The sequence below is a fragment of the Rhinoraja longicauda genome, chromosome 6 (assembly GCF_053455715.1).
Source record: "Rhinoraja longicauda isolate Sanriku21f chromosome 6, sRhiLon1.1, whole genome shotgun sequence".
Lineage (NCBI taxonomy): Eukaryota > Metazoa > Chordata > Chondrichthyes > Rajiformes > Arhynchobatidae > Rhinoraja > Rhinoraja longicauda.
In genome coordinates this window covers 31,634,578-31,706,666 of record NC_135958.1, presented here as the reverse complement: position 1 = coordinate 31,706,666, position 72,089 = coordinate 31,634,578, and the positions used below count along the sequence as shown (strand labels likewise).

At 44.9% G+C, this 72,089-nt stretch overlaps 2 protein-coding genes across 2 annotated transcripts in view; one reads left to right on the top strand and one right to left on the bottom strand.

Annotated features, from left to right (window-relative positions):
• Nucleotides 1–2,159, bottom strand: part of hsbp1b (heat shock factor binding protein 1b) — a 12,963-nt gene extending 10,804 nt beyond the window's left edge. Inside the window, exon 1 of the mRNA XM_078401770.1 lies at nt 2,002–2,159. Within this exon, the coding sequence (XP_078257896.1) occupies nt 2,002–2,046 (45 nt within the window). The 5' untranslated portion in view covers nt 2,047–2,159. The remainder of the gene's footprint in view (nt 1–2,001) is intronic.
• Nucleotides 2,160–20,057: 17,898 nt separating this feature from the next.
• On the top strand, nt 20,058–71,448 carry LOC144594857 (solute carrier family 66 member 2). The gene is made up of 5 exons (XM_078401769.1): nt 20,058–20,095; nt 20,788–21,223; nt 24,690–24,823; nt 59,348–59,564; nt 69,830–71,448. The coding sequence occupies exons 2-5, from the start codon at nt 21,015–21,017 to the stop codon at nt 70,002–70,004; spliced, it is 735 nt and encodes a 244-aa protein (XP_078257895.1). The 5' UTR covers nt 20,058–20,095; nt 20,788–21,014; the 3' UTR covers nt 70,005–71,448.
• Nucleotides 71,449–72,089: the final 641 nt, after the last annotated feature.

Below are 72,089 nucleotides of genomic sequence, written 5' to 3'. Positions count from 1 at the left end.
CTGGGTCTAATAAGTGTGCCTGATCCAGGCGAGCCCCCTGGCTGCTGCAGGGCCTTCAGCCGTCACCTCCTTGGCCATCAGGATCCTCCAACAAACCAACGTCCCTCTCCTCACCCGTCCACCTCTGTATCCCAGGGTTCCTCTTGCAGCAGACCCCGAGGGCGTGGAATGCACTCTCACTCCTACCATTCTTTCTCACGTCTGCCAGCACCAGCTCCTTTGTCTCCGGTCTTCGGGGGACGAGAAGGGACTGGCTTTGTGACTTCCCCCTACTGGACATGGCCCGCCGGGTGCTCGTGTGCTCCAGTTATCACCTCCAACTTTTGTCACTCTCTCCACCCTTCTCTCCCTCTTCTGATTCATCTGCCCATCAACCCTCCTTACCTGGATCCACTGATCACTTGCCAGCTCTCACCCCACGCCTTCCCCTCTAGTCACCTTTTTCTAATCAGCTATCGCCCCTCTACTCCAGTCTTGAAGAAAGGTCGTGACCCGGAACATTGTTCGCCCATTTCCCTCCACAGATGGTTTTTGATCTGCAGAGTTCCTTTGGCAGTTTGTTTTTTTGATTGACTAGGAAGTTGCCTGTAATCATATCGTATCATATATATACAGCCGGAAACAGGCCTTTTGAAGATCAAAGATGGATTGGATTTGTTTTCTTTGGAGCAGAGAAGGCTGAGGGAGAATCTGATTGAGATGAACAAAATCCCCAGATACACAAGTTGGGTTGATGGTGAGAAATATTTCCCTAACCATGGGTACTGAAAAAACATGATGGCCTCAATTAGTGAGGAGAAAAAGAAGAGATTAGAGGTTATTTGCACCCAGTAGCTAAAATCTGGAATGTGCTAAATTGCTGTTGAGTCAGATACCTCTACTGCATTCAAAAAGTACTTTGATGACCTTTTGAGACTTCATAACATAGAAAATTTGATTAGTGATGAATAAGTATTTTACACTGCGAGTCAAAGAAACTGCTTCCATGTTGCATGACTTTTTGACTCTATATGTGCTCCTCCTTAAAGGACAGAGAACGTAGTGGTGATCAGCCTTCTTGAGCCATTGCAGTGCTTCTAATGAAGGTACTCCCACAATACCATTTGTATTCAGATTTCCAGGATTTATTCAATGAAAATGAAGGATGGTGGATCTATTTCCAAGTTAAGATAACAGTCAACTTCAAGGGGTATCTGTAGGTGGTGTTCCAGTGTGTCTGGTTGGGATATGCTGTCAGCACTGCCAAGACAGCAAACAGGATGGATTGAAGGGAAGGTTGGACACCTTGTGGGAGAAGGAAAATGAACGTTACATTGTTAAACTTAGATGAAGCCAAAAAGGACGAGGCTTAAGTGGAATATAAACACCAACATGCATCAACTGAGCCAAGTATCCTGAATTCTGTGTTGTACATCTGTCATCCTATATAGATATGTTCTCTGCCCGCTATCAGGATGTCTTATTAATTTTGCGAGTCCTGCACAACACCACAAAGACACTCGACTACAGGGGATACATCTAGCAGAAAGGTAAACAGTATCAACAGCCAGCAAGATTTGATACAAGTACAATTGTTTTCTATTCACCAAAAAATATCTTTACAATGGTTTTAGAAATTAGTTCACTGACTGAGAAGCATCAACCTCATGGAAGTGAAAAGTGTGCATAAAAAGCTGTATGAAAGTGCTTTATTTTACAAACTAAATGATATAACCGAGTCTGGGTATTTTCCCCAAAGCATTTTGCAGAAATATTATTGTTTTGCACACTTTTTTTAAGCTCACTTTAGGTGGCCGGGTGGAATGTGTTTCCTAGCCCACATTTCCTTGGGCTCGGGGTGTGTTTGAGTGAAGCTGCAGCCAAGGAAACAAATGCGGGAGAGGAGCGCGGCCTACGCTCGCTGCCTGAGCCTGAGCCTGAGCCCCAGCACAGCCCGGTCGCCCCAGCCTCAGACCCGGGCCCCGCACCCACCCTCTCTCTCTCGCCCACGCCCACACTCACCACGGCGGTCAGATCCTGCACCGTCTTTGGGTCGGTGTCCGACATCCCGAGTATGTTCAGCACCCCCCCCCCCCTCACGACGCTCAGCTTTCTCTTCCAGCCGCAGCCCGGTTACCACAACAACCAACCAACACGGCCCTTCCACCGCGTCACTGCCCAGCCGACAGCTCCCAGGTGCCTTCTGGGGGTTGTAGTCCTGGCCTGGGTTGGAGATGAACAATGGAGGAAGAGAGACACACATACAAAGTGCTGAGGGGGGGGGGTCAGGCAGCATCTCTGGAGAAGAGGAACAGGTAATCCTTCTTCAGGCTGAGAGTCAGGGGGAAGGGCAACGTGAGATAAAAAGACACAAAATGCTGGAGTGACTCAGCGGGACAGGCAGCATCTCTGGAGAGAAAGAATGGGTGACGTTTCAGGCTGAAACCCTTCTTCAGACTGATGTCAGGGGAGTATAAGAAAATAACTGCAGATGCTGGTACACATCGAAGGTATTTATTCACAAAATGCTGGAGTAACTCAGCAGGCCAGGCAGCATCTCAGGAGAGAAGGAATGGGTGACGTTTCGGGTCGAGACCCTTCTTCAGTCTGACCCGAAACGTCACCCATTCCTTCTCTCCTGAGATGCTGCCTGACCTGCTGAGTTACTCCAGCATTTTGTGAATAAATACCTTCGATGTTAGGGGAGTGGGAGGTACATAGATACGGAAGTGTTTAGATAAGTAAGTGTCAGGTGTGAAAACAGGACAAAGAGAATAGAGATTAAGGAAAATGTAGAATAGATCATTCTTAGTTTAGATTTTTTAGGTTTAGATTTAGAGATACAGCGCAGAAACAGGCCGTTCGGCCCACCGGGTCCACGCCGCCCAGTGATCCCCGCACATTAACACTATCCTACACCCACCAGGGGCGCTGTTCCTCCAACTTGCGCTGGGCCTCACTCTGACAATGGAGGAGGCCCAGGACAGAAAGGTCAGTGGGAATGGGAGGGGGAGTTGAAGTAAAAGATATGGACAGTGATATGGAGAGATATAGAACAAATGAATGAAAGATATGCAAAAAAAGTAACAATGATAAAGGACATTGTTAGCTGTGGCCTAGGTGAAAATGAGTACAGACAATGAGATTCAACAAGACGACTTTGAATCTGGTACCACTTGGGTGAGGGAGGGAAAGAGAGAGAGGGGATGCAAGGGTTACTTCAAGTTAGAGAAATTAATATTCATACCACTGGGTTGTAACATGCCCAGGCGAAATATGAGATGCTGTTCCTCCAATTTGCATTTGGCCTCACTTGTTTGGCCTAGGATAGAAAGGTCAGTGTGGGAATGCGAAGGGGAGTTAAAGTGTTTGGCAACTGGGAGATCAGTTGTATCCAGGCAGACTGAGCGAAGGTGTTCAGCTAAACGATCGGCCAGTCTGCGTTCGGTCTTGCCGATGTATAAGAGTCCACGCTTTGAACAACGAATACAGTATATGAGGGTGGAGGAGGTGCAAGTGAACTTCTGCCTAACCTGAAAGGACTGTCGTTGTCCCTGGACAGAGTCGAGGGAGGAAGTATAGGGACAGGTGATGCATCTTCTGCAGTTGCAGGGGAAGGTACCTGGGGAGGGGGTGGTTTGGGTGGGAAAGGATGAATTAACCAGGGAGTTGTGGAGGGAACGGTCTCTGCAGAAGGCGGAAAGGGGTGGAGATGGGAAGATATGACTAGTGCTGGGATCCCATTGGAGGTGGTGAAAATGTCAGAGGATTATGTGTGGTATGCGACAGCTGATGGGGTGAAAGATAAGAACCAGGTGGACTCTGTCCCTGTTGTGACTAGGGGGAGGCAGAGCAATAGTGGAGCAGCGAGGTAACGAGGAGACACGTGTGAGGGCCTCATCTATGATGGAAGAGGGGAAACCCCATTCCCTAAAAAATGAGGACATCTCGGAAGTCCTGGTACGCAACAGCTCATCTTGGACGCTGATGCGGCGCAGACGGAGGAATTGGGGGTAGGGGATAGTCTTTGCAGGAAGCAGGGTGGGAAGAAGTGAAGGGTCTAGATAATTGTGGGAGTCAGTAGGTTTATAATAGACATCAGTTGATAGTCTATCTCCTGTGATGGAGACGGAGATCAAAAAAAGGGAGGGAGGTGTCGGAGATGGTCCAAGTGAATTTGAGTGCAGGATGGAAATTAGTGGTGAAGTTAATGAAGTGCATGAATTCTGCATGGGTAGCAGGAGGAAGCAGGAGGTATGCAGTCATCAATGTAACGGAAATAGTGTTCAGGGATAGGGCCAGTGTAGGGCTGGAACAGGGATTGTTCAACATACCCAACAAAGAAGCAGGCATAGCTGGGACCCATGTGAGTGCCCATAGCTACGCCTTTAATTTGGTGGAAGCGGGAGGAGTTGAAGGAGAAGTTGTTCAGAGTGAGGACCATCTCCGCTAGGCAGAGGAGAATGTTAGAGGGAAATTGGCAGGTTCTGCGGTCGAGGAAGGAACGCTTCAAGGCCTTTATGGGTGAGAGGATGGAGGTGTAGAGTGACTGAACGTCCATTGTAAAGAAGAGGGAGTGGGGGGTCGGAAAGCGGAAGTCATTAAAGAGTCGATGGGCGTGTGAGGTATCTTGCGCATAGGTCGGGAGAGATTGGACCGGGGGGATAGGATGAAGTCGAGGTACGTGGAAATGATTTCAGTGGGACTGGAGCAGGCCGAAACAATGGGTCTGCCAGGACAGTTGTGTTTATGGATTCTAAGGAGAAGGTGAAACCAGGCAGTGTGGGGCTAGGGAACGATAAGTTTGGAGGCTGTGGAGGGCAGCAGCCGGAAGTGATAAAATCAGAAATGGTCTGAGATATTCTGGCCTGGTGCTTATTTGTGGGAGCTATGGTCCAAGTCATGGTCCAAGGGTAAGTAGGAGGAGATGTCCGAGAGCTAGAGGGGGAATGGACAGGATGATGAAGTGGTGGGAGAAATGTTCTGCCCTGGGATGGCAGGACTTTCATATGAAGAAAGACTGGATAGACTAGGCTTATACTCGCTGGAATTTAGAAGACTGAGGGGGGATCTTATTGAAACATATAAAATTCTTAAGGGGTTGGAGAGGCTAGATGCGGGAAGATTGTTCCCGATGTTGGGGAAGTCCAGAACCAGGGGTCACAGCTTAAGGATAAGGGGGAAGTCTTTTAGGACCGAGATGAGAAAACATTTCTTCACACAGAGTGGTGAGTCTGTGGAATTCTCTGCCACAGAAGGTAGTTGAGGCCAGTTCATTGGCTATATTTAAGAGGAAATTAGATGTGGCCCTTATGGCTAAAGGGATCAGGGGGTATGGAGAGAAGGCAGGTACAGGTTACTGAGCTGGATGATCAGCCATGATTATATTGAATGGCGGTGCAGGCTCGAAGGGCCGAATGGCCTATTCCTGCACCTATTTTCTATGTTTCTATGTTCACACATTGGAGCTGAAGGAGGGTTTTACTTGAAATTGAAGAATTTGAAGAATTCAATGTTCATACCGTTGGGCTATAAGCTACCCAAGTGGAATATGGGACTTTTTGGGTAGGGACCCTTCTTCAGACTTCTTATCGAGTCCACATCACAAGTTTAGATATTGTTCAGCCAGAGTTGAACACACTTCTCGGCATTTTCATTGTAGGCAGCGAGATCAGCAGCTGTGCATTGGTTTTCCAGTTGAGGGCATTTCAGCAGGTGTTCCATTGGTTGTGGTTCAATGCCACATTCGCAGGTGACACCGTTGGCGTTATATCCCCACGTGTTTAGAGACACCTTGGCTCTGCCAACACCAGTTCTCAATCGATTGAGGCATTTCCACCTGGCCCAACTTGGGTCTGCACCAGGAGGGAGTTGCTCACTTGCCGTTAGTCCCAAGGTAGTTGAGGGAGGTAGAGTGGATATTCTATCATCCCATATGGAAACTCATGCTTCACCTGTTGTAATGCCAGCCTCAAGAGGAGTCACACAGTTATGAAAACCTTTCCTCAAATTTAGGCGGCTCGGAAATGGTGTCTGGCCAAACATTGGATGTCGTTCATCTGTTATCTGCCGCTGGTGCTCCTTCATGGTGGCTCCTGCTCTTCTGATGTCTGGTGGGGCTACGCCTGCCAGGAGGTAGAGGTTGGCAGTATTTGTTGGCTTGAGACAACTTGTGACAAATCTGCAGGAAGCATTGAGGGCTGGGCCCAGCTTCTTAGTATGGGTGGATCTTTCCCATACTGGGCATGCATACTCAGCAGTAGAATACTAGAGGGCTAAGGCAGTGAAATGTAGGGGTCTGTGGGCTAGCACCCTATCTTGTGTTGGTGAGCTTACCAGCAACATTGTTGCGTGCACTCACTTCTTCAGACTGAAAACACGGAGTGGTGGGGGGGGAGGAGAAGAGCTGGAAGTGAGAAAAGACTAGGACCAATCAGGACAGCCCACAAATGAACTTAGGTAGGGTGGTGCGCTGGTAGGCCCATTGTTGGCTAGCGAAGGTGTGATCACAAGAGAGATCATATATCATATATATCATATCATATCATATCATATATATACATCCGGAAACAGGCCTTTTTGGCCCTCCAAGTCCGTGCCGCCCAGCGATCCCCGTACATTAACACTATCCTACACCCACTAGGGACAATTTTTACATTTACCCAGCCAATTAACCTACATACCTGTACGTCTTTGGAGTGTGGGAGGAAACCGAAGATCTCGGAGAAAACCCACGCAGGTCACGGGGAGAACGTACAAACTCCTTACAGTGCAGCACCCGTAGTCAGGATCGAACCTGAGTCTCCGGCGCTGCATTCGCTGTAAAGCAGCAACTCTACCGCTGCGCCACCGTGTCGCCTTGTGGTGCATTCACCACAGATACATTGTGGTGAACTGTGGAATTGGTTAAACAACTAGGGTGGAGGAAGGGGGCAAGAGGAGAGGGGGCAGGGGAGGAGAGTGTAGATAGAAGTTAGTTAAAAATAGAGAATTTTACTCGTGTTGGTTGAGGGGAACAGTTTGGGTCTCTGTTCAAGGAAGATTTGAAGAGCCCTTAAGCCTTCCTGATGGGGAATGAAGGAGTATAGGGACCGGACGTCCATGGTAAAGACAAGGAGATGGGGCCAAGAAATTGTAAGTTATTGAACTGTTGAAGAGGTGCCTTGGTTAGTTAGCAAATTGTGATCCCACCCACCAATTGGGCAATTTTCTACTGAAAGTGTTCATTGCTGAGGATATGTACTAATTATTTTCAAGCAGGGAACTCCTCCTCATGTTCCTTAAAAACAATTACAAGACACTTAATTATGGTCTTGCACAGAGGGAGCTCAGACCCAGTGGTGATCAAGCAGGGAATAAATGAACAAACTAAACTAAACTAAAATCTCTAAACTAAAGTAAACTCACATTGTAAAGTCCAGTAAAAATGCTGCATGATTTGTGATTTTTGATTTTTTTCCTTTGATTATCAAATTTAATAGTTCATGAAAATAATCATTGAGCTGAAACAATTTTTTCTTCTCAGTTGCTCCCTGGCCTGCTGATTATTTCCAGCATTTTTAATATAAGCAGCAATAAATACAAAATCTATTCAATACATGTGTATCAAACTACATATTCTGTTGCTTGGAGGCATCAGGTATTAAGTGAAAGCTTGTATAGCTTTATTGAAAGCAATCATTCTACAGTAACATTCAGAACAAAATCTTTAAATAGTGCTGTTAAAATGTGATCTAAAATGCTGTGCAATAATGGTCATTTTAATATTCTTGCTGCACTTCATACCTGAAATTATATGAACTATGTGTATCAATAATTAACATACACTGCTAAGATTATTTTAGAATGGGTCTACATTCTGCTATGTTCTCTAGATTGTGCACAGAGTTATTCACCAGACAACACGTTTTTGTGTCTTAAAAATGGGTAAGATATTTAACAGAATACAACTGAGGAGAATAAATCCTATATTGCTCTTTGGAGTACCATTTCACAGCCACTGATCCTGAACAACAGCATAACTAATGATTATTGTTCCCCTCTATGAACCACATAGTCACCCACTTAAAGTAGCAACAAACACAAGTTTTCATTAACAGGCAAATCCTTAATACAAGCCACTCCCCCAGCCGACTCCAGGTTGGACGCATGTCACGGTCCCGCCACTGACCACACCACATCTCCCACTCCAGCATCACCCTGCCCCGCATTTTCTCCTCTGAGCCTTCTTCTTCCTCCCACCATGGTTCACACTTGCCTCCCTCCCCCCCACCCCCGAGCACTTTTCTGAACCCGTGTCTGACCCAGCTCAACCCCTTGCCATGTCTTTACCAACTCCCCCGACCTCTCCCCTCTCTGATCCCGAGTGGCTCGACCTGAGCAGAGACCTCACTTTGTGCCCTTGCATCCTCGCCTCCATGAGATCTGAGCCCACCAATTGTCGAGCACGTCTTCAAAGTGCTGGAGGAACCGCAGATCAGGCAGTATCCGTGGAAGGAATGGACAGACAATGCTTCCGGTCGGAACCTTTCTTCGATCCGAAATATCATCAGCCCATTCCCTCCACACATATGCTGTCTGACCTGTTGAATTCCTCCAGTACTTTATTTTTTGCTAAAGATTCCAGTCTGCTCTAATAAGCTTATTGTTACTGCCTGCTCTTGCCCCATCAAACTCATCATATGCTTCGACTCCACATTAACCTGCCCTTGTCCAGTCCCACCTACATCCAGGACACCTTAGAGACTCTCCTGCCCCCACCGTCTCATCTCTATAATGGATTTCCAATCTTTTTACACTTTCTTTCCACATTACAAAGACTTCAGGGCCCTCTTAATGCCCAATAGCCATGAAAAGAAATATCCCGAAGCCTTCCTCATAACAGCTGGGGATTTCAATCAAACCAACCTCAAGAGTTTGTTACCAAATACTATCAACACACCTTCTAGCCAACACCCTGGGCCATTGCGACACAATTATGAAAGATGGGTCATTGCTGCACTACCATCAAAAGCAGGTGGAGCCTCAGCTAATAATCTCCTCCACCTGGCATAATTTATACCCCACCCCTGTCATCAAGGCGGCACAGCGGTAGCGAATGCAGCGCCAGAGACTCAGGTTCAATCCTGACTACGGGCGCCGTCTGTACGGAGTTTGTACGTTCTCCCCGTGACCTGCGTGAGATCTTCGGTTTCCTCCCACACTCCAAAGACGTACAGGTATGTAGGTTAATTGGCTGGGCAAATGTAAAAATTGTCCCTAGTGGGTGTAGGATAGTGTTAGTGTGCGGGGATCGCTGGGCGGCGCGGACCCAGTGGGCCGAAGGGCCTGTTTCTGCGCTGTATCTCTAAATCTAAATCTAAATCTAAAACTTCACCACCAGCTTCCACCCTGCCCTCAAATTTACCTGGCCCACCTCTACACCTCTCCCCTTTCTCGATCTCTCCCTCATTACATCTCAGGAGACAGTCTATTCCCAGACATGTACAAACTCACTGACTCCCACAGCCAGCTAAGCTACCTCCTCCTACCCTGCCTCTTGCAAGAATGTCATCCCTTTCTCACAGTTTCTCTGTCTTCTCTCAGGGTGAAGCTTTCTCCTCTAGGACATTTGTGTTGTCCTCACACTTCAGGAAATGTTGCTCCCTCCTCCCATGCAGTTCTAGATGGAGCCCTCACCCATGTCTCCTCTGTTTCTCGCAGTTCTGCTCTTGCTATCATACCCCCCATGTAGAACAGGGATTCTGTCCCCTGGTCCTTACTTTCCCTGGTCCTTACTTTCCCTGGTCCTTACCTTTCACCCCATCAGCATATGCACCAACACATCATTCTCCAGTGTGTCTGTTACCTTCCATGCGACCCCTCATCGGTTGCATCTTCCCCTCCCCACCCCTTTCTACTTTCTCCATTTCCCTCCATTACTCCCTGGTTCGCTTAACTCTCTCCTTTCCTTACTGATGATTTCTGTGACGGCAGAGGAATACTAATTTAGGTTGGCCACAGAGTCTTTGAGTATGGTCCAGGCCACCGACTCAAAGCAGTCGCGAAGGATCACATCTGTTTCCTCAGGCCAGCATTGCATGACTTTCTGTACTGGAGATACATTGGAACAGCAGATGCTGGTTTACAAAAAACAAAAAATTGACAGAAAGGAACACCTCTACATCTCTCTCCCCTTGATCTCTTCTTCTCTACATCTCAGGAGACAGACTATTTCCAGACATTTACAAACTTACCGACTCCCACAGCAACTTAGATTACAGGCACCTAGACTTCAGTCTGAAGAAGGGTCCTGATCTGAAACGTCACCTCTCCATGTTCTCCAGAGATGCTGCCTGACCTGCTGAGTTACTCCAGCACTTGGTGTATTTTTCTGTACCAGATCCTCCTGCTTCAGTTTCTGTTTGTAAGCAGGTAGTAGAAGCAGTCAGGTGGTCAGGTTTTCCAAAGTGTGGTTGAGCGATGGAGTAGGTGTCTTTGATGGTTGTGTAGCAGTGGTCGAGAGTGTTTAATCTAGACCAGAAGTGATATCTTCCATTTCACTCTCCAGATGTTGCTTGACATGCTGATTTCCTCCAGAAGTTTGTCCAATGGGGCATCTCGGTCGGCATGGATGAGTTGGGCCGAAGGGCCTATTTCTGTGCAGTGTGACACTATAACTTTAAAAAAAGCATGCTTTGATACCACATCAACTGGATGACTAGAATTCAGAAAGTGGAGTTCAGAAGAGTTCCTTTCAACTACTATATTGGGATATTAAAATAATACTATTACATTGAAAGGCTTAGTTTTTCCTGTTTTTTTTATTTTGAAATACCTTCAGAGAATTATTTTTCTGCAATAATTTAATATAGGTTTGGATGCGAGGCGTAATAAACAACGTTACAAAGGTCCACGAGACCCGTTTACACAGCGTTCGCTATGCGCCTTGTAAATCATATCAAATTTGTTAGCAATCTGTGTAAAATCACAACGGCGTTGTTGCTAAAACTGACAACACGTTAAAGTTTACCCATTGAGAAGAATATAAAAATGTTTCCCTGCAGAAATAATTCAGGGGCTGGAAGGTACTTTCCACGGTATTTTATTTTCGTTTAATATATACTTTTGACGATACTGCTGAAGGCAGTACTTTTTGAGTCAAGATGTTACTCTCTGCAAATCTTGTCAAAGGATTTTGTTGCGGAATATTGAAACATCCGGCACTTTTTAATAACAATTTGTTGTGTATGAGGATGAAGGTGTTTCAGGAATTAGTTTGCAAGGCACAAATACAAGACCAGAGTGATACATGTGCCACGATTAATGTACCACGATTTGCAAATCTAAAAGAGCAATTCTAAACGGCCGGATTGTTGCTATTTGAAACGCAGCTGCTGATCTTATTTCTTTTTATAACCCGAAAGCGTTCTGATTCCACGATCAACGCTCTCCAAACGACAGGCACTTTTATTTATACCGCTGGACAAAATGTTTCCCAAACAAAACTCGACACCGGTCACTGAAGAAGATATTTGGACAAGTGAGAGTCAAAGGGGTAGGTTTTTAATTGTGTCTTAAAGGGGGAGGTGTAACGTGGCGAATGGGTTTGAAGAGGGCGTTTGACAAGTGGCAGCTCCAGGTCTGGCCCCCCAGAGACGAAGCCAACGTAACCGAAGAGGAACCAGAGCTGGAGATGTGTAGGAAGAAACTGCAGATGATGGTTTTACATCGTAGATAGACACAAAATGCTGGAGTAACTCAGCGGGGCATGAAGCATTTGTGGAGAAAAGGAATGGGTGATGTTTCGGATGGAGACCCTTCTTCAGACTGAGATGCTGCCTGTCCCGCTGAGTTACTCCAGCATTTTGTGTCTCTCTCCAGAACTGGAGAACTGCGGAGATCTCGTGGGTATTCCGGCTGGTGGAAGGAAGGAAGCTACAGTATAAGAAAAGGGATACAAAAAGCTGGAGTAACTCAGCGGGTCAGGCAGCATCTCTGGAGAAAAAGAACAGGTGACGTTTCGGGCCGTGACCCTTCTTCAGACAGAGATGGGGGAGAGGGAAACGTGAGATATGTAGGTGATGTAGTGATGCCATTGAAAGTAGGCAGTGAAGAAAGCGAATGGTATGTTGGCATTCATAGCGAGGGGATTTGGGTATAGGAGCAGGGAGGTTCTGCTGCAGTTGTACAGGGCATTGGTGAGACCACACCTGGAGTATTGCGTACAGTTTTGGTCTCCTAACCTGAGGAAAGACATTCTTGCCATAGAGGGAGTACAGAGAAGGCTCACCAGATTGATTCCTGGAATGGCAGGACTTTCATATGAAGAAAGACTGGATAGACTCGACTTGTACTCGCTGGAATTTAGAAGATTGAGGGGGGATCTTATAGAAACTTACAAAATTCTTAAGGGGTTGGACAGGCTAGATGCAGGAAGATTGTTCCCGATGTTGGGGAAGTCCAGAACAAGGGGTCACAGTTTAAGGATAAGGGGGAAGTCTTTTAGGACCGAAATGAGAACGTTTTTTTCACACAGAGTGGTGAATCTGTGGAATTCTCTGCCACAGAAGGTAGTTGAGGCCAGTTCATTGGCTATATTTAAGAGGGAGTTAGATGTGGCCCTTGTGGCTAAAGGGATCAGGGGGTATGGAGAGAAGGCAGATACAGGATACTGAGTTGGATGATCAGCCATGATCATATTGAATGGCGGTGCAGGCTCGAAGGGCCGAATGGCCTACTCCTGCATCTATTTTCTATGTAGGTGATAATAAGAAACCGTGTCTGTTGCTGAGAAGTGACATTGAATTCTGAAACCCACCTCGGCTGCTACTTTCCGTTGCTACTCGTGTTCAAAAGGGAATTATGATTTCCATCCCAAACAATTGTGTTTATTTGTTATTACAGAAAACTTGGCTTCAAACAGAGGGATCTATTTTTTTTTTAAACACAGGGGGTCAACAACTGTAAGGAAACCCGAGTAAAGCACAGGAAATAAACACACGCAATTGTGCCGGCTCTTGCATTCAGCTGGCAATTTACAAAGCAATTTACACATTTATAAATAGAATGACGGGGAAGGAAGTTATAATACCGTTCTCACTGAGCTTTTGACCACCGTGATTCTGCAGACGCAATTCCACCCTGTTGTTTTCATGACTGGTCACAGACTGAAACTTTGCAGCCTTTGATCGGATAAGATATGGAAAATATTTAAACGTAGTAAGGTAAAGGTTCTAAGACATACACCCATGGTTTGAAGAGTGAACGCTTGTTATTTTGCAAATCTGTGAATCGACACAGATCCACTCATTTCCCACCTCTTAAATATTTGTTAAGTGTCTGATTTAACGGGCTTCCTCCCCATCTTGAGAGCGGAGCAGGCTTTAACTTGTTTTCGATTATCGTGTAACCAGAGAAGTATGTAGTGGCTTTGTGATTTCCAAAACCAGTAGAACTGGTGATGAGTCAGTGCGGAAAGCAGTGGAGAAAGCAAAGGGAAACAAATCCAAGCAGAAAACAGTAGAATCGCTTAAATTTACAGCAGAGGTGGCGCAGCGATAGAATTGCTTCCTTACAGCACCATGGACCCGGGTTCGATCCTGACTACGGGTGTACGTTCTCTCTGTGACCGCATGGGTTTCCCCCGGGTGCTCCGGCCTCTTCCCACACTGCAAAGACGTGCAGGTTTGTAGGTTAGTTGGCTTCGGTAAAAATGTAAATTGTCCCTAGTGTGTAGGATAGTGCTAGTGTATTGAATTGAATTCAATTTGCCATTCCAGTGTCCTAATCACCGAACCACTGGCATTGATCTTCTTGCAGCTAGAAACCATCATCTTCGCTAACAACATAGTAAGCAAGGCAAATGCAAAATTTATTTTGAGAGGGTTAGAATATATAGAATATAAAAACAGGGATGTAATGCCGAGGCCTTTTTAGGCACTGTTCAGATCAAATTTGTAACATTTTGAGCCGTTTGGGGCCCATATCGGAGGAAGGATGTTCTGGTGGGAGAGGGTCCAGAGCAGTTTTACGAGAATGATCCCAGGAATGATTGGGTTAACAAATGATGAGCGTTTGACGGCACTGGGGCCTGTACTTGCTGGTGTTTAGAAGGATGAGGAGGGAAGTCATTGAAACTTACCGAATAGTGAAAGGCCTGGATAGAGTGAATGTGGAGAAGATGGTTCCATTAGTGGGAGTGTTCTAAGACCAGAGGCCATACTCTCAGAATAATGGGATGCACCTTTAGAAAGGAGATGAGGAGGAATTACTTCAGTCAGAGGGTGGTGAATCTGAGGAATTCATTACCACAGATGGCTGTGGAGGCCACGTCAATGGACATTTTTAAGATGGAGATTGGCAGATCACTAAGGGTGTCAGGGGTTATGAGGAGAAGGCAGGAGAATGGTGTTGAGAGGGAAAGGTAGATCAGCCATGATTGAATGGTGGAGTAGACAGGATGGGCCAAATGGCCTAATTCTACTCCTAGAACTTAGACGAAGGGATTAAAAGTACCATTAGCAAATTTGCAGATGATACTAAGCTGGGGGGTAGTGTGAATTGTGAGGAAGATGCAATAAGGCTGCAGGGTGACTTGGACAGGTTGTGTGAGTGGGCGGATACATGGCAGATGCAGTTTAATGTAGATAAGTGTGAGGTTATTCACTTTGGAAGTAAGAATAGAAAGGCAGATTATTATCTGAATGGTGTCAAGTTAGGAGGAGGGGGAGTTCAACGAGATCTGGGTGTCCTAGTGCATCAGTCAATGAAAGGAAGCATGCAGGTACAGCAGGCAGTGAAGAAAGCCAATGGAATGTTGGCCTTCGTAACAAGAGGAGTTGAGTATAGGAGCAAAGAGGTCCTTCTACAGTTGTACCGGGCCCTGGTGAGACCGCACCTGGAGTACTGTGTGCAGTTTTGGTCTCCAAATTTGAGGAAGGATATTCTTGCTATGGAGGGCGTGCAGCGTAGGTTCACTAGGTTAATTCCCGGAATGGCGGGACTGTCGTATGTTGAAAGGCTGGAGCGATTGGGCTTGTATACACTGGAATTTAGAAGGATGAGGGGGGATCTTATTGAAACATATAAAATAATTAGGGGAGTGGACACATTAGAGGCACTTCAGTGTGGTTGGTTCACAATAGATTGTTGATGATATTTATGCCAAGAAACTTGAAATTCTCAACCATTTCATCTTCGCCACCATTAATAAAGGCATGTATTCCACCATGTTTCCTGAAGTAAATAATTAGTTCCTTTGTCCTGCTGATATTGAGAGTGAGGTTATTTTTCCAGCCCACCACAGTGGAGTTACCTGAAAACTTATAGATGGAGTCGAATTTGGCTGCATAGTTGTGAATATATTGGGGGTATAGCATCCTTATGGGGCACTGGTGTTGAGAATAATTGTGGAGGTGTTGAGAATTATTGTCGAACTTCCTTAGTAGTAAGCAAACTAAAATATTTTACCACTTGCAACAATGGCAGGCCCCAGGTATTGCAAAGGCTCCATTTCTCCATGTGGACTCTTTATGTCTACAGTGCAGAAACAGGCCCTTCGGCCACTGAATCTGCGCCAACCAACGATCCCCGTACACTAACCTACACACTAGGGACAAATTTTATAACTTACCGAAGCCAATTAACCTATAAACCTGTACATCTTTTTTGTTTTATTAACCTGTACATCTTTGGAGTGTGGAAGGAAACCGGAGCACCCTGGGAAAACCCACGCGGTCACAGGGAGAGCGTACAAACTCCATACAGACAGCACTCAATGTCAGGATCGAACCCAGGTCTCTGGAGCTGTAAGACAGCAACTCTACTGTTGCGCCAATGTGCCGCCAACTCTCTTGGGTAAGGAAGCAGTTTAGGGCTCCAAGATGGTCAATTCATCTTCCGTCTGTGCAGGAGGTTTCTTATGTGCCAGAGCAACCACACTGATCCTGCAGTTAAGCCCCTAAAGTTGCATCTTCCCCATTGGTGCTTATAGTGATGATGCTGGACACTGTTGTTCAGAGGAAGATCCTGCATGACTTCATGCATTTTCTCTGCAGCGATATGACTACATAAAACATGCCTGATGTTCCTTACTTGTTGTTTCTCTTCAAGACTTACTGCAGCTTCTGAATGTGTGTTAGTGCTTTTCTAGCGAGGATGTACAAGCTGTTGATTTTTGATGCCAAAGATGATTTTGCACCTGTCACTTTGCACCCAATTCATTTTTGTGTTCGTGGACAGAGCATTTCCATTCAGGACAGACATATCACCAAATTCAAGAACAGCTTCTTCCCCGCTCTTATCAGGCTCTTGAATGGACCTCTCATATGCAATCATGTATTCCCGATCTTCCGATCTATCTCCTTGCACCCATTGCACTTTTTTAACCTGCACTTTCTCTGTTGCTCTTCACAATATTCTGCACTCTGTTTATTTTCTCCCTCGCACTACCTGTTTGTACTCATATATTGTACAATTGCAATCACGTATGGTATGATCTGCCTGGATAGCATGTAAAATAAACGTTTTCGCTGTATCTTGTTTCATATTACAATAGTAAACCAATACCAATACTGATAACCATGGACTGAGAGCAGAGTTACTGAACCTGTGTGGGGATGCTCCCATTTTGAATTTGCAGGCTTCTAGATGTTATTGTTCCAGGTGCTGGCTTTACTTTTGATTTTTCTCAATACAGCTGTTATAAAAGAATGTGTGGTTCAAGGGTACTCCAAGCTAAATGGGATTTGAACAGTGAGTGACATGGACACCGTTCTAGTTTATATTTTTTGCTTTTGTTGGCATCACAATAACACAACTTAAAGCAGGTAATGTGATTGTTTGGGTTTGCATGGCAGTATAATAGAGAGTCAGCCAGCCTGCTGTCAGTGTGCTTTACTTCAGCCAAGGTTGCTGTTTGGACTGCTTTTGTCGAGTCGTCAGTGTGGCAAAAGCGTCGTTTATTTGGATAGATTTATTTGGAGGTTAATGTAAATATTAAAGGGCAGGGTTACCAATACACTTCCTTGTGGTAGGTTATTGCTTTGCAAATGCCAGCAGGTGAACTTTCCTCCATGTTCAATACTAAAGCACAAGTTCTTCACATATATTTGGATCTTATGGTCCGGCTGATGTTCTTCCTTTGTATCAGAGATCTTCCGAAGCTGCATTCAATGCTGCCACGAAGCTAATAGGAGAAATACCAGTAGTTAGCTTTTTCTTGAAGCCAATTTTGATTGTTGTATTAGTTTCAACACCAACTGGTAACAGGCTTGTTCGGGAATGAGTTATCTTTTGGAATCGATGAGAACATAACATGAGAACATAATAAAGAAGGAAAACACTTGGCTTCTCAAGCCTACTCTGCTGTTCAACAAGAGCATGGTTGACTTGCTGCAGGCCTCAATGCCTCTTCCATGCCAGTTTTCATAACTCTTAATTCCCCAATAATTTAAGGATTTATTTACTTCTTTAAATACCCCATATGATCTAGCTTCCATCATCCTCCAGGGTGGAGAACATAGGAACACGGAACAGTACAGCACAGGAACAGGCCCTTCAGCCCACAGTGTCTGTGCCAAACATGATGCCAGGTTAAACTAATCTGCTCTGCCTGCTGTTAATCTATATCCCTCCATTCCCTGCATATTTATGTGCCTATTTAAAAGCCTCTCTTAGATAGGCACCACCTTCTGCACAAGGAACTTCCTATGCACTACTGTTTTGAACCATCTCCTTAATTTTGTAACAACGTTCCTTCATTTGAGATTCTAATGGAATATCTTTACATCTACCCTGTCCTGTCCCTTCAGAACCTGATATGTTTCAATTTGATCAACCCACATACTTCTAAACTTAATAGATCAAATTTCCCGAGCCAGAGGGTAAATTGATCCATATTCCCGAGGCACAGGGAAATTTGATAGGGGAAGTTTCTCATTCCAGGGGAGATTTGCTGAGTGAATCTTTTTTGGATTACTGGGGAGAAAATTAGCATCAGGAATACGAAGTTAAACCAATTAAGAAGAGATGAAAAGACTTGCCTACTTTTGAAAAAGGTGAAGTGTTGACTCTTAAAGATTTTTAAAATTATGAAAAGTCTTTAGAGAATAGCCACAAAGCAACAGATTTCTATATATATTACAACTTGTCTTTGAAACATTTGTCCTTATTTATAAATCCCTTCATATTCTGGCCCTTTTGTCCTCCAATCATGTTCGTAAGTGATAGGAGCAGAGTTAGGCCATTTGGCCCATCAGGTCTACTCCGCCATTCAATCATGGCTGATCTATCTTGCCCTCTCAACCCCATTCTCCTGCCTTCCCCCTAATCCCTCTACCACAGAGTTATACAGCATGGAAACTGGCCCAGCTCATCAATTCTGATCAAGATGCCCCATCTATACGTTAGTCTCATTTGCCTACCTTTGTTCCATATTCCTCAAAACCTTCTCGATCCATGGAGCTCTACAATTGTTGTCTTTTAAATGTTGTAATTGTACCAGCCTCAAAGACTTTCTCCAGCAGCTTGTTCAATGTATGCTTCACCTTCTGTGTAAAAAAACTTGTCCCGCAGGTTCCTATTAAATCTTTCTTCTTTCACTTTAAACCTACGCCCTCCAGTTTTTGATTCATCAACTCTTGAGGGGGAAAAAAGAGTGTGCACATTCACCCCATCTATGCCGCTCGTGATTCCATACGCCTCTGTACAATAACCCCTCAGTCTCCTACACTGCATTGTGTAAGGTCTTAGCCCGCCCAAATTCGCTCGAGTCCTGGCAAAATCCTCGTACATCTTTTCTGTACAATTCTAGCTTAGTAGCATCTTTCCTACAGTAGGATGTCTGAAACTGAACACAATAACCTAAGTGCGACCTCACCAAAATCTTCTATAACAGCAAATAACATACCAAACCTCGGTACCCACCCCCCCACCCCCCCCAGATGCTGTGACTGATGGAGGTCAGCATGCTAAAAGGCCGATCGGTGAGTTGAATTTGCTCCCTGCGGCCGGCACTCTGGAACTGGGGCCCTGCCAGAGCTGGCAGTTCCGTTCCCGTGGCTGACTTCCGAGGCCGACTTTGCGGGCCAGTGTCTCGGCCCCTCAGCGGACCATCCCGGCACCGTTGGACTCCTCTCGGAGGCCTTGACCTCCGTTGGTCCAGCAAAGCGGATAATCCAGAAAGGCTGCTGTAAAATCGTGGAGCTGTAATAGGAATGGAAGTTGTTGTTGAATACATCTCCCCACGTGGAAAATTAGAGGCCACCCAAAAAAAAAGGTGGTCCCCAAGATATTGAATGATGCCACATTTCTGGCATGGTGGTACTGCAAGAAGAGCAGCTGTTCAATGAGGCAGGTTCGATTCTGACCTATGGTGCTGAAGTATGCATTTTATTCTCCTGACATTGTGGGTTTCTCGCCTAGTTGCACTGGTTTCCTTCATCATCCTACAGAAGATAGACACAAAGTGCTGGAGTAACTCGGCGGGTCAGGCAGCATCTTTGGAGAAAGAGGATGGGTGACGTTTCGGGTCAGAACCCTTCTTCGGACTGAAAGTAGAGAGGGTGGGAACTGGAGTTAGGAAAAGTACTGAAAGTGGGGGCAGGAGGAACTGGAGGTAGGAAAAAGGACTACTAACTAGGCTTTTAGATAGGTATATACCTAACTAAGCAGATTCAAACAGGAGGGCGAGGTAACTGAGGATATCAACGCAAAAACACACTGGGTGGGACAGATGGGCTGTTACTGTTTGTATGTTGAATGCAAATGTAAACAAAGTGACGCGAGTCAGCCCAGCATCACTATTGACTTTTGTGCATCTCGTTCAGAAACAAAACGGACAGCAGGCAGGTGAATTAAAGCGAGGGAGAGAGTGCAACAGCCTCCAGAAGGGTGGAGTGCCGCGAGTGTGTGGGCAGTGAGCTGTCACAGAGGCTGGCTGCTGACATGACAAGGTTAGCAGTGTGAGCAGACACACTGACCTGGAGATGAGCTCTGGTTGCCAGCGATATTGTGTTACCATTCTGCAGGAAGTGCGTTCTTTGCACGGTTTGGCAGCTGAAATGATTTCCGGGATACGTCCCAGCGGGCTGAGGTTAGCATGGTACACAAGCCTTGGATGTATCTGCGGCTGGAGGTAAGTAAGTAAGTAAGGTGGAGCCTTGTGCAAGTCGCCCATCTCCCAGACGACCAGTCCGTCTTTGTGTCAATCCCTCCCTCCCTCCCTCCCAGGGTCTAATTGCAAGACCAACAACCCTGTGAAGCAACCAGACAACACTGGTGGGTGGGCTGGAGGGAGGGGGGGGGGGGGGAGTCATCTCATTTAAATTATTAAGATTATTAAGGGGTTGGACACGTTAGAGGCAGGAAACATGTTCCCAATGTTGGGGGAGTCCAGAACCAGGGGCCACACAGTTTAAGAATAAGGGGTAGGCCATTTAGAACTGAGATGTGGAAAAACTTTTTCAGTCAGAGAGTTGTGAATCTGTGGAATTCTCTGCCTCAGAAGGCAGTGGGGGCCAATTCTCTGAATGCATTCAAGAGAGAGCTGGATAGAGCTCTTAAGGATAGTGGAGTCAGGGGGTATGGGGAGAAGGCAGGAACAGGGGTACTGATTGAGAATGATCAGCCATGATCACATTGAATGGCGGTGCGTACAGGCTCGAAGGGCCGAATGGCCTCCTCCTGCACCTATTGTATATTGTCTATAAAACACCAATGCATTTGCTGTGAAATAAAATGCAGAGGGAAAAAAAAGAAATTGCGCAAATTACGTTGCAGTTATGATTTAATTCCTCTTTTTTGTTTTTTTTGGGGTCAATCGAGCAGGAAGCAGCACTGAGACTTTGTTCCTGAGCCTGCGGGCTGACAGCTTTAGGCAGCACCCGTGACTTTGTTGCCGGTGCTGTGACTTTGTTGCCGGTGCCACTGTGCCCACTGTGCCAGTCTGAAGGTGCCCCCTGCCTGGCCCACGCTGGTGCGTGTGTAGCCAACACTGAACGAACGCCCGGCAACTCTGCGGTGACTGAGTTTAAGCCTCCTCCAAGCTGGTGGCGATGGCAGATGCTGGATCCCTCCCGGTGCTGCGGCCAGACCTCGCCTGGTCGTTGCTGTCCTGGGCGGCGACTTTCTTCATGGTGTTCGGCGGGGCAGTGCCCTACATCCCGCAATACCGCGAGATCCAAAGAAGTGGCAACACCGAGGGCTTCTCCACACACGTGTGCCTTGTGCTGCTGGTCGCTAATATCCTCCGCCTCTTCTTCTGGTGAGTGTACGCCTAATTCCACTCCACTCCTCTCCAAATGCTCCAGCTCGCCCTGCACAGCAGGTTCACTTTACTTTAACATTACTGCTGCAAAGTAACCTCCAAGAACATACTGTGCAAAAAAAAAAGACTCTTATGACTTCTGGCTATAGATGTCGAGTGGACAGGTGTTCAATGCCTCAACTTATTCAAATGCTCTGTATAACTTTATGTGAAATGATTCACTAATTGTAGTTTGAGAAAATAACTGCAGATGCTGGTACAAATCGAAGGGTCTGAAGAAGGGTCTCGACCCGAAAGTCACCCATTCCTTCTCTCACCATCTCCATCACAGGAGAAAAATTAGTGACGGACATTTATTACAAGCCCACCGACTCGCACAGCTATCTGGACTACACTTCTTCCCACCCGGTCCCCTGCAAAAAGTCTATCCCCTACTCCCAATTCCTCCGTCTACGCCGCATCTGTGCCCGGGATGAGGTGTTTCAGACTAGGGCTTCCGAGATGTCCTCGTTTTTCAGAAAACGGGGCTTCCCCTCCTCCATTATAGATGAGGCTCTCACTAGGGTCTCTTCTACATCCCGCAGCTCCGCTCTTGCTCCCCATCCCCCCACTCGCAACAAGGACAGGATCCCCCTCGTTCTCACCTTCCACCCCACCAGCCAGCGGATCCAACATATCATCCACCAACATTTCCGTCACCTACAACAGGACCCCACCACTGGCCATATCTTCCATTCCCCTCCCCTCTCTGCATTCCGCAGAGACCGTTCCCTCCGCAACTCCCTGGTCCACTCGTCCCTTCCTACCCAAACCACCCTAACCCCGGGCACTTTCCCTTGCAACCGCACGAGATGCAACACCTGTCCCTTTACCTCCCCCCTCAACTCCATCAAAGGACCCAAACATTCTTTCCAGGTGAGACAAAGGTTCACCTGCACCTCCTCCAACCTCATCTATTGCATCCGCTGCTCTAGATGTCAACTCATCTATATCGGCGAAACCAAGCGCAGGCTCGGCGATCGCTTCGCTGAACACCTGCGCTCGGTCCGCATTAACGCCACTGATCTCCCGGTGGCCCAGCACTTCAACTCCCCCTCCCATTCCCAGTCTGACCTCTCTGTCATGGGCCTCCTCCAGTGCCATAGTGAGGCCCGCCGGAAATTGGAGGAGCAGCACCTCATATTTCGCCTGGGCAGTTTGCGGCCCGGTGGTATGAACGTCGACTTCTCCAACTTCAGATAGCTCCTCTGTCCCTCCCTTCCCCTCCTCCTTCCCAGATCTCCCTCTATCTTCCTGTCTCCACCTATATCCTTCCTTTGTCCCACCCCCGACATCAGTCTGAAGAAGGGTCTCGACCCGAAACGTCACCCATTCCTTCTCTCCCGAGATGCTGCCTGACCTGCTGAGTTACTCCAGCATTTTGTGAATAAATCGATTTGTACCAGCATCTGCAGTTATTTTCTTATATATTTGCCAGCCATGATTTGTTCTGGCCTTTTCTCACCCCCGCCTCCCCCCCTCTATCTTTCAGTCTGACGAAGGGCTCTGACCTGAACTGTAATTATTCAATTTCTCCAGAAATGCCGCCTGACCTGTTGAGTTACTCCAGCATGTTGTGACTATCTTCAGCATAAACCAGCATCTGCAGTTCCTTCCTCCACATTCAGTGAACCAAAAGTCGTATGCCATCTGACTCTATAAATCTATCCTCGGTTAATTGAAATACGTAGATGGTTGGCTATTGCCAACTATGTTTTCCAAACATGTTAAATTCAACTTCTGGTATGGATCTCTATGCATATGCAGAACGCTCCCCTAGGTAAGCTACAGCCAAGTAACATAAATGGATTATCACAGTCTGAGGTTGTGCTGTAGCCACTAATCTCAAACTTACAATGGGAGAACTGTTCGACGAGTCTTATTAGTAACTTTAATTGCATGTACAACAAAATAAGTGCAGTGGTATCTGATCATCCTCAAACTACAATTAATCTACTGAATAATTTCTAAAAATATAGAGTATTTGAAGAATTCAACACTTATCCACTCTACGTATAAAGCCAGAAATCATTTTACAGTTTTTTCACAGTATGTTCTTGGAGGTTAATTACAGAAGTAATTTATTGTATTGTGAAGAAAAAGCAGAATATTTTGTTATTTAAAAAATATATTTTCCGAAACGCCATTTTTTCTTTATAATGGAAACATTTTGTATTCTACAAAACTTACCTGCCGTGAGATAGCAGTATGTTGTTGCTTCACATGAGGAGTAACAATGAGTTTCACAACTTGGTGCAGTGCTTAATTTTAAAGAAAGGGACGTCAATGTTATCAATGTCACAAAGACAATTTTACTTTCTGGCAATCTTTTCCATTCTGCTCTCTGGGAAATGTTGGCTCTTTGATAGAGTATGGTCTACATGTTGCTGAGTAATCTCCGGTATTTGTCTGACTGAAACAAATACATTTAACAGCAACTGACAGCAAGCTCTCCAGCCTCAAGAAATACCTTGACCAAGTCCTATTACCTTAGGTAGGAAGCATTTTTATTAAATTATTCATGACCATAAGACCTAAATGTAGAATTCGGCCATTCGGCCCATCGAGTCTGCTCCGCCACTCGATCATAGCTGATCTATTTTTCCCTCTCAACCCCTTTCTCCTGCCTTCTCCCCACAACCTTTGACGCCCTTACTAATGAAGAACCTATCAATCTCCGCTTTAAAAATACCTAATGACTTTGCCTCCGTATCCATCTGTAACAATGAAGTCCACAGATTCATCACCCTTTAGCTGAAAGAATTCCTCCTCATCTCCATTTTAAAGGTACGCCCTTCAATTCTGACGCTGTGCACTGGTCCTAGACTCCCCCACTACTGCGAACATCTTTTCCGAATCCACTCAGTCGCGGCCTTTCATTATTCGTTAGGTTAACTCTTCTAAACTCCAGCGAGTACAGGCCCAGCGCCATCGAGCAGTCCGCATATGCTAACTCAATTCTCATTATTAACATCATCAGAATGAACATCATTCTCGTAAACCTCCTCTGGACCCTCTCCAACGCCAGCATATCCTTCCTCGGATAGGGGGCCCAAAACTGCTCAGTCAGGGGCCGGGTGGGCATTTGATTCTCATATTGATGTTTTAAATACATTGTCGCACCAGAACAATGAGCTTGAGGTTAGTTAATTCAGCAGAGTCTATAAATTCCCAAGGAATCGCCCTGAATCCACGCAGGGAGCTCCACTTGCTCCACTCTCACGGAGCTTGCAAACCTCACGTTGGCTTTATCAGCCACCTGAACCGGAGGGGAAGCAAATCTCCCTTCACCCAAGATATTTTATTTCCTCAGATAGTCACCGAATAAATTTAATAGATTGGTAGAGATATTTGTTTGCATTTATAAAATAATTTTTGTAATAGTCGAAAATTACTCATCATATTCCTCATTTTTTTATGACAGGTTTGGAAGACATTTTGAAGTGACCCTCATATGGCAAAGCATTGTCTTGATATTCACCATGCTGGCCTTGCTGCACTTATGCTGTGATCTACAGCACTCCTCCACAATGAGTACCAGCAGACACCTTTTCACAGGTCTGTACTCTCACATTTGTAATGACATCTCTCACAGTTACCGAATAAATAGCTGTCATTTTTGTCTCCAGTGGATAGAAGCTGTACACATTTCCATGAACTTGTTGGAAACGAGCATGAAATCAGCTTCTTATTTATTAATCCGTTTCAGTTGTGGACGAGTGCTGAAGAATAGAGTTGAAACCTATCCCTGTTCGGGATTGCACGGTATTCAGTCAGGAGATTTGTACCAGAATTTAAGCTTGAATGTGAGATTCACAATGAAATGTTGAATTTCCAGATCAGTGCCAATCTGCCTGGAAATGTCTTGCTTTTGCCACTTTAGACTTTAGAGATACAGCACGGAAAAAGGCCCTTTGGCCCCACGAGTCCGCGCCGGCCAGCGATCCACCCGGTATACCAGCATTATTCTACACACTAAGGACAATTTATAATTTTACCAAAGCCAATTAACCTACAAACCTGTGCGTCTTTGGGGTGTGGGAGGAAACTGGAGCACCCTGAGGAAACCCGTGCGGTCATAGGGAGAACGTATAAACTCCGTCAGGATCAAACTGGGGTCTCTGGCGCTGTAAGGCAGAGTGCTGCACCACGGTGCCGCCCTTCAATGGTTTCTTTATTTTCACGTGTACCGGGTATAGTGAAATACATTTTTTTTGCATATAGTTCAGCAAGACTATCCCCGTAGATAAGCACAATTGCCCGGTCGGTACAGAATGTACAGAACAGCCCACTGAATCCATATGCAAAGGGGATCATTTTGGCATCATTTTACAATTCCAGCTGCCACAAAGGCTCGCTGCAAGCGTCGCCTCCATTCAGTCATCCTGTGAACCGCTGTCCCCCTCTCCATGCCTGGCCCTCTTCAGTCCTTGTTCCCTGGGGAGTGTGGGGGGGGGGGGCTCCAGCAGCCGACCGCGAGGGCGCGGAAGGCGAGACTCCCCGGTTCTTCTCACTGGGTCCCTTGCCCAGCAACCGTCGTTGCCACCACCATTTCCCTCCATCTCCTGTCCGAATCCCAGTCCACGGGGTGAGCAGGGGCTGTGCTTGGCGGCCTTCCCACTCCAGGCAAGCTGGGCCTGCGGTTGGGATGCAGCCGAGCCCCCAGGCTGCTGCAGGGCTTCCAGTGGCCCACTCCACCATCGACGCCCTGCACTGTCTCAAGCCACTTGATGAGATGGAACATGGAGTTTGTTAGCTTGTGGTATTCAGTCAACAAGAATATTATTTAAAACCATAGAAAAACAAGATTGAAGCTACTAGGGATGCCTTACAACAAAATAAAGATATTGTTTTTTTAATGATATTGGCACCTCATCTGAATGAAAGGTTGCATAGGCTATGGTTACACTATTTTTAATTTGTGAGAGGTTTAATCATTACATAATTCTAAGGCAGTGTGAGGGTAAGGACCTGTTTTCTTTAGTTAAGAGATCAAAACCTAAGGGGGTATAGATCCGACATCATTAATGGAAGGATTAAAGGAGAACTTTTTTCATCCAGAGAATGGGAAGACGAATGTGACTGGATCTTTTTAAAAAATCATTCATAGGAAGTGAGCATCAGTGGTAATGTCAACATTTAAGGCAGTAATGAGTCAAGCACGTTTATTAAGTTGTAGACTGGACGGACCAGGGCGGAACTGATTTCCTTCCTTAAAGAACATTAGTGAATCAGATGGGATTTTAATCTACAATTCCCCAGCAATTGTGACGGGATTCAAACTCTAAACACATACTTTGTTTTTTGCACTTTCAAGGTCTGCTTTATTTAGAGCAACTGATAATTTACTGTATGTTTATTCGGTTTAGGTTTAAGTTTATTTCACGTGTACTGAGGTGCAGTGAATAGTTTTGTTTTGCATGCTATTAAAACAGATCAGATATACTATTTATAAACACAATCAAGTTAAACTCAAGTACAATAGATAGAGCAAAGGGAAGTTATTTCTGAAAAGAGGCACAAAATGCTGGAGTAACTCAGCGGGTCAGGCAGCATCCTTGGAGAACATGGATAGGTGGTGTTTCAGATTTGGACCTTTCTTCAGCTAATTTTGTTGTTGTTGTGTTTACTAAGCCTGTGAAGCTGCAGAAAGGAAGAATTTAATTGTTACGATTCATATTGGCACTAATAACAAATAAACACTCTTAATCTCCCTTGATTCACAATTGATTCGACACTTAAAGAACAGATTCTGCCTACAAAGCACACGTAAGTATTTATAAGTTGCAAAGTAATCCAGTGATGCTCATCTGTGTGTGGTAAGTTCCTGGGTGCTGATGACAATTTGGAAAAAAAATTAGACAACTTTAGTTTTTGTGACTAAGGTTTAAAAAATGAAATTATTAAAGCAATTTACAGTTTTACAGTGATGATCACATGATAAAATGTGCCAAAGTGCTTTACAGGAGGATTATCAGACGGAATTTGATCATGCTTCTATGATCAACACGGAGGACAATGTGAGGGACTTCAGGGCATCGGTTGAGAACATTACAGTTGAGAGGCTTTTTAGAAAGAATTGCAGAATTTAGGACTCAGGAAATCAAAGTACAGTAATTAAGAGTGGTCTGAAAGAAATCGGAAACATGAATGGCCAGTGTGAGAGCTTCGCAGAGAGCTTAGTGAATTGAGAACTTGAGAAAAATCAGAAGTAAGCTTTGCGGTGAATCCCACGAGGCCTATTTTTGTATCATGTTGGAGGAGGTTATAGAAACATGGTGTTTGATGCCAAGGGAGGATTTGATCACATGGACGATAATTCTTAATTTGAGGTGTTGTCAGGCTGTACTCAGTATAGGAAATGGGTGAAGGGATGGGGATATTATTAATTAGCGATAACCATAGAATGTAGCCACGTTTAATGGAAGGTGAGAGTTGAGGGAAGACTATTTTGGAATAGTCTAGTTGGGAGATGAGATAGGTGTGGATGAAGGGTTCAGCGGTTGATGGACCACAACAGGGATGAGATAGCCATTGCGTTGGAGATGAAACAAAGTATCCGTTGCAATAGAGAGCATGTGTTTGAATGCTTACAAAACTGTTCCAAAAGCACCACTGCAAATAAATGCTAATTAAAGGTTATATCTAACAGGGTCACTCGTGAAACCTAGGAATGTTAATAAGGGCAGCTATTTTGATTTAACTGGCTGGGGAAGGTAGAGGGAGTCACGTTAAATGGAGAGAGATTGAATTGTAAAGTTGTCATGGGGAATAAATGTCTATTTTATGGTGTTATCCAGTTTCATGGTGACTGAACAGGTGAGGAGCAGTTCCTCTAAATGGATGGTTCATGCATCAGGGAACACAGGATTAAAGTGAAGAGCAAAAGAGAAAGGGGGGGGATGGAAAGGAAAAATAATAAATGTACGTAGACAGTGGGATAATCTGTAAATCAGGGTTTGTAAGGCGATGGAAACATTCAATCGGAGCTTTCATTGAATGACAATGTCGCTGGACGAGTAAACTGGTTACTTAAAGTCACCACAGGAGGGAAATTGATATACTGATTGAGTGGTGCCAGAACAACAACCTTGTTCTCAACATTAGCAAGACCAAGGAGCTGATTGCTGACTTCAGAAAGGGAAAGCCAAGGAACCACGCAACCGTCATCATTGGCGGGATGGCGGTGAAGAGAGTCGACAGCTTCAGGGTCCCGGGGGTAGACATCCCTGATGATCTCCTGGCCCCTGCACATTGATGCAATCACAAAAAAAGCTCATGTCACCACCTTATCTCTTAAACTTCTACAAGTATAGGGTGGAGAGCATATTGACTGTGCATTACGGCCCGTTTCATCAATTCAAATCAGGTATGAAGGAGGCGGCACAAAGAGGTGGACATTGTTTGATCCATCACAGGTACTGATCTCTCATCCGTTTAAAGGATCTACAGGAAGCACTGCCTCAAGTGCAACGAGACCTGGGTGTCCTTGTACACCAGTCACTGAAAGTAAACATGCAGGTACAACAGGCAGTGAAGAAAGCTAATGGCATGTTGGCCTTCGTAACAAGAGGATTTGAGTATAGGAGTAAAGAGGTCCTTCTGCAGTTGTACAGGGCCCTGATGAGATCGCATCTGGAGTATTGTGTGCAGTTTTGGTCTCCTAATTTGAGGAAGGACATCCTTGCTATTGAGGGAGTGCAGCGTAGGTTCACAAGGTTAATCCCCGAGATGGCAGGACTGGCATTATGAGGAAAGATTGGAAAGACTCGGCTTGTATTCATTGGAATTTATAAGGATGAGCGGGAATCTTATAGAAACATATAAAATTATAAAAGGACTGGACAAGCTAGATTCAAGAAAAATGTTCCCAATGTTGGGGGAGTCCAGAACCAGGGGCCATAGTCTAAGAATAAAGGGGAGGCCATTTAAAACAGAGATGAGAAAAAACTTTTTCATACAGAGAGTTGTGAATTTGTGGAATTCTCTGCCACAGAAGGCAGTAGAGGCCAATTCAATGGATGAATTTAAAACAGTTTCATAGAGTCTAGGGGCTAGCTGAATCAAGGGATACGGGGAGAAGGCAAGCACAGGTTACTGATTATGGATGATCAGCCATGATCACAATGAATGGCGGTGCTGGCTCAAAGGGCCAAATGGCCTCCTCCAGCACCTATTTTCTATGCTTCTATGTTTCTAAGAAGCCAAAAGCTTTTGGCACATTGGCCTTCATCAGTCAGAATATAGAGTATAGAGGTTGGGAGATCATGTTGCAGTTGTATAAGACGTTGGTGAGACCACATTTAAAATATTGTGTTCAGTTCTGGGCACCATGTTATAGGAAAGATATTGTCAAGCTTGAAAGGGTTCAGAGAAGATTTACAAGGATGTTTCCAGGACTAGAGGGTGTAAACTATAGGGAGAGGTTGAGTAGGCTGGGTCTCTATTTCTTGGAACGCAGGAGGATGAGGGGTGATCTTATAGAGGAGTACAAAATCCTGAGAGGAATAGATCGGGTAGATGCACAGAGTCTCTTACCCAGAGTTGGCGTATTGAGGACCAGAGGACATAGGTTCAAGGTGAAGGGGAAAAGATTTAATAGGAATCTGAGGGGTAACGTTTTCACACAAAGGGTGTATGGAACAAGCTGCCAGAGGAGGTAGTTGAGGCCGGGACTATCCCAAAGTTTAAGAAACAGTTAGACAGGTACATGGATAGGACAGGCTCGGAGGGATATGGACCAAGCGCAGGCAGGTGGGACTAGTGTAGCTGGGACATGTTGGCCGGTGTAGGCAAGTTGGGTCGAAGGACCTGTTTCCACCCTGTATGACTGTATGACTCTAAGAAGGCAGCTAAAATGTTAATGACCCATATCACCTTGCCTTCACTCTCTTCTCACTGTTACTGTCTGAAAAAAGGTGAAAGAGCCTGTGAACCATTACCTCCTAGTTCCTGATCGACCCATCAACTATCAGGTTCTTGAGCCACAATCCTAACCACAGCTCTTCCTCAGCACTGATCCGCTTCCAACATTGCACTCTGGTTGCTTTATGTACTTTGGTTTTGCACTGTTAACTTAAAACCACTGATAGCATCATCTACATCAATTTTTTTCGTTGTTGCTTGTAATGTGCTTGTACAGCTGCAGAAAGTAAGAATTTCATTGTTCCGATGCATATCTTATTCAATGCATATCATAATTCATTCAATTCACAATATTCATAGTTCTGAAACACTCTTGACTCTTGGAAGATGGTCAAGAGTCTAGATAGGCACTGGATTGAAAATGATTTTGGAGAAAGAATAAAGCAATGTGACTAATTGAGCTGCTTTGAAAGGAGCTGCCATGGATTAGAAGGACTGAATGGCCTTCCGAGCCATAGCAATTCTACGATTCAGCGTTTTTGTCCCCCAAAAACATTATTGCATTTTTTTCAGTTATGTGGCATGTACCATTTTGATCGTCTTGCAGGCCACTGCATTAAGTATGTGTGAGTTTCCCAGTAAACACCTGTAGCTGCGATATAGTTGTGTGGTATTCCTGAGGCTATTGCGGGAGCATATGTGGGATTGTACTCCAAAGAACTGGTCCCTGAGGATGTTGCCAAAAAAGCTGTCGTTGGTTTATTGGGGGAAAGAAAATTGTTCACTATTGTGCTCTGAATAAGGTAACACGTCACTTCCATTCAAATATCCCAGGCAGCCGCTCAGGTCACTGATAGCAAATAAGAATGACAATAATTATCAGTATTATATACAACTTAGGAAGAAGTTATTTCTAAACATATCTTTAGACATGGATTTTAGAGATACATGCGTAGAAACAGGCCTATGGGCCCACCAAGTCCGCATTGACCAGCGATCAGCCTGTAAACACTATCTTACACTCTAGGGACAATTTACATTTTTACATGCCAATTAACCTACAAACCTCTCCGTCTTTGGAGTGTGGGATGAAACCGGAGCACCCGGAGAAAACCCATGCGGTCACTGGGAGAACGTACAAATTTCGTACAAGCAGCACCCCCAGTCATGATCGAATCCACGTCTCTGGTGCTGTAAGGCTGCAACTTTACTGCTGCGCCACTGTTCCGCCCCTGCTTACCTTTTGTTCAGTTTTGCACTTCAAACTGTTGGCAGCACATGCCCGAGGCAGGGCTTCTCAATTGATCACATGATCTTTCGACAACATGATGAATAAGGAAGACATTTTCTATTCTATTTGTTCATATCCACTCTGATTAAACACAAGAAAGTAAAATAATTCTTGGACTTGGGGAGTTGAATGAGGTACAGGAAGTCCCCAGGTTTATGACAGGCTGTTTGTACATCAGAAATGAACAAAAGCAGTGTGTGGGTGTGGGGCAGAAACAGCTGCGATGGGAAAGCCAGCAGGCGATGGAAGAGCGGCCTCACCAACTAAGCGAGCGAGTCCACTCAGAGCTCCCAGCTCTGCGCCCATCAACCCACCCACTAACTGCCTGGGGTTGGGTTGTGAATGGGGAGAGAAGGCGCACGGAAATACCCCGTACCCACCTGGAAGAAGATGTCGAAGACAGACACCAAAATGCTGGTGTAACTCACCGGGACAGGCAGCATCTCTGGAGAGAAGGAACGGGTGATGTTTCGGGTCGAGACCCTTCTTCAGACTGTGTCGGGATAGAGCGTTTAGAGATATGGAAGGTAAAATGTGAAAACGCCAGATCAAAGCAGATGGTGATAAGGAAGTAGTCCGCAGCTGGCCAACCCATCTTGGCTGATCTTCCAACAACTCGATCAACGCACAGGGTGCCCATAAATTAGGGAGGGTCTGTATGGAAGCAGATTAATCTGTCTAATCTGAACATCTCACATAGAGATGAAATGTAAACCTCATATAGAGGTAAAATGTAAATTTTATTTTAATATATGACTACAAAAGAAAATCTATTTCTTGGAAGAGAAAACCTGACTGAATTTTGCATATGAATGCAATTGTCTTGAATATAGTTTGGTTTCAGTACCTCAGTAGAGGGATATACTTCAGTACGAATGTTAACAAAGGCGGCATGAGGTCAATAATGTTTGTAACTCTGAAAACAAAATAATTAAAATTTAATAGTATCACCCTAATTAATTGTCTCAAAGATGCCATTGTAATTTCATTGTCCAAGAGGTTGAAAAATATAATATATCATCAATCATCTTAATTTTCAATCAGTCATCACCAGAATGCAAATATTGTATTCAAGGTTAGAGAACATAGTGCACTGGCTTATCTGGCTTTCATGTTCAAAGATATCATCTTTCTTAATCATAAACATGTTTAGAATTGTGTATGGGTTTTTTTCAGCCCTCCTTTTTGAAATGTCTGAAGAAAGATCCCAACCCAAAAGGTCTCAACCAATCCATATTCTCCAGGGATGCTTCCTGACCCGCTGAGTTACTCCAGCATTTTGTGTCTTTCCCTGGTAAATCATCATCTGCAGTTCCTCGTTTTGTACATTCAGGCTTCCTTTTTCATCAGCAAGTTGCCCCATGAATTATGATGTCCAATTTTGAACTGCAGTATTAAATCAATGCTAATTTCTACCTTTACATGAAGCAGATATGGTCATAAGCTTTATGAACACATGCTTTTCGACGTGTTTCCATGGGTAAATGGCTGTCCACATTCAGCTATTGTTACTTTATCGTCTGTATCAAAACCTCATTGTGAAGTGGTCAGATTTACTGATGATACCAGACAGAAGAGGAACAGTGATAACTGAAGGGTCAGCCCTAATACTGCAGAAATAATTGTGGAACATAAGTAAAGAGAGAGAGGGAGACAGCGATGAGAGATTACTTTAATGCAGAGAGCAACGTACTGTATATTGGAAGAAAACATTCAAACTGGAACTGTTCAACAATTTTATGCCAAAATTGAAGGACCTGGATCTGCCGGCTCCAGCCGGGACAGAGATCCAGAGCCCCAGCCACAGGGGGAAAGTTTAACCTGCTGATAAACCGCTGAAATCTCGATGAGGTCGAGATCGGCCGCCTCACTTGGTCTAGGTGCCACATTTTGGGGGTGACTTCCGAGAGGGATTTTCAAGTACTCTTTAATAATAATAATAATCCATTTATTTTATATAGCGCCTTATCACATGCTCAAAGCGCTTTACAAAAACAATTAACATAGAAACAAACAGACAAACTATCCTGACGGAAAAGCGGCGAATACTCAACGCCAGCGCCCTCTCACGTCAGGGTCCGGCAGTAGACATTAAAAAGCACAAGACACACAGATATAATTTTTTACACAAACAGCCATCACAGTGATTGCTCTAGGCATACCCTCACTGTGATGGAAGGCAAAGTCTTATCTCCTCCTCGTTCTTCTCCCGTGGTGCCACGAGGTGATCGAGGCTCCCAACTTTTTGAAGCCCCCACCGGGCGATGGAAAGTCCCAGGGCCGAGCCGAGCAGGCCGATGAAAGTCCTGAGCCCCCACCGGGCGATGGAAAGTGCTGCGGCCGGGCCACGCAGGGCGATGAAGGGCCTGCGGGCGGGTCGATCGTACCTCGCGCTTCGGGGCGGTCGAAGCTGCTACGCCTGGAGCTCCCAAAAGCCGGTCGCCAGCCAGGGACCTGCGAGCTCCCGATGTTGCGGTCTGCAGGGCTCACGGCCGAAGCCTCCGAGATGGGAAGTCCAGGCCCTGCGACCGGAGTCTTTGAGGTCGATCCCAGCTGGAGGCCGCCGACTCCATGATGTTAGGCCGTAGCGCGAACGGAGATACGACACGGTAAAGGTCGCATCTCCGTTGAGGAGGAGATTTGAAAAAAAGGTTTCCCCCAACCCCCCCACCACCTCCCTACATACACAGAATTAAAAATAAAACAAAACGTACATTTAACAACGACAATGACAAAAAAACCACAAAAAAACGGAGAGACTGCCGGTGAGCCGCAGCTGCAGAACATAGCCACGCCCCCAATTTAGTCATTTTGTCCAGATTAAAGGAGGTGCCGGACCAGCAGTTGCTGGAAAATCGGTGGTGGACCTGTATTTTCTCAGCAACACACCAAGCCAGATGAATCCGAATGAAACGGAAAGTTGACCTTGACTTTGCTTCATTGTATCCTACACCATTGAAGAGGATTGGGTTAAAAACCTAGTAGGGCAGATGACTTAAATAGCATTGTAGTTCAAAGGAAGTTTTTAATGGAATGATTAGTCAATATTAATCCATTTGAAGTTAAAAAAAAAAGGAGCGTATGTATGCTGCAGTCACAATCAATTATATTCATTGATCTACAGGATAATTTTTGTATGTCCTACATGTGTCTCCAGCTAGCTGAAGGACATCCCCATCAATTTAAAAGAATCAGACGTAGCTACTGAGCTGGTGAATTGTTTGTTACTTCAGACTGCTGATCTTTATTTTTTTTTAAATACTGAAAAATCCAGTTTGAATGCAAAGAATAAGATTTTTGCTCGTGTTGCAGTATGTTGCATCGGGGATTATTTGCTTTCTCCAAGGGTGAAAGTCATGTAAGGAAGACAAGGACAAACCAGGAGCAAAAAGAACATAGAGGAGGATGCTGTTTGGCAAATCACACCCTCATTGAACATTTTGAAAGCAGTTTCCCTCAAATACCTTTATCAAGCGGGAATGCCTCCAATGTGTTTGTTCCACAAAAGGAGTCTATCATCGATTTGTGCCACCTGATTTTACCACGTTAGCACACAGGCAGTGTTGTCTTTGGTTCCTAATGTCACCTTAGAGTCGGAGAGTCATAAAACTCTACAGCATAGCACAGAAATCGGTCCTTCAGCCCAACATGTCCATATTGACAAAGTTCCCTTGCTGAGCTAGTCCCACTTGTGTTTGGCCTATATCCCTCCAGATGATGTACCTGTCCTATCCATGTACCTGACTAAATGTTTCTTAATGCTGTGATACTACCTGCCTCAACTACTTCCTCCGGTAGTTCATTCCATACACCCACCACCCTTTGTGTAAAAAAGTTACCCCTCAGATTCCTAATAAATCTTCTCCCAGGTTCACTGTGTAGGTTCTGGTCATGTTAGTTCTCCCAAAATAAAAACCTCACATTTCTCTGTATTAAATTCCTTCAACCATTCTTCGGCACATCTACCCAACCGATCAAGATCCTGCTGCAATTTTCGACGACCATCTTCACTATCTACAATACCACCCATTTTAGTGTCATCTACAAATTTGCCAATCATGCCAAGTACATTCTCATCCAAATCATTGATAGAAATGGCAGACATCAAGGAGCACAGCACCAAACCACGAGGCACACGACTCGTCACAGGCCTCCAGTCAGAAAAGCTGCCTTCTACCATCAACCTCTGCTTCCTTCCATGAAGTCAATTTTCTATCCAGTCAGCTATCTCTCTTTGGATCCCATGCAATCTCATCAAATCATCAGCATCTGAGGCAGACGAGTGAACGATTATAATTAGGCTCAACCTCCTTCAGTTGCTTTGGTCACAATATGACCTACAGTTTGGCCGGCATGGTGGTGATGCAGTGGAGTTGCTGCCCTACAGTGCCAGAGACCGGATTCGATCCTGACTACAGGCGCTGTCTGTACAGAGTTTGTACGTTCTCCCGGTGACTTGTATGGGTTTTCTCCGAGAGTTCCGGTTTCCTCCCACACTTCAAAGACGTACAGGTTTGCAGGTTAATTGGCTTGGTGAAATTGTAAATTGTCCCTAGTGTGTAGTGTTAGTGTGCGGGGTTCGCTGGTCGGCGTGGAATCGGTGGACCGAAGGGCTGTATCTCTTAACTAAACTAAAGTATGCTGCCTGAAGATTACATTTCTTCAGAACCATAGAGTCATACAGCATGGAAACAGGCCCTTCGGCCCAACTTGCCCAGGATGCTCCATCTACACTAGTCCCACCTGCCAGCATTCGGCCCATATCCCTATAAACCTTTCCTATCCATGGACCTATCCAAGTGACTTTTAAATGTTGCTACAGTACCTGCCTGATATGATCAGCCATGATCATATTGAATGGCGGTGCAGGCTCAAAGGGCCGAATGGCCTACTCCTGCACCTATTTTCTATGTTTCTATGTTTCAACTAACCCTTCTGGCAGCTCCTTCCATATACTCACTGCCCTCTGTGTGATATAGTTGCCCCTTGTTCCTATTAAATCTTTCCCCTCTCACCTTAAACTTATGTACGCTGGTTCTAGATCCCCTACTCAAGGTAAAAGACTGCATCTACCCAATCTATTCCCCTCATGATCTTACGCACGTCTATAAGATCATCCCCCAAATGTTGGCAGCATCCTCGTAAATCTTCTCTGCACTCTTTGCACTCTTTCACCATGTGAACTAATTCCCCAGGAAAGGCTCGAACCTGTCTGGAAAATTTTTCTGGAGTGGTCTGATTTGATTGAAGGTGAGAGGGGAAAGATTTAATGGGAGCCAGAGGGGCAACGGTTTCACTCATGCTATATGGAAATCGTAGAAATGCATTCTGTTCCTTGAAAACAAAATTGATTTTTGTATGCAAAACCGTGAAAGAAAGAGCACAAACCAATTGATCTTTTAGACCAAAGCATTTGACAGTCAAGTAATTGCATTGGTGGCTGAAACAATGATTAAAGATGTGTGTAAATAAAGCACACACACGGTGTTGCACCATATGAGATCTTACGTGAGAGGAATTTGCATTTTATTCCCCATGGTCCGTTTCTAAATATATGCTGGGTGTTGACATCCTTTTGCAGAAGCAAATCAATATTCCCTGTAACTCCATTGCCTGTTCTATGGGCTGCCATAATTAGAATCACAAGGTGCTTCACTGGACTTTAACTCTTATGAAAACAGTCAGACTTAGCCATTTTATGAAGTCCAGGAACATAATATGCAACCGATGGCTCCTATTAGTGTTGAAATCTTGCATTGGGTAAATAGGGAGTGGATGTTATTCATTTTCATACTACCCAGTTATAAATTGATTGGTCCCTATTTTGTTCATGCACATTTACAAAGCCACATTAACAACAATGTTTCAATGTTGCTGGCGTCATCCATATGGAATCGAGAGAGTGAATTTTATTTTAAAACTTGAGCTCACCCAGATATCTTGTTGCCGGTGTAAAAGGAAATACCAGGACACACAACACTTGCGACGACTAACCTGCATTGCCTCTCCATTAAATAATATCTTGATTTTTTAATTATTTCCATGGCTGTACTATCCCTACTGCCTCGTTCACCCCCCCCCCCCCCCCCCGCCATGCCCCCAACACATGGACAACACACAGACAGACAGTCACACACAGACAACACACAGACAGACAGTCACACAGACAGACACACGCACGCACGCACACACACACACACATACAAGCACACATAGACAGACACATGCGCGCGCACACACAGACAGACACATACAAGCACGCATAGACAGCCAAACAGACACACACACACACACACACACACACACACACAAACTCTGCCTAACCCCCAGCATTTATCTGAGGTAGTTGTGGTTCTCACTTCATTTATTCTAAATGTAATCACTCTACTGTCCGTAGCAAAGTTTTCAGCTGTCAAGGGCCCAGGTTCTGTAATTTATGTACAAATGACCATATTTCCTTAAAATATAGAAGCAAGACTAGCCAGAAAAGTTGGTCAAACTCCCGTTGGAAACGTGTTCAGGGTGTTTTTGAGTGACTCATGAAAGGACCTTAATCCATTGCACACATAGATACATGGGGTAGACAGTCAAAATGTTTCTTCCCAGGGTGGAAATGTGGAAGACCAGAGGGCATAGCTTTAAGGTCAGAAAGGGGGAAAGTTTAAAGGATATGTGCGGAGGGAAGCTTTTCCCTCCAAGAGTGGTGGGTGACTGGAACACGCTGACAAAGGTGCTGATGGCGGCTTTCCAATAGTTTAGTTTAGTTTAGTTTAGAGATACAGGGTGGAAACGAGCCCTTCGGCCCACCGAGTCCGCTCCGACCTGCGAGCAACCATATACTTGTTCTGTTCTGCACACTCGGGGCAATTTAGAGAAGCCAGCTAACCTACGATCCTGCACGTCTTTGGAATGTGGGAGGAAACCTGAGCACCTGGAGAAAACCCGCACGGTCATAAGGAGAACGTACAAACTCTGTACAGATAGCACCCGTATTATATCTTCAATGTATAAATTGTTTCAAAAATCTAGTCCAAAGACAGGAATTCAAAAATCAAGACAAAGATGGGAAACAGATCTGAATATTAGCATTGATGAACCAAGTTGGGAAAGATTGTGTTTAGAAAGTATGAAAAATACTATTAATGTGAGATTGTAGTGAGTCCAGACGAGTGGTATTATCCAAATACTTTATTGGTATAAAACCCGTAACAAACGCAACAGACTTCTTTCTGGACGAACACTAACTTCACTCACTAATCTAATCTCTAATCTAACGTTTGGCGCCAAGCATTTAAATACCCCGCGCTTCCTCACCCCGTGACCGTAACCCAATCCGAGGGTTCTATTACCTGGCCAATCCCTATGTCCCTACATGACCCCCCCCAGAACCCTCGAAACCATACCTCACGGGCGGCCGAACCTCCTGCCCAGAACGTGTACGGATGGGGGAAACCGATACCCCCAGCGTGACAGGAGGCGGGGTGGACGCCGCCGCTGGAGGCGATGGGGGGTCCACTGGAGCGGAGGGTCCCGATGACGGGGGGCACTTGATGAACAACGGCAGCCCGGGACCAACCATAGGCGGCGGAGGCCCAAGAGGTGGTAAACTGGGCGCCGCTGACGGGACCAGTCGAGCAGCCACAGGCCGGCCCCGGCGCGGCGGCTGAGCCACCGACACGGGGAGGTCCTGGTCTAAATGGGCCGGCTTGAGACGGGACACTGAAACCAGCTCCTGACGATTTCCTACCTGCAAGGTGAAGGTTGCAGTCCCTCTTTTGAGCACCTGGAACGGGCCTTGGTAAACCGGCTGGAGAGGGGGACGGTGGCAATCTTTCCGAAGAAACACGAAATCACAGCTCCGCAATTCCGAAGGAACATGAACTGCTGTGCTTCCGTGACTAGAGGTGGGGACTGGAGCCAGAGAACCCACCCGTTCCCGGAGGGAGCCCAAGACTGACGTAACGGATGGCGGCAAAGCGGGAGTGGAAGGGAGAATGTCGCCCGGCACCCGCAGGGGCGAACCGTAGACGAGCTCGGCCGAAGATGTGCCCAGCTCAGCCCGCGGGGCCGTACGGATGCCGAGGAGGACCCAAGGCAGCTGGTCAGCCCAATCGTAGCCAGTCAGGCGAGCACAGAGGGACGCCTTCAGCTGCCGATGGAAACGCTCAACCATCCCGTTGGCTTGGGGATGATAGGCGGTGGTCTGCTGTAATCGAGCACCATACAGCTGCGCCAGCGCGGCCCAGAGAGACGAGGTGAACTGGGCTCCCCGATCTGTAGTGATGATAGCCGGGACCCCGAAACGAGCCACCCAATGCAACGCCAGGGCCCGTGCACAGGAGGCCGCCGAGGTGTCCGACAACGGGAGCGCCTCCGGCCAACGAATGAACCGATCAACCACCGTCAGTAGATGAGTGTAACCCCTAGAATAGGGCAATGGACCCACCAAATCCACATGGATGTGGAAAAAACGGGCGGGGGGAACCTCGAATCTCTGGTGTGGGGGCTGGACATGACGATGGACTTTGGAGGTCTGGCACGGAATGCAGGCGCGTGCCCAGGCTGCCACCTGCTTCCGCAGGCCATGCCAGACAAACCGGTCGGCCACCATGGCTGAAGTCGCCCTGATGGACGGATGTGCCAGGCCATGAATGGCCTCAAAAACCTTACGCCGCAGAGCGGCAGGCACCACCGGGCGAGGGCGTGGGAGAAGGCTGCGTGTTCGAATCACGTCGAGGTCACCAATGTAGTGAGTCCAGACGAGTGGTATTATACAAATACTTTATTGGTATAAAACCCGTAACAAACGCAACAGACTTCTTTCTGGACGAACACTAACTTCACTCACTAATCTAATCTCTAATCTAACGTTTGGCGCCAAGCATTTAAATACCCCGCGCTTCCTCACCCCGTGACCGTAACCCAATCCGAGGGTTCTATTACCTGGCCAATCCCTATGTCCCTACAAGATATAGTTTAGTACAATACAATTTTTTACATCAACTATATTTAACTCCGAAAAAATTAAACAATTTAGTCCAAATTTACCTGAAATTTGTTTTAGATGCAACCAGGATGTGGGTACTTTTTTACACTCCACATGGGCATGTCCTAAGGTAGCTCCTTTTTGGAAAGACCTAAAAAACTTTTTGGAACAATTGATGAATAAGACCATACCATTGGATTCAAGGTTGTTTTTATTGGGAGATACTAAAGGAATATTACCAAGATTAATTTTAGATAAATATCAGGAAAGATTTCTCAAAATAGCAATAGCAATAGCAAAAAAATGTGTGGCGGTCACTTGGAAAGATCACAATGAAATAAGAATTGCAAGATGGTATGCAGAAATGCGTAGTTGTATCCCATTAGAAAAAGCTACTTATAATCTGAGAGATAAATATGATTTCTTTTTGAAACTTTGGAACCCATTCACTTTAAAACTAGGACTAAGAATTGGAAATATTTAATTTCAGGATTGTTTTGATACCCCTAAAAAGAATTTAATAAGAAATTAGCCGGAAGTGTTTCCTTCTTGTCTCCAGGTTCCCTTCTTTCTTCTTTCTTTCTTTTTTTCCTCTTTTTAAATTTTTATTTCTTTATCTTTCTTCTTCTCCTTTTTCCTCTTTTTTCTAACTGGGGGTTGGGGGGAGGGGGGTTGTGGGTGGGGAGATAATACAGAACAATACAGGTATAATCGAATTTAAATGTATAATCGAATTTATAATGTAGGTACCATCGCGTACTATGAGTTCATGTATTTGTTTTCTTAAAATTTAAATAATTTTTGTTAAAAAAATTTAAAAAAAGATAGCACCCGTAGTCAGGATCGAACCTGGGTCCCTGGCGCTGTAAGGCAGCAACTCTAACGGCGCGCCACTGTGCCGCCCTGGCACATGAATTTGCAGGGAACGGAAGATATGGATCACGTGCAGGCAGAGGAGATTAGTTTAAGGTGGCATCGTGCTTGGCACAGACATAGTGGGCGAAAGGCCTGTTCCAGGCCACTGTGATTCTCCATGTACAGTAAGGGCAGTGTAACTATCAGCCTTGACAGATATGGGAGAAGTCAGAACATCCTCAGAGGACATCTCTTTTCCTATTTACCTCTGATCCTTTAAGATGCTCCTCAGAGCCTCTCCCTTAGACCAGGCTTTAAAACATTTCCCATAAAGTCCCATTATGTGTGCTGCTAGATATTATTGGTAATTCCAGTGAAGCATCTTATTCTGCACATATAATATTACACTCCAAAGTTTTCTTTTTCTAGTTAAAATTAAACATGCAGTTTTAATTACAATTCTGAATTGTTCGGAGAAGCATTTGCATGCTGCCTTAACATTCGGTTGGTTAACAACCTGATTACCAAAAGATTGCTTATCTTGCGATTATATTACAAAATCATTGCGACAAAGATAAAATTATAATGTTTATTTGTTTTAGAATGATGGTGACTATAAAGCAATCAACACTGAATTTTCCTATTTTTATAATAGGAAAAAATAATCATCTACATTTGTGTAAATATGCATTTTATAACATTAGTGATACCCTTTTTTTTAGAGTAAATGCTAGTAATGTGCATTGTACATGGACTATATGCTGATGTCCACGTAGACATCTACCCAAATTGATCAATTCAACATAGTACTGGAAAACCAGAAGCAACATTGTGCAGATGCTGGAACTCAGAAATAAAAACAAGACACAGGAACCAGGTAGCATTAGTTGGGAGTAAAAGCAAGGTTAGCTGTCATCCTGCTGAGTTTCACAGTTTGTATCACTTGTTATAAGGTCAGAAGTGATAGGAGCAGAATTAGGCCATTCGGCCCATCAAGTCTACCCCGCCATTCAATCATGGCTGATCTGTCTCTCCCTCCTAACCCCATTCTCCTGCCTTCTCCCCATAACCCCTGACACCTGTACTAATCAACCTCCACGCCCGACAATGGACCATTCCACCTTTCCTTGATCATCGGTGCTGGCTTTGGTTTGTCCTTTTACATACCTTTTCTATGTACCTTTTCATGTCTCTTGTTTCCCTCTCCCCGACTCTCAGTCTGAAGAAGGGTTCTCAATCCGAAACATCACCTATTCCTTTTCTCCAGAGATGCTGCCTGACCCACTGAGTGACTCCAACTTCTTGTGTCTGTCTTTAAGGTTAAGATTTTCAGGTTGATGATATTTCATCAGCGCTAGTACAAGTACATTCATTTTTTTTCCAGGAGAATAGCTGCTACATCTTAAACACAAAGGCAGCAAATGAACTCATAGCATGAAGGATTTGAGAGGTGTATTAGTATACTAATGAGCTTTGGGTGCCCATTAAATCAAACAGTACCAGCACAACAAATTAAATCAGACAAACAAAAGTAGAAAGCAGAGAGTCTGTCAGCCTTTGTAAAGTGGACAGATTTATGCATATTTTGGGTACAAATTTTCATTATAGCGGTTAATTAACACTGTTTACACTGTTGTGTTTACACTGTTGTGTTTCGACCTTTGCGTGTCTTTGTTCAATTTGCAGTGCTGGTATCTGGAGTACTTTGCTTTTAATGGCTGACACATTCCTTATCTTTCCTGTCAGATCTTTACAATAATGACCAGTTTTATTGCTCACTGGGGCTGTAAATCTACTAATAGAAGTTTATTTTACTTTCTTTCAGACACTATACTTCCCTTTGGAGACAAGTCCCATGAGCTATTCTTTCCCCTTATTAATTCTGTTTTCTCCCCAGATTATCGATTACAGATACCTTATTCCAAGATCAATGTCACTCCAAACTCCCAACTCAAAGAGAAGAAGGAGTTGATAACTTTGGTGGGATTATACTATAGCTCCCAAATGCACAGGGAGATTGCAGATAGATGTAAGAATAAATGTGTAGTATGGCGAGTCTGGAAACTTGTTCTTTACTGGATAGCAGTAACAGGATCATTCCGAGTCAGCATGGATTTACTAAGGGGAAATCATGCTTGACAAATCTACTGGAATTTTTTGAGGATGTAACTAGGAAAATTGACTGGGGAGAGTCAGTGGATGTGGTGTACCTCGACTTTCAGAAAGCCTTCGACAAGGTCCCACATAGGAGATTAGTGGGCAAAATTAGAGCACATGGTATTGGGGGTAGGGTACTGACATGGATAGAAAATTGGTTGACAGACAGAAAGCAAAGAGTGGGGATAAATGGGTCCCTTTCGGAATGGCAGGCAGTGACCAGTGGGGTACCGCAAGGTTCGGTGCTGGGATCCCAGCTATTTACGATATACATTAATGACTTAGATGAAGGGATTAAAAGTACCATTAGCAAATTTGCAGATGATACTAAGCTGGGGGGTAGAGTGAATTGTGAGGAAGATACAATAAGGCTGCAGGGTGACTTGGACAGGTTGTGTGAGTGGGCGGATACATGGCAGATGCAGTTTAATGTAGATATGTGTGAGGTTATTCACTTTGGAAGTAAGAATAGAAAGGCAGATTATTATCTGAATGGTGTCAAGTTAGGAAGAGGGGATGTTCAACGAGATCTGGGTGTCCTAGTGCATCAGTCACTGAAAGGAAGCATGCAGGTACAGCAGGCAGTGAAGAAAGCCAATGGAATGTTGGCCTTCATAACAAGAGGAGTTGAGTATAGGAGCAAAGAGGTCCTTCTACAGTTGTACCGGGCCCTGGTGAGACCGCACCTGGAGTACTGTGTGCAGTTTTGGTCTCCAAATTTGAGGAAGGATATTCTTGCTATTGAGGGCGTGCAGCGTAGGTTGACTAGGTTAATTCCCGGAATGGCGGGACTGTCGTATGTTGAAAGGCTGGAGCAATTAGGCTTGTATACACTGGAATTTAGAAGGATGAGGGGGGATCTTATTGAAACATATAAGATAATTAGGGGATTGGACACATTAGAGGTAGGAAACATGTTCCCAATGTTGGGGGATTCCAGAACAAGGGGCCACAGTTTAAGAATAAGGGGTAGGCCATTTGGAACGGAGATGAGGAAGAACTTTTTCAGTCAGAGAGTGGTGAAGGTGTGGAATTCTCTGCCTCAGAAGGCAGTGGAGGCCAGTTCGTTGGATGCTTTCAAGAGAGAGCTGGATAGAGCTCTTAAGGATAGCAGAGTGAGGGGGTATGGGGAGAAGGCAGGAACGGGGTACTGATTGAGAGTGATCAGCCATGATCGCATTGAATGGCGGTGCTGACTCGAAGGGCTGAATGGCTTACTCCTGCACCTATTGTTTATTGTCTATTGTCTATTGTTGAAGAAGTTTATTGCGACAGCAATATCCGATTACAAAGTTTTCTTAACAAGATTATAGACAACCATTAAAACTAACTGTTCTCTTCGAAGACATCTTCCAACTAACTCTTTTCGGGCGCCAAAAACGCACATAACCACGCTGTCCAATCAGCGGTGTCGCTCTCTTGTCCAATCCCTACGGTCGCACCCACACGTGACCTTGCTGGCCAATCTGAGGGTTCGACAACTAGGACCACTTTCTATGGTCGCTACATGACCCCCCCCAGAACCCGAGGTACGGAACCTAGCAGGGAGCCGGATTTCGCGACCAGAACGAGTAAGGAGAGGGGCAGCCAGAACCACAGGAGCAGGGGATTCCGGACCTGGTGGAACTGCCGGAGCGGGGGGTTCTGGACTGAGCGGAACTGCCGGAGGCCGGCCTCTCCGAGGTGGTTGGCCGACCAGGACCGGGCGGTCCGGATCTAAGTGCGCAGTTTTAAGCCTGGACACCGAGACGAGCTCACTCCTGCCGCCCACGTCTAAGATGAAGGTGACCGTCCCCTTAAGCAAAACCCGGAACGGCCCTTCATAGACCCTCTGTAACGGGGAACGATGGGCATCCTTATGCAGAAATACAAACTCGCAGTCCTTCAGGGCAGGCGGTTCGTGTACCATGGGACACCCATGACGTGAAGTCGGAACCGGGGCCAGGGATCCCACGCGTGCCCGGAGAGATGCTAAGACTGACGGAACTGGAGGCAGCTGGCCGGAGGAGTCCGGAAGCAAATCCCCGGGTACTCAAAGTGACGAGCCATATACTAGCTCCGCGGACGAAGCACCGAGATCCTGCTTAGGAGCGGTCCGGATGCCCAGAAGGACCCAGGGAAGTTGGTCTACCCAGTCCGGGCCTTCAAGCCTCTCACTGAGGGCCGCCTTGAGTTGTCGGTGGAACCTCTCCACAAGCCCATTAGCCTGGGGGTGGTACGCTGTGGTGTGTTGCAACCGGGAACCGTACAGCTCTGCTAGCGTGGCCCAGAGGGTCGAAGTGAACTGTGGCTCCCTGTCAGTGGTAATAACAGCCGGAACCCCGAAACGTGCCACCCAATGGAGGGCCAAGGTCCTGGCACAGGAGGCAGCAGAGATATCTGACAATGGGAAAGCCTCTGGCCACCGGGTGAACCGATCCACCACCGTGAGCAGATGGGTGTAGCCCCGGGAGGAAGGCAAAGGTCCGACTAAATCCACGTGAATATGGAAAAAACGGACCGCTGGGACCTCAAACTCCTGTACCGAGGGCTGGACATGGCGTTGGACTTTAGCGGTCTGGCATGGAACGCAGGAACGGGCCCAAACAGCTACCTGTTTACGCAGGCCATGCCACACAAACCTAGCGGCTACTAAGGCAGAGGTGGAGCGGATGGACGGGTGCGCCAGCCCGTGAATGGCATCGAACACCCGGCGCTGAAGGGAGGGCGGCCTGGGACGGGGGAGGGAAACATCACACCAGACTTTTGTGCCCTCCGACCCGCAGGCCACCTGAGCCAACTTCAACCCCGAAGTGGTGGACTGGTATACCGAGGCGGTATCCGCCAGAAGCTGTGCCTCCGCAAGCTCCTGGGGATCAACCTCGCAGTCCACCGCTGAAATGGGGGAAAAAGCAGGCCGAGACAGGGCGTCAGCAACGGCATTAAGCTTACCCGCGACATGACGGACATCGGTGGTAAACTCGGAGATGGCAGTCAGGTGCCACTGCTGGCGGGCCGACCATGGGTCGGACAATTTGGAAAAAGCAAAAGTTAATGGTTTATGGTCCGTAAAAGCCACAAACGGGCGGCCTTCAAGGAAATACCTGAAATGACGAACAGCTAAATAGAGGGCCAGAAGCTCTCGGTGAAAGGTGCTATATTTCAGCTCAGCCGAACTCAGTTGCCGGCTGAAAAACGCCAAGGGCTGCCAAAAGCCACCCACCTGCTGCTCCAAAACCCCACCCACCGCCACGTCAGACACATCAACCGTCAGGGCCGTGGGGGCGGAGGCGCTCGGGTGGACTAACATGGTGGCATCTGCCAAAGCTGCCTTAGCTGCTGCAAAGGCCGACTCCGCGGCCGGGGACCATATCAACTCTACAGGTTTACCTGCAAGGCACTGGAAGAGCGGGCGCATGACCCGCGCTGCTGCCTGGACGAACCTATGGTAGACGTTAACCATGCCTACGAACCCTTGCAGACCTTTCACTGTGGTGGCCCGCGGAAATGCTCGGATAGCCTCCACCTACTCGGGCAAAGGGGTGGCGCCGGCAGGGGTGATTCTGTGCCCTAAGAAATCGAGAGAAGGGAGGCCGAATTGACACTTGGAGGGTTGGATGATGAGCATCTTTCTACAGAGATGCTGTCTGACCCGCTGAGTTATAGACAATAGGTGCAGGAGTAGGCCATTCGGCCCTTCGAGCCAGCACCGCCATTCAATGTGATCATGGCTGATCATTCTCAATCAGTACCCCGTTCCTGCCTTCTCCCCATACCCTCTGACTCCGCTATCCTTAAGAGCTCTATCTAGCTCTCTCTTGAATGCATTCAGAGAATTGGCCTCCACTGCCTTCTGAGGCAGAGAATTCCACAGATTCACAACTCTCTGACTGAAAAAGTTTTTCCTCATCTCCGTTCTAAATGGCCTACCCCTTATTCATAACTGTGGCATGTCCTGCTGAGTTACTCCAACATATTGTGTCAATCTTAGATGTAAATATTATATGGTTGTAACAGTAGGTGATTTTAACTTCCCAAATATTGAGTAGGAAGGAACTGCAGATGCTGGTTTAAAAGACGAGGATAGACACAAAATGCCGGAGTAACTCAGCAGGACAGGCAGCATTTCTGGATGCTGGAATTTGGAATGACATTGATCTTGGAATAAGGTATCTGTACACAGTTGATCGATAATCTAGGGAGAAAACAGAATCATCCAGTGATATTGCCTGTCCCACTGAGTTACTCCAGCATTTTATGTCTATCTTCCCTAATGTTGACCTTGACTGCCATATTGCTAAGGACTTGGATGTGTCAGAATTTGTTAAGTGTGTCCAAGGAAATTTCCTCAAACAATATGTAGATGGCCTAATAGAAAGTGGGCAACGCTGTATCTCCTATTGGTAAATGAAGATGGGAAAATGGCCAAAGTGACAGTCAGGCAGTACTTTGGGACCAGTGACCTTAGTTCTATTAGTTTTTAAATAGTTTTGGAAAAAGATAGGACTGCTTCATGAGTTAAAGGTCCTAAATTAGGACAGGACTGATTTGATGGCATGAGGCGAGAACTTGCAAAGATTGATTGGAAGAGGCTGTTTGCACATAAAGGGACATTTGGCATGTGAGAGGCTTTTAAAAGTGAGATAGGAAAGGATCAGATCCAGCATGTTCCTGTTAGAATGAAGGGCAAGGCTAGACACTCTGTTCTAACATTAATTTTTTTTGCTAGGAGAATAGTTTTGACAGTTTAAACACAAAGGCAGCAAATATATTTACAGCATGAAGGGTCTGTGAGGCATATCAGTGTACTAATGAGCTTTGGGTGCCCATTAAATCACCCAGAACTAGCACAACAAATTAAATATTGTGAGGCTGTGGTCAAGAAAAATTGAGGCCGGTGTTAGTTCTAGCAAATCCTTTGAGGAGTTTAAGGGATGCAGGAGTACACTTAAGAGGGAAATCAAGATGGCAAAGAAAAGGACAGGAGACGGCTCTGGCAGAAAAAGTAAAGCAGAATTGGAAAGGATTCTAACAGTATATTCAGTACAAAAGGATAACTAGGCAGAGAAGAGGGCCTCTTGAGGATCAATGTGGTTGACTTGAGTCCCTTGAGATTCAATGTGGTTGTATATGTTTGGAGCCTCAGGAGATGGGTAATGTCTTAATTGAATATTTCCCGTCTGTATTCACTGTGAAGGTCATGGAAGCAAGGGAATTTAGAGAGGCGAATAGTGATGTCTTGAAAGCTAGAATGGACGCAGAAAAGAACCACGAGGATGTCACTGGAACTGGAGGGCTTGAGCTATAAGGAGACACCAGGTAGACTGGGACTTTTTCTTGGAGAGTAGGAGGCTGAAGGTTATCTTATAGATATATATTGAACCATGATGGCTACAGATAAGGATGACTGATCATGGTCTTTTTCCAAGGGCAGGGGAGTCGAAAATGAGAGGCCATTGATGTAAGGTGAGAGGGGACCTGAGGGGCAACTTTTACATACAGAGGGTGTTGCATATGTGGAATGAGCTGCCCTGCCAGAGGAAGTGGTAAAGGCAGGCAACATTACAACATTTAAAAGGTATTTGTACAGATGGACAGGAATGTTTTAGAGGGATGTGGGCCTAATGCAAATGAATTGGGTCGGAGAGCCTGTTTCCATGCTCTTTAGTTCCTTGATTCAAATTTACAATTTATGGCTATTAAGATTCTGTAATACCTTCTACAGATCTACCGCTATCGCAAAGTACTTCTAAATCATTTGCACTTGTAAATTTTTCAAGTTGCTATCAACTTGCACATCCCCAGTTTAAATCATCCCCATCCCCAACATCCCCACACTTGTTGATGTGTGTAAAGGTCACTCATATAGTCTTGTGTACTTTGTGTAGTGCGGAACTGCAGGTGTTGGTTTAAACCAAAAGACAGACACAAAAATCTGGAGTAACTCAGCGGGTCCGGCAGCATCTCTGGAGAGAAGGAATGGGTGTCGTTTCGTGTTGAGACCCTTCTTCAGACTTAAGAAATGCTCCAGACTTAAGAAACTCTGCCTGACCCGCTGAGTTACTCCAGCTTTTTATGTCTGTCTTCTTATGTACTTTCTCAGATTTACTGAATAGACTGAGTCCTCTCACGTCAGCCTTCGTCGGCCTTGCCACCAGTGCTTTAACCTCACTGTTCGAACATTCGTCCACTGTTGCCAATGTGTGATCAGCTACCTGATTAGCTGGGAGGAGCCAGCGCTGCCGTCGCAGCTGCGGCTTGCCTGCAGTCCGTCTGTCTTTTGTGTTTTTTGTTGTTTTTGTCTCAATTGTAGTGTTAATATGATGTAGTGTTGTATGTTATGTTTTGGGGGGTGGGAGGGAACGGGAACTGTAACTGTAACATTCTCTCTCCAGAACGGAGACGCGACCTTTGTTCTGTATCGTGTCTCCGTTCCCGTTGCGGCCTACCACCGGCCATGCACCTGGGACCACCTGGGTCTCTGGTTCGCAGAGCCCGCGGTCCGGACTCACCACCTGCGGCGCTGGCTGCCTGCGAATGCTGCGGGAACGGCTGCGACTCGTCTCCGGAGGCTCCGGCGCGGGCCGCGTGGACGTCGGAAGCCCGCAGGCCCCTGGATGGGGGCCGACATCGGGAGCAGCGGCAGCGGCAGAGGCAATGTGTCCGCCCGCCCCGAATCGCGGGGCTTGGGTCGGCCCGCCACGGACCTTTCACCATCCGGCGCGGCCTGAAATAGGCCGCGGGATTTTTTTTCACCGCCCAGCGGGGGCTTCAATATCGGGAGCCCCGACCGCCCCGACGTGGCAACTCCAACAGCCTGACCGCGGGACAAGACGGCAGGGAAGAGAAAAAGACATTCTGGCCTTCCATCACAGTGAGGAGGGACTGGAGGAGACTCACTGTGATGGATGTTTCTTTTTGTTTGGTGTTAGTTGTGATTGTATGTGTTATTGCATTTTTATTGATTAATCTTATTGGTCTTATTGTTCAACTGCGGGTAATGTTTCATTTTACTACACATTTATGTGTATGTAACAAATAAACGACTATTGACTATTGAGCTCTTGAGCCCCTTCTGCTTTTCATCTGTGCCATGTGTATTGATGGTTATCTTGTCAAATAGGCCTGGGTTGCTCTCTGTGAAACATTTTGCCTTAAATAAATCCACAAGGCTCTAGTTCTTCACTTTATATTGACCTTCACAATGTGGCACAGTCCAAGCTTCTTGGAGTTAAGTTGTGTTTGGCTTTGTATTTTTTTTCTTACTTTATTTCATTTAACCATTTTTTTTTCAATTTAGTAGGACAGTTCTACAGAAGTAAATAATTAATTCCTTCATCCCAACAATGTAGGATTGCTGTGTACCCAATCTGTTCTGTCAACATGGTAGGTGTTTGTGCAGTTGATCACAAAGATTGTGTTGAGGGCAATTGGATGTATCAGATAATTGAAGAAAAAAATAATAATAAATTGACACAAAATGCCAGATAGAGAAATAGTTTAAAACACAATCGAACATCGAACAGTCCAGCACAAGAACAGGCCCTTTGCCCACAATGTCTGTGCCAAACATGATGCCAAGACCATCTCTTATCTGCCTGCACATAATCCACATCCCTCCATTTCCAGTATATTCATATGCCACTATCGTATATGCCTCAGCCACCACCCCCAGCAGCACATTCCAGGCATTCAACACCCCATGTGTAAAAAAACTTACCCCACACAACCCCTTTAAACTTTGCCCCTCTCACCCTAAACTATGCCCTCTAGTATTTGATTATTCCATCCAAGGAAAAAAAGGTTCTGACTGTCTACCCTATCTATGCCTCCCATAATTTTATATGCTACTATATACAATTATTTTGTCATATAATTAATGAGAAGGCGAGGCTTCTGGTTATTTCTTTTAAGAAATAATGAATAATAATCATGTGTATAAAATCATGAGAGGAATAAATCGGGTCGATGCACAGAATCTCTTGTCCAGAGTAGGGGAATGGAGGACCGGAGGACATAGGTTCAAGGTGAAGGGGAAAAGATTTAATAGGAAACTGAGGGGTAACGTTTTTACACAAAGGGTGATGGGTGTATGGAAAAGGCTGCCAGAGGAGGCTGAGGCTGAGGCTGCCAGAGGTAGTTGAGGCTGGGACTATCCCGACGTTTAAGAAACAGTTAGACAGGTACATGGATAGGACAAGTTTGGAGGGATATGGACCAAACGCAGGCAGGTGGGACTAGCGTAGCTGGGACATGTTGGCCAGTGTGGGCAAGTTGGGCCGAAGGGCTATTTCCACACAGTATCACTCTATGACTCGATGACTAATCGTCCAAAGCTGTTCCTTGTGGGACCCCAATGCCGTGCCACATCCGAATAATATTGTCCATTGTAGATGTGATCTGTTTATTATTCCATGGTCAGTTATATCGTTGCAAATGGCAATTGAAAAGAGAAGTGTAGATAATAAGTTAAACGTTCATGCATAACTGGAGAGCTGACAAAAATACAAGAAAATAGGAGCAGGAGAAAGCTGCCTGCCCCACCCTCTCAAGACTGCCCCGCCATTCAATGTGATCATGGCCGATTTGCCCCAGGCATCAGTTCCTCAACTGTTCCAATTCCCTGTCACCCTTAATTCCCTATTCCATCAAAAATGTGTTTATCTCCTCTGTAATTATCACCAGTGACTTCACATCCACAACCCTAGGCAGTAGGGGATACTGGAAATTCAGCACCTGTCTTTTCCACCAGCCAAGCAATGGCTATGCTAAGCCAGACCGATCCTGCAATGGTGCCAGGACAACGGGCCTTCGTGGTCAGGCAGAGAACCCTACACTCACAAACTGGGACTGGATAGGAGATAAAAATTCCTCCACAATAATTCTCAACACCGGTGCCCCGCAAGGCTACATTCTCAGCCCCTTACTATACTCTCTGTACATTCACGACTGTATAGCCATTCTTCTGCTGCAACTCCATGCACAAGTTTGCGGATGCCACCAGCATTGTGGGCTGGTTTTCAAACGTCAACATGACGAGTGTGCAGGAAAGAGAGAGAGCTTGGTAGCATGGTGTCAAGAAAACAAACTCTTCCTCCATATTAGTCAAATAATGGAGCAGGACATCGAATTCAGGAAGCAGGGTGGAGTTTGCTCCCCGGTCTGTATCGATGATGGAGATTTTAGACTTTAGACTGTAGAGATACAGCATGGAAACAGGCTCTTCAGCCCACCGAGTCCACACCAACCAGCGATCACCCCATACACTATCACTTTCCTACACACCAGGGACAATTTTACAACTTACCAAAGCCAATTAACCTACAAACCTATATGTCTTTGGGGTGTGGGAGAAACCGGAGCACCCAGAGAAAACCCACACGGTCATAGGGAGAATTTTTCATCTCTGTATAGACCGCACTGCACAGAGGGCGGCACGGTGGCGCAGCGGTAGAGTTGCTGCCTTACAGTGCTTTCAGCGCCAGAGACCCGGGTTCGGTCCCGACTACGGGTGTTGTCTGTATGGAGTTTGTACGTTCTCCCCGTGACCGCATGGATTTTCTCCGAGATCTTCGGTTTCCTCTCACACTCCAAAGGCGTACAGGTTTGTAGGTCATTTGGCTTTCTATAAATGTCAATTGTCCCTGGTGTGGGTAGGATAGCATAAGTGTGCGGGCATTGCTGGTCGGCGCAGACTTGGTGGGCCAAAGGGCCTGTTTCCGTGCTGTATCTCTGAACTAAACTAAAAAAAAGCACCCGTAGTCAGAATCGAACCCTGATCTCTGGTGCTGTAATGCAACAACTCTACTGCTGAGCCAGATAAATATTTCCATAAAAGTTACAGAATGAATGTCACATCCGACACTAGACATATTTACTGATCAGAATTTCCGACTAATTAGCAAGAAGCTTCAGCAGTGTATTCAAACAAACATTGATTTTCATGAGGAAGAGAGAATGTAACATAGTTTCAGGCAAAAATCAATAACTTCAAAACCACTGAACTAAAATAAGGAAAAGTAGAACAAAATAAACTTTTTCATGGATAGAGACGGGCCTTTATCAAACATGGGAACAGGGTTAGGCCATTAAGGCCTCAACATGCAGCAAGATAACGATTTACAAGTAACCTTACTCCATATTGCTACCCTTGTCACTTATCCCTTTACAACTTTGTTTAACAAGTCTCTGATGTTCTTAGATATAAAATTAACAATAGACCTTGTGTTAATTGCCATTTGCAGAAGAGGATTCTAAATTAACATCAATGGTTTCTTGTAGAGATTCTTCGAAGTATGCAGATGTTCTGCTGTGATACAAGAAAATTGTTTTCTCCATTTGTGAGAGTGTGTTACATTGAAATCTATTCAACCAATACATTGTCCGCTGAGGCTTGCATGTGTCAAATCACTAAAAATGGCCCTTAAAGATCCTCACTTTTGAAAAGAAAAATAGAGAGAAATTATCCCTTTTAAAAAAATCATTGGGTCATTTGTTTTGTGAAACTGGCTTTCTTTTTCCCATTTATGGTCAAGAAGTCATGTTGTCTTGATGCCAGACTGAGACACGAGTTGATTAAACTATTTTACATGATCCAATCTCTTGTACGATTGCTATCTCTACTTTCCAAGGTCATTGTTGAATTAATCTAGAAGTTGTAACATAGTGCAGCACAGGAACAGGTCATTTGACCTACAATGTCTGTGCCGAATATGGTGCCAAGACAAACTCTTATCTGCCTGCACATAATCCATACCCCTCCATTCCTTGTATATCCGTGTGCCTATGCAGAAGCCTCTTAAACGCCATCTAGTTGGTAAATAACTATAAGATGCTAACACAAGTCAAGTTGTTTCACATTAATTGCACAGCGCAATCAGATTCTTGATTGGTTCGGGTGTCAGGGGTTATGAGGAGAAGGCAGGAGAATGGGGCTGAGTGGGAAAGATTGATCAGACATAATTGCATGGCGGAGTAGACATGATAGGCCGAATGGCCAAATTCTGCTCCTATAACATGCACATGAGCACTAATAGCCTGATCTTAAGTATTCTTCTATTGGCCTCGTGGGAGTAGGAAGGTGCAGATCACACCAGGGAATTCCAGTCATCCCAAATGCCCAGGTCTCTTCACAACAATGAACACAAGAGCCTTCCAAACCACTCTCCGCACAAACTACCCACGTTCTAGGGGACTGCTCCCTTAGTGCCGACTGGCAGTTTCTTGTCACCTGACATCCTGAGACCTTCCATCCAACAGCCCGTTTCCCCATTCCATGAGTTTCCACCAGGCAGGCAACTGGAGGTGTCTACGTCAGGTCTTGGAGTTATGAACACGAAGTTCTGGAGGGACCCAACGGGTCAGGTAACATCTGTGGAGGAAATGGACAGGTGATGTTTCAGACTGATGGAAGTTCCTGATCCTTAACATCGCCCGTCCATTTCCTCCACAGATGTTTTTCTGACAGGCTGAGTTCCTTGAGAACTTTGTTTTTTACTCAGGATTCCAACATCTACAATTCCTGGGTCTCCTTGGAGTACAAAATGTGGTGCCCAATGTGGCTAAAATAGTTTAAATCTTTTTGCTTGTACCAATCGTTTCTCACCGTATTCCTGCCTGGTGGGAATAAGGTGGAAATGATTGGCATAAGCATAACCAACTAGAACAATTTTGGCCACGTGGGGGACAAATTCATGCCTGAGTTAAAAGCTGCGTTCAAATCAGTTTACATGGCAAGGGCAGAATCTTGGAGTTTAAGAAGTGAGACTTGCAATTAGAATAAACAAAAATACTCTAAACAATGCCTGGGGTTGTATTTCCAGCACTTTAACCTGCATTGTGACTCTGTTGTTTTGCAAATTAGATTTCAAAAAAGTGGTGAGACCACATAATTTATTTTTGGTGGTATTGTTGGAGAGAGGAACACCAAACTAATAGAACCCTGCACAGATGGTGACAAAGTGCTGGAGTAACTCATCGGGTCAGGACCCGAAACGCCACCTATCCTTTTTCTCCAGAGATGCTGCCTGACCCGCTGAGTTACTCCAGCACTTTGTGTCTATCTTTGGTTTAAACCAGCATCTGCAGTTCTTTGCTTCTACAGAAAAACTCACTGTTCTTTTTGCAACGGTCCAATCAATAATTAAATCATTAAAACAGACAAATTCATCATTTGATTGGCAATTCATCTGAAGGTCAGTACATTCAGTAATGCATCACACACTCAATAATGTGATACTCTAAGATGTCTCTACTTACTCATCCTGGAAAGAACCTTGTGTTCACAGTGTTCTCAGTTGATGGCAATAATTTCAACAAGCGTCAGGAGTGTTTGATGGCCGTATGCAACGGTACGACAATGAAATTCTTATGTGCTGCAGCTTTATTAGCACAAAACAGCATGACAAATGAACATATAATAAACTTAGCAATTATTCTAGTAAACCAGCCCGCGATAGTGCAAGCCAAAGTAAGTAGTGTAACTTTGGTTGTGTAAACTCCATAGTAGTTCAGAGCTGAGGTAGGGTGTGGGGTGATTCATAAGCTGGTTGCGAAGAAACTGTTCTTGTGTCTGGAGAGAATAGTTCTCAGGGTCCTGTCCCTTCTTCCTGATTTTAGCAGATGTTGATGTGGTCAGGATGGTGTTGCCCTTCAATAAGATTTTTGATAACATTCTTGATCGGAAAGTCAATACCCTTGATAAGTTGTAGTGTGCCTTTAGTGCAGGTAAAAGTCCCAAAATGCATCAGAAAGACCATCTTCAGTCAACATTTGGCACCAGGGTTCATAATGAGATTATTAGGTCAAATGGGCAGCATGGTGGCGCAGCGGTAGTGTTGCTGCCTTACAGCGAATGCAGCGCCTGAGACCCGGGTTCGATCCTGACTACGGGTGCTGTCTGTACGGAGTTTGTACATTCTCCCCGTGACCTGTGTGCATTTTCTCCGCGATCTTCAGTTTCCTCCCACACTCCAAAGACGTAGGCTAATTGACTTGGTAAATGTACAAATTGTCCCTAGTGGGTTTAGGATAGTGTTAACGCGCGGGGATCGCTGGTCGGCGCGGACCCGGTGGACCGAAGGGCCTGTTTCCGCGCTGTATCTCTAAACTAAACTAAACTAAACTAAACTAAAAATGAGCTTAGTTAAAAAGGTGTGATTTTAAAAAGATGGAAAAGCAGATTTTCGTAAAGATGATAAATGAGTAAAAGAGTTTTAAAAATATTACGGGAGGGGATTGCAGATCTTAAGGCCTTGGCAGCTTCAGATGGTGAGACAATTGAAATCAGGAATGTGTAAGGTGTAAGAATTGAAGGAGTGTAAGGGACCGTAAAGTCTGTGTGGCTGCAGCGAGTTGGGCTGGCTCAAATCATGGGCAGATTTGAAAACAAGGAAATGCATTTTAAAACAAAAGCACTGCTTTAGCAAGCATTCATGGTAGGTTGGTGGAAACTGGGATGATTTCTTAATCGGCACGGATAGAAATTAAGATACAGGTGGAGAGAGAGAGCTCTCTTGAGAGAGCTTAACTCTACAGTAGTTTTGCGATGGAACGTTTCCCAATGAGTGCGTTGAAAGAAAAGTAACAAGGAATGACTAAAGATTTGGCAGCAGGTCGTAATGGAATAGGAATGTGCAATGTTTTTCAGCCTGGCAGCGGGCGTGAGATGGTTTGATTGTGGTGGAAAGGTCAGTTTAGGGCGAAATAAAACAAACTGGGCAATGAAATGCTAAGAGAACTGCTGGCTTGCCAGAGGACTGGGTTGCACCCTTTCTCTTCTGCAAAGGACTCAGTTGATGATTAGGGATGGGCTTCAAAAGGAAACAAAAATCAAAGCAGAAAATGCTAGAAATAGTCAGCATCTACGGGAAGGAAAACAGAGCTAAACAGAGGCTACATTATTTAGCATGGTATTTGTTAGTGCACAGAAATATCCTGATACCTGGTACCCTTACCATTCATGTGGCCCCCTGGGCTGATATCCCTTCCCTCGTTTGAGGGGCACCTCCACCACACCCTACCCTTGTAGAGTCTTCTAGCCAGTGTACGATCTGCATGAAGGTTTTGTGGTAACCCACAAGCAAGAAGCATTTGGCATTTACTTACACTCCCAACTACACTCGTGGGATAGTTACGCAGCAACATTCCTCTGTCTGCTTTCTCCTTACAGTTTAGAACATAATCTTCAATAGCTATCTTTTAAATATTTGCTAGCTCTCAGTTTGACAGAGTAAGACAGAAAAGGAACATTTTGGGTCTATTTTTTGAACTTCACAGGATACAACATAAATGACTAGATTAAAGTAACTTCCCATTGAATTGGCGGTGAGGATGTCATACTTGACTGTCAACCTGAAGCAGATCAAAGGCAACACCTCTAATATCAAAGGAACGATAAACTAATTTTCCAATTTCACCACAGGGCAAATGTAAAATTCGACTCAATTCATTTTAATGGCTAAAAAATAGCTGGCTTAGTTATGTAGCTTCATTACGTGAGCTCCTTTTGTGAACCAACAGTGCAAAGCCAAGAAAATGTGCCTTGCATAATTTGGCAGCTCGGTTGTACTAAAAAATGCTGTGTTGGCATTGTTTGCCGGCCTTGTTTTGCTTCTTTTATTTAAAGAACCCGTAGGGATGTGATTATGTGTACCGCTTGTTTCCTTAATAAGGCAAGGGTGATTTATGTGTGTTTTCCAGAGTTGAATCATATCTTCTGTGCCTGAAGTCATTGTGGCTGGTATTGAATTTTCAAACAAGACTCTGTTTTCTAATCTTATGCTGGCTAATTCGACCCATACCAAAACAGTATACGATTGGCTTCTGCCCTTGGCTAGTTCTTTAAAGTTTCCGTTGTCCTCGATGTATTGGAGCTAATTTAGCTTGACTGTAACTCCCTGATGGTAATGTTCCATACCGTAGTTTTTCATGTCATGTACCCCTGCTCTGCTCTGTTGCTGGAAATGCTTTACAACATTGAACGATTGGCTCCTCAGCTCAGCAGTCACTTCCAATGCAGAGGTTCTCCGTAAACGTTATCCAAGTAACTGGAAACCTTTTTCCCAGATAGGGCAGTCAGTCAGAATCCTTTTCCCAAGTTGGAAAAAAATCAAATACGAGAGAGCACAGCGTTAAGGTGAGGGGGGGGGGGGGCAAGGTTTAAATGAGAAATGCGGGGCAAGTGTTTTATACAGAGGATGGAGAGTGCCTGAAACATGCTGCCGGAGGTGAGGATTGAAGCAGATATGTGATTAGCAATTTGGATAGGCATGTGGATATGCAGGGAATGGAAGGATATGGGTTATCTGCAGGAAGATAAGTGATGGTCTTGGCATCATGTTTGGCATAGACATTGTGAGCTGAAGGACTAGATCGTATGCTGTACTGTTCTGTGTTGTGTGCTCTAGATCACTGGTTGTTCAGGGGTCAATTTGGCTATTTAAATACATTGCAATAAATATAAATAAAATAATACAAATACAAAATTACATTTTTGAAAAATTTCTGAGAGTTTTTGAAAAACAATTTCAAAGTTCAAAGACTAATTGACATTCAGGGCTAGTGATTGAGGCAGGAATTGTGTCAAATTCAAAATTAAATTGCACAGGCACCAGAGGAGATGGAGAGTATTGGAAGTGGGAGGTGAATGTGATGCGGAGGATTTGATAAATGGAGGGACTGGTTGGAACAAGTGGCCTCTTTCCATGGTTTTTATACACAGATAAGTATAAATGTTTGGAGCCAATAGGTCCAAAAGCTGAAGTTGAAGGAAGTTTGAACTTTGTTTTGTATTCCCTCTCCTGATATTTTTTATGTAACTGAAATGAACTATTACTTTTCTTTCAGATGCCAAATACTACTTTGTGTCTGTTTAGTGACAACAGTGATAGAGTGTAACTGAGATTCAGCAGTGCTGAGCCTAATCAAAACCTCATTTTGTTTTGCGTAGATTTTGATCCCAGATATTTCTGGGCCTGGAGCCGCTTCCTCGACTACATCCAGTTTTGTTTATCCTTCACCATGGTGTGCCTCTTGGTGACGTACGTCCTGATTGACTCCCAACTCTTCGTGGAAACTCTCGGTTTCACGGCTGTCCTCATTGAAGCCATGTTGGGAGTGCCTCAGCTTTGCCGCAACTTCAAGAACAAGTCCACAGCAGGGATGAGGTGCGGAAAATGGTTTCGCTCGTGAATGTTTCAATATTTAGAGCATTGATATGAGTAAGAGGTGTACCTAATCGTGGAACGTAACACAGAAGTAGCAATATCAACTTCGACTTCTCAACATCGACTTCTCCAACTTTAGATAGTTCCTCTGTCCCTCCCGTCCCCTCCTCCTTCCCAGATCTCCCTCTATCTTCCTGTCTCCACCTATATCCTTCCTTTGTCCCACCCCCCTGACATCAGTCTGAAGAAGGGTCTCGACCCGAAACGTCACCCATTCCTTCTCTCCCGAGATGCTGCCTGACCTGCTGAGTTACTCCAGCATTTTGTGAATAAATACCTTCGATTTGTACCAGCATCTGCAGTTATCTTCTTATAATATAAAAGCAGTGGTACATACATAGCCTTTCATGGTAAGGGCTAGTTATGGTAAGGGGTAGCACAGTAAGGAGTGGCACAGTGGTGCAGCGGTAGAGTTGCTGCCTTACAGACCGGAGACAAGTGTTCGATCCTGACGATGGGTGCTGTCTGTGCAGAGTTTGTACGTTCTGCCTTTGACCGTGTGGGTTTTCTCTTGGTGCTCCGGTATCTCCTACATTCCAAAAACGCGCGGGTTTGTAGGGTATTTGGCTTATGTACATTGTCCCTAGCATGTAGGACATAAACTAGTGAGGGAGTGATTGTTGGTCGGCACGGACTTGGTGGGCTGAAGGGCCTGTTTCCACGTTATATCTCCAAACTAAACTAAACTAAACCAAACCAAACCAAACTAAATCAAACAATTCAAATCTGGACTCTGAATTGCTTGGACGTTTAAGATCATTAGATCTGATGGGATCTAGTTATTCTATTCTTAAGTTTACACTCTTTAATACTGTAGGTTCATTATTAAATTATCAATCAGTCTAAAATTGCCAAAGTTACTAGCAGTTAAAACAAACTTTGTTGATGTCAGGAATATATTCCAAATTTACCCTCACATTCAATAATCAATTCTGGTTGAAAAAAAAGTAGTGATTGAAATGTATATTAAAATATTTCTTGGGGCTAGAAATTAATTTACACAAGGTTGGAGAAACTGTGTGATGCGTTTGAAGATTGAATGAAACTAGATTTGGGCAACTTCGCGCACATTTCTGAAAGCCTTGTAGACGATCAGGAAATCCACTTCCTCAATGCTGGTGCGATTTTTGTTCCATCTAACTCTTGTTTCACAACTTACCATTTCCTCAGTGGAAGTCAGTAGTCGTGTGACATTCAGAATTTGTCCATTACTCACTTTTCTCCTTCTGAATTACTCACAGAGTAGTTGACTTTTACTAAAACCTTATTTCCCCCCCCAAACCATGCTATTTATATTCAGTCAGAACTTTTCATCTAAGAAATCCATGACATCCTGCAAACTGAGTAGGAAAATAACTGCAGATGCTGGTACAAATCGAAGGTAGACACAAAATGCTGGAGTAACTCAGCGTGGTCAGGCAGCATCTCTGGAGAGAAGGAATGGGTGACGTTTCGGGTCGAGACACCTTCTTCAGACTGATGTCTGGGGGGGCGGGACAAAGAAAGGATATAGGTGGAGACAGGAAAACAGTGGGAGAACTGGGAAGGGGGAGGGGAAGAGAGGGACAGAGGAACTATCTAAAGTTAGAGAAGTCAATGTTCATACCGCTGGGCTGTAAGCTGCCCAAGCGAAATATGGGGTGCTGTTCCTCCAATTTGCGGTGGGCCTCACTATGACACTGGAGGAGGTCCATGACAGAAAGGTCAGACTATCTCACACGGGTGCCTGTATTTTTCAGGATGTGCATGTATCTGGCAAATCCAGCATCTGCTGCTCATCCCTAATTGCCATTGAGAGGGTGGTGGTGAGTTGCCTTCTTGAACTGCTGAAGAGGAAGGTCGGGATCGTAGTCAATCATTGCTTCTTCTTCTCACCGTCACTCCATGTGGTCGACACTGATCTCTGCCAGATCACACGATTATTAACTCTCTGCTGCATTAAGGAAGTCATCCAAACTCCATACTCAGACTTCATCTGCTTTTCCTTCATTTCATTGCAGCGGGAAGAGCAGACAAGCTTTGTGGGGATTATCCAAAGTGTAGACAGGCAAAGAATGCATTCATGTCCTTACTGAGAACCTTTTGCCTGGGGCAGGTGGCTGGCACCCTCGACTGACTCCTTTCAGTTTTACTTTATCGTCACGTGTACCAAGGTACAGCGCACATGTACATGATAAGGGAATAAAGTTTAGAGCAAGGTAAAGCCAGTAAAGTCCGATCAAAGATAGTCCGAGGGTCCCCGATGAGGTAGATAGTAGTTCAGGACTGCTCTCTAGTTGCGGTAGGACGGTTCAGTTGCATGATAACATCTGGGAAGAAACTATCCCTGAATCTGGAGGTGTGCATTTTCACACCTTTACTTCCCTTCGTAAGGAAAATGCCGCTTGCATTTTGGGAAGCCTAACCTGGGCAGGATCTACACAGTGAATGGGGAGTGTTATATCATAGAGGGATCTAGGAGTGCAGGTGCATGATTCTTTGAAGGTGGTGTCGCAAGTAGATAGGGCCTTCATCAGTCAGAGTATTGAGCATAGTTTTTGGGAGATCCTTTTGCAGTTATATAAGATGTTGGCGAGGCCGCATTTAGAGTACTGTGTTCAGTTCTGGGCACCATATTATAGGAAAGATGTTGTCAAGCTGGAGAGGGTACAGAGAAGATTTAAAAGGATGTTGCCAGGACAGTAGGGTCTGAGCTATAGGGAGAGGTTGAGTAGGATTTTCCTTGACTATTCCTTGGAGCGCAGGAGGATGAGGGGTGATCTTATAGAGGTGTATAAAATCTTGAGAGGAATAGATTGAGTTGATGCACATATTCTCTAGGTGAATCAAGGACCAGAGGACATAGGTTTAAGGTGAAGGAGAAAAGATTTACTAGGAATCTGAGGGGTTACTTTTTCACACAAAGGGTGTTGGGTGTACGCATCAAGCTGCAATAAGAGGTAGTTGAGTCATGGACTATCCCAACATTTAAGAAACAGTTAGACAGGTACATGGTTACGGCAGGTTTGGAGGGATATGGGTCAAATGCAGGCAGGTGGGACTAGTGTAGCTGGGACATTGGACGGTGTGGGCAAGTTCGGCTGAAGTGCCTGTTTCCACGCTGTATCACTCTATGAATCTAAGTTATTTCTATCCTTGGGAGTACCTGTAATAGCATTCTCTGTTTTGTGTCCTATTCCTTTGAGAGTTGTTTGCTGAGACTGCATCTGCTGGGCTACCTGCTGACAACTGCAAGAAGGTATCAGTAGGAAATGCCGCAGTGAAACCAACAACGTCAGTTTCATTGCAGTATTTTCCATTGTAACCTGACAATCCTGCTCGGTGAGCTTCTAGCTTTCTATGCAGCTTTCAAGAAAGCTGTAGGGTGACCTGCAATTCTATTTTAACTGGGTGCGTGGCAGTTTGTCGACCCCACGGTCTGGTCTCTCGCCTGGCACTGTTCATACACCTGCTCAGAATTTGCAGGACATCCATTTGCAGCCCTTTTTCCCCATCCCACTGATCTTCTATCAATCAAATCTGCCAATCTTGGAGCTCAGTGCAATGGTCCAGAGCAAAGGCAGGGCCTCAAACAAATCTGCCGGGATGTCGTGAGTGGACAACATCAGGTTTAGGCTCACACAAATAAAGGCGGCACAGTGGCACGGTCGAGTTGCTGCTTTTCAGTTACTGTTTACTACTTACTGTTGGCAATGCGGTTATTTAATGCTCATTCCTAATTTATTCTGTACTGAAGAGGTGGTTAAATGTAAACCACATTAGTGGGGGCTGGAATAACACGTAGGCCAGATATGGAGTGCAGATTCCTACCTTTAAATGCTTGAGTGAACCAGACGAGTTTTTGCAATGACCCAATTGTTTCAGGCTTTTCGTTAGGAGGATTACAGCTTAAAGTGGAAATGTCTCCATTTTTTTTTAGCATTTTCTACTTAGTATTTAGTTGAAGCTCTATGCCCCAAAATACATTCAGCGCACCCAATAAGGTTGAAATCCAATTTCTAGGCAGAAGCTGACATTCTACCTGCTCCTTTGGACGGTAGTTAACCAATCGGATCATGTTTCTTGCGGTCTGCCCAACAACTTTACAGAATTATTCCCTCCACCCGATTAATATTTTAGTCTCTATAAATAATTATAATGTTCTATTCTCAATAAATAACTCTAATGGTCCGGATTTTAATTCTGTCTATATTTGATGGCACAAAGCTTGAGAATGTTTTGAGTGAGAGGGATCCATTTTGTCTGGAGAATTGAGTATATTATTGTACTCTTATGTGGGAATCAAATATCCATAAAACATGGTCATAAAATGTAGGGAGGATTTGGAAGCAAAACAAAATTCCATTTGCATTACCAGAACAAAGTCACTTGACACTGAGATGATGTTCCTCCTCATAGCAGGGTTCAGAGTGAGGGGGGCAGAACATCAGAATAATGACATTGCCCATTTAAGACAAAAATGGGGAAGGTTTCCTTCCCTTCAATGATTATGAATCTTCGGAATTCTCTACTTCAGGGAGCTGCAGAGACTGAATTATTGATTTTATATTTTGGGGAAAATTAGGTTATGGAGGAACAGGCAGCAGATTGGAGGTCATGGTCAAATTAACCATGGTCTTATTCAATGCTTGAGCAGAATCAATCAGCAACATATCCTATTCCTGCTTTTATTTCTTATTGGCACAGGGGTGGAGCTGCTGCCTGAGACCCGTGTTCGATCCTGACTCGGGGTGTTGTCTGTATGGAGTTTGTACGCTCTCACTCTGACCTGCTTGCGTTTTCTCCAGGTGTCCGGTTTCCTCTCACGCTCGAAAGACGGACAGGTTTGTAGGTTAATTGGCTTTGGTAAAATTGTAAATTGTCTCTCGTGTGCGTAGGGTAGTGCTGGTTTGCAGGGATCGCTGGTCGGCGTGGACGCGGTGGGGCCAAAGTGCCTGTTTCCGCGCTGTATCTCTGAAGCCAAGACTACATTTTTAAAAATCCTAACATTGCTTTGGAAGCACTGTTACATTATCTCTGCCCAAAGTAGCCACAACGAAGGCGATAAGCAATAATTTCCAAATATGGGCAGATTTGCACACAAACCCTGATCCCCACAGGAAATGATGAGACTCAAAATCTTTCTTTAACACTATGGTGTTCAAAGGGGTCAGGCCGCCTTTACACACTGAAAATGAATAATTCAGCATTTAGGCTTAGATCTTTGTGCTAGATCGCCCTGTGTTAAGATTTTTGTTATAGACTTAGAGGTTTACAACTGTAACTAGGGGTGACGCAGTGACAGCTACTGCCTTTAGCCCCTGTCCCACTTAGGCGATTTTTTAGGCGACTACAGGCGACTAGGCTGTCGCCACACGGTTGCCGGGGTGTCGCCTGTATGGTCGTGAGTCGTCTCCAAAGAGTCATAGCGTTTTTTCTGGTCGCCACTAGGTTTTCAAATGTTTAAAAAAATTTGGCGACTGTTGGTTTGACACCAATGATCGTAGCTTGACGCCTCCTGACGTGGGCGCTGTCGTAGGTTGTCGCCAGGTGACGTAAGTTGTCGCCCGTGCTGACTTCCATGAATTCCATTGGCGACTACCTACGTCAACCGGTCGACAGGTACCGGCGTCAAAACCGGAGGCCAAAATGACATGAATTGCCCTCAGTTGTCACCGACAGGGTCATAGCTCGTGGTAGCTTGTCGCGGGGTAGACGTGGGTTGACTTCAGTTGTTGTAGGTTGTTGCCTGCGTGGTCGTAGGTTGTCGTAGGCGCAGTCGTAGGTGGACATCCTAAGTCGCGACGATTGGGTTGCCGGTTGTCGATAGCTTGCCGTAGCTTGATGTCGACTAGGTGGTAGGTTGTTGTAGCTTGTCGTAGACATTGTCTTAGGGGGGGTCCAGTCGTCGTTTTTTCGGCGACCTGCTACGACTATGACAATCGCCGGAGGTCGCCTAAAAAATCGCCTAAGTGGGACAGGCCCTTTATAGCGCCAGAGACCCAGCTCAATCCTGCCTATGGGTGCTGTCCGTATGGAGTTTGTATTTTCTCCCCGTGACCGTGTGGGTTTTCCCCGGGTGCTCTGGTTTCCTTCCACATTCCAAAGACATACAGGTTAATAGGTTTTATTGGCTTCGGGAAAAAATATTGTAAATTGTCCCCAGTGTGTAGGTTAGTGTTAGTGTACGGGGATCACTGGTCGACACGGACTCACTCGGTGGGCCGAATGGCCTGTTTCCGTGCTGTATCTCTAATCTAAACTAAACTAACCCATATTTCCACTTCTCTTTATTTGTGAGTTTTGGAAACCTCTAAATATAATGTTAAGTAATAAATTGTGTTGAAATGTTCTCCATTTTCGCGAATAGTGTATGTTAAATGGCAGGTTGTCTACGAACAGCAAATAGAGCTGGATTAGGCACAGAGATTTATGAATAAGAGTTTCCCAAAGTTCTCACATTATTTGCTCCCTTTAAACCTCAGCTGCACCCAAACCTACTTATTCTTCCAAATTGAAATGTCCACCCCAACCCATTATAATCTTTGCAGATAATGGACGTAAATACAATAAATTAGCCTTCCACTCTTTGACTGCACACATTTTCAATGTTCAAATTTAGTTTAGTTTTGTTTAGAGATACAGCATGGAAACAAGCCCACCTAGTCCATCCCAACCAGCGATTCCCATAAACTAACACTATCCGACACACGAGGGACAATTTACAATTTTTAACCGAAGCCAATTAAGCTACAAACCTGTATATCTTTGGAGTGTGGGAGGAAACCGGAGCACCTGGGAAAAACCCACGCGGTCATAGAGAGAACATACAAACTCCGTACAGACAGCACCCGTAGTCAGGATCGAACCTGGGTCTCTGACGCTGTGAGGCAGCACAGATATGGCTCCACCACCGTGCCATCCTAACGTTCAAGTCTTTCGTGCTGACTAATAAACCACTCAGAAATGTAAGAAGCCTAAAAGAATATTAATTTATTTTAAAATCATTATAGATGAAACATCGAAAAAATTCCTTCCGTTTGCGCCCTCCTGTTGATTGAAATAAAACTATAAAATAATGTCATGTTACTGCTTTTCATGGGGTCAATGAAAGAGCGTTCACGTCGGGCGGGGCCCTGTTTCCACCAATCTTTCCACCACTACTCACGACAAGCACAAGAAGCACAAGACGCCATTGTATGCAGATGCCGGGAAGTGTGCTCAGCTCTGGCTGAACAATTTATAATCTTGTGATGTGGACTTGATAAGAAGACTGCTTTTCATTTGACCAACGAACTTTCAACTTTCCTGCACGATTGCATGAAAAGATTATGCATTACCATTTTAACTAGATTTTTTTTTGCATATTTAACAAGATTGTGACTTTTATCCCCAGCCCAATCACTTGCATCTGCTTCTCATTGGTGTCCAACTGTGCTTTGCAGCATTTGTACTTGCAAAATATGAATACATTGTAAAACTTTGGTTGTACAATTTGTTTTTCCATTTCACTACTTTGTGTCCAGGAGTAGATCATAAGGATACACCAAGGGGTTCTTTATCCTGTCAGTGCTTGTTAAGAGTCGCTCAATGTCAGATTCACCAGTTTCGCTGCGTGATAGAACTTAAAGGACAGAACTTGAACTTAGCACACAGAACTGGCGCAAGGACTAATGGAATACAGAATTGGATGGCTGACATATATTCTAAGGCAGCAAGCAAAGTAAAATATACAGGTCCTCCTCATGTTATGAACGCCTGACTTATCGATGACACCCTGTACACTTGGGAGACCGGTGGGATGGATGGGGATGGATGTTGCGGTTTTGCAGGCGTCTTCAGCTGGTTGGGACGGGACTTTATTATTCCGTGCCTTCTCTCCCCATAATATCCCACCCCCACCCCTGTTCCAAGCTGCAACAATCGGGAGCTGAGTCGAGCCGAGCTGAGCTGGGACGCTGAGCAGATTGTCTTGCTCACTGAGTCCGTGAGGCCGTCTGGCAGCTTCACTCAGCTGCCCCTGGGATCCTCACCCACACACTGCTTCCGTTCATATCCGACTCGCACACAGTTCAGGTTGCAAACAGCTCTCAGGAACGGAATCCTGTTGTAGCCTGGGGACTTCCTGTACTCGCATGACTTAATTTGAAAATATTCATGGTTAATGTTGTTACTGCATTCAGCTAATGCTTTTAATCCATGACGTGCATGCCTCACCAACCAATTCACCAAATAACTCCTGCCATTAGCAGGCGAGCAGTTAAATTGCACCTGGTAATGTTTGTTCACAACTTTAGACTGCCTCGAAGATGCCAGATTTTCAGAGTTGCTCATTTTAAGATACTGAATTGGCCCAAATTCAGACATGTTACTTTAGAACCACTAGAACCCAATTCCAATTTGAACTCATCCTCTTAGCAAAGTAGTTAAGCAGGATCCCGACCTGAAACATTACCTATCTATTTTCTCCAAATATGCTGCCTGACCCGTTGAGTTACTCCAGCATTTTGTGTCAGTCTTTGGTATAAACAGAATCTGCAATTACTTCTATTACAATAAAAAGTAATGTTGGGAGAGTTAATGTGTGATCTTTAGTTTAGATTAGAGACACAGCATGGAAACAGGCCTTCCGATCCACCAATTCCACGCCAACCAGCGTTCCCCGCACATTAACGCTATCCCACACATACTAGGGACAGTTTACATTTTTACCAAGCCAATTAGCTTACAAACCTGCATGTCTTTGGAGTGTGGGAGGACACAAGAGCTCCCGGAAAAAAAACCCACGTGGTCACGGGGAGAACGTACAAACTCTGTACAGACAGCACCTGTAGTCAGGATCGAACCCGGGTCTCTGGCGTTGTAACGCAGCAGCTCCACAGCTGCGCCACCATGCTGCCCTTAATGTTTAGTAGTTGCTAAAATTGGGAATCCATTTCTTTATTCAATTTCTCTAACCAATTGCTGTATGCTGTTTGATTTACTTCACATATTCTGGATCTTAATGTTTTGTACTACAAGTTGCAGATGGTAACATCGAGCCAGTCCAGTCTTTTCCTTTGTCCTGCAAGCACCTGTTTTATAATATGGTCGATTTCAAGCCCTTCACCATGTAAAATGCTGCTGAGTCTCAGGCATTGATAAAAAGGAGAAGAACACGGGAGTAGACATTTATGTAATCTGCAAAGACAGAGAAAATAGAGATGAGCGGTTCAGCACTTGGCTGAGATGCAGAAATGCTGGTATCAGAAGTGAGAATTTGCAGTCAGTGGGAAGCTCAATATAATTGGCAAAAGAACCAAAGGAGAGATGAGGAGAAATTGTTTTACACAGCAAGGTATCCGTTGCCTGAAACGGTGGTGGGAACAGCTGTCGTAGTCATTTTTAACAACAAATATAAAGAGAAGATGCAGGAAAATGAAAGGCCTGTGGAGAATGATGGGAATGGAACCAATTAGTTATTTCAAAAGACATGACTCGTTGAATCTCTGCCTCCTGTGGTATCATTTTCTGTGAGGTCATTCTAACTTTTAAAAGAGGGGTTTGTTTTGGTCAGGTTCAACCAAAAGGCATGTTCTCTGTTTAAATGGAGCGGAGTTTGCTGACGTGTACCTGCAGGTTTGGGTCTCAGATGTCTTGGGCTTGCTTCCATTTAACTGAACTAACAGTGGTGTTTATCAACAGAATCTAAGCAAAGATTATAACTTCAGATTACACCTCCTCCAATTCACTCCCAATGAATACAGAGCCAAATCTATTAATCAGACTATCCTCCAGGATGGAAACCCTGCTGGGAGCAAAATAAACGTATTTGCTGTTAAATCTAGACTTCGTTCAAACTCTTACTCTTCCAGACATAGAACATGCCTCAGTCACTATTGGTGTCACAGATTCTGTCAGCACGACTTTGCCATCAAGCACCTATGCTTTAAATTTCCTTGCTAAATCTACCCATCTCTTCCCACCCCCATTCCTCATTTAAGAAGCTGCTGAAAGCCCAGAATTTGGTCTAAACCATTGGTCATCCCTTATAATCTTCCCTCCTTCAATTATATACAATTTTTGTCCTTCCACAGTTCCTTTGTGAACTTTGCGGGTGATTTCTCTGTTAAATGTAGTTTAGAAAATGTAAGCATTATTCCTGTTTACTATTTGAAGTTATTACTATCCAGAAATCTCATTGAGTTAGTGCAGCATAATAATTTTCATCTGTTTTCTTTTCTCAGTGTTAAGATGGTGCTGATGTGGACCCTGGGTGACATCTTTAAGACTGCCTACTTCATTATTAACGCAACACCGGTACAATTCTGGGTTTGTGGGGCCCTTCAGATTTGTATTGACGTCGCAATATTCTTTCAGGTGTTCACGTACGAGAAAGGGGCACACGAAAAATACAGCTAACAAAACTGCAGAGTGAATGATTGGCTGCCTGAGACACATGATTTTGTGAGGGGCGTGCCAAGAAGATCGATCTCCTTTCTTACTCACTGAAAAACATCCAACGGTATAACCACTAAACTAAAGTGCCTTAGCCAAATAACTCATTTTCTGTTAAAACCTCTTTCCTACTGATGGCATTGAAGATCTCCAGGTCGTACTCCACTAGGCAGGGTGAAGAGTTAACTTTAATTAACTCATCGTTTTATATTTAGAAAGAGGACCTGCAACAGCAGCAACAAGAAAACAAACTGAACCTTGTCAATGTGCATTTAATAAGGGCTGACCAGATAATGATTCCTAACTCTTAAGAGCAGTTCTAAAAGTCTCCCCATGCCTTTAATGTAACCCTCACTTCATCAAAGTGTTCCATTTTGAAGCTGCCACAGGGTCTTTGGTTGGCATCAGTGTGTTGCCTGTGTCTTCTTTCTGTGCCGTGGTGTGGTTCCAAGGCATCAGCAGATGCATTCTGAAAATTATTCCCTTTTGCACCCTTTTAATGCCACTTAGGCAAATGATGATATAGCGTTATATTTTTCACAACGTTATGCAGATGATATTTAAACTCTTTATCGCAAACTGCATTCGCTGAAAAAGACCTGCAGTTACAGACACCAGATCAGTGGAAAAAGAACTCCAATGTGATCTGGTAAAGAATCAAATCCTAATTTACGTTATATTGTTGAGTGAGTCACTGTAAAAAAATATGCTCCCCAGTTCTTTCCCTCCATTTCCACTTTTGCATGAGTTACTTTAATATCTTTTAATCGCATGGCTTTATTTAAGGTCTGGTCCCCAACCATTATATCACTTTATGTCGGACATTGAGAAATTTCCAAATCAAATATACCTACCATGCTTTGCGAAATTCAGTTTACTGTAATTCACATGTACAATGGATAAAAATTAGCTCGGAGTGGATATTGGTGAACGATATAAGTAGAAAACGTTGGAATCTTCAGAATGTTAGGAAGCATAGTTGAGAAAGAAGCAGGGTTTAAATTTCAGGTCGATGACCCCTCAGTGGAGGAAAGGTTAACTTTGGATTCTAGATTTTAAATGTTTTTTTATTTCAGAGTATATTACAGATAGTTATTTTTTAATTCATTCATGGACCTGAGCATCACGGGTTGAATATAACATAATATCGATCTGTATTGGTCTTCAAAGAGCTGCCTTCTTAAACCTGTGCAGTCTTTCTGGTGCAGGCACTTCCAAAGAAAAGGGTTCATGGATTTTGATTCTGTGACAATGAAAGAACAGTATTTCCAGGTGAAGATGATGGGTCAGAGAGGAACTTTGCTGGGATTCTCATGCGCCTTTTGTATCCAGCATTCATGGGTTATGGGTTTGGGGGGTGATGCAAGTATTATTCCTGGAAAATGGTATTAAAAGTTATTTTCTGTGCACTGAGTATGATATTTTTAGTTAATGGAAACTAAGGCTTTCCTTTACTAAAACAGTAAGGTACGATAACCAAGAGAAAGCCGTACCTTACAATAAAACAATGCACCTTTTGTGTAGGCAAGGCCTTACTGAGATGGAATTACAGTCCGTCATGTCACAAATAGTCCCCAGTTTGCTGGGAAGGGCACTCGAAGGATGAATGTTTTCCGCATATTACTTTGAGCAATATCGAATTGATCGACAGCATATTTTTCTGATGTGATATTAACCATCCTTCTGAAGGAGAATTTAGGGGATAGTTTTCCTTCCCACATTTAGCTGATTGTAGAAGTTAGGTTTAGGTTTAGTATTGCCACGTATACAGTGAAAAGTTTTATTTTACATGCTATCTAATCAGATCAGATAACACCGTACATAAATACAATCAAGTCAACCTCAAGTACAATAGTGTGCAGATGCTGGTTTACACTGAAGATAGACACAAAATGCTGGAGTAACTCAGTGAGACAGGCAACATCTCTGGATTGAAGGAATGGGTGACGTTTTGGGTCCAGACCTTTCATTAGAAGAAGGGTCTTGACCCGAAACGTCACCCATTCCTTCTATCCAGAGATGCTGCCTGTCCCGCTGAGTTACTCCAGC

Excerpts from the sequence above, each read along its gene's own strand:
- LOC144594857 (XM_078401769.1), top strand. The coding sequence starts at position 21,015 with ATGGCAGATGCTGGATCCCTCCCGGTGCTGCGGCCAGACCTCGCCTGG. Across the intron at positions 21,224-24,689 it reads ATCCTCCGCCTCTTCTTCTG|GTTTGGAAGACATTTTGAAG; the intron begins GTGAGTGTACGC and ends TTTTTATGACAG. Across the intron at positions 24,824-59,347 it reads CAGCAGACACCTTTTCACAG|ATTTTGATCCCAGATATTTC; the intron begins GTCTGTACTCTC and ends TGTTTTGCGTAG.